This window comes from Aquarana catesbeiana, linkage group LG01 (assembly GCF_042186555.1).
Source record: "Aquarana catesbeiana isolate 2022-GZ linkage group LG01, ASM4218655v1, whole genome shotgun sequence".
Classification (NCBI taxonomy): domain Eukaryota; kingdom Metazoa; phylum Chordata; class Amphibia; order Anura; family Ranidae; genus Aquarana; species Aquarana catesbeiana.
Window position 1 is genome coordinate 111,693,904 of NC_133324.1, and position 72,089 is coordinate 111,765,992.

Genomic DNA, 72,089 nt, shown 5'->3' on the forward strand with positions numbered 1-72,089 from the left:
CATACGACAGCACTATAAAAAGGAAGTTCAATACTAAGTGCGACACCCTTTGGGCTCCTTCTGCTAATCTCGTGTTTATCTCGTGTTAGTAGAAGTTTGGTGAGAGACGATTCGCGCTTTTCAGCCTCAGGCCCTTCTGATTTTCAGTGTGTTCTGTTAGTTCGTTCTGACCAGCCGACTGTTTTGAAGCCATGTTGCGGGTACTTACTCTCCTCCAGTCCATGAACAGGGTGAGGAGAAGTTCATGGACGAAGAATTTGTTGCTCCAGCATGACCAATTCTCTCACATGCCTATGTTGTGGAAGATCCAGGAGAATAATCCTGATGATTTCAGGAATTATCTCAGGATGACGGACCCCGTTTTTCACCGTCTGTTGGCTTTGCTGTCCCCTTATATTAGGAAGCAGGACACCTGCATGCGGCAAGCCATCACTCCCGAGCAGAGGCTCGTCCCCACGTCGCAGTACTTGGCGACGGGAAGAAGTCTGCAGGACATCAAGTTATCGACAGGCATCTACCCCCAGGCTCTGGGGATCATTATTCCAGGGACCTGTTCTGCCATAATTCAGGTCCTGCAGAAGGACTATATTAACGTAAGTTTTCTCCTTTAACATCACATTCTATGTATTTTATGTTTGCTAATGTATTGTATTTATTTAATCATTCCCTAATTACCATGATTGTAATATGCTGAAAATGTCCTCTTTGTCCTCATGCATGCTGGAAGTTTTTAAAGTTCAATTTTTGTCCTTCATGCATATTTGCCTTCACTAACCTCCCCAGCATGCTATCCTGGGTCCATATACACCTAGCCTAGTCACTTAATGTAATTTGTCAGCTCCATTGTAGTGCTTACCCTAAACACCCCCTAAAATGTGTTTAAATGTTATTTTTGTCCTTAAATTCAGGCAGAGTGCAAGAGGCTTTTATTTTTTGGGGCCCACACTCAGTTGGAACCCTCCCTCCCCACCAACCTCTAAGTCAACCGATGCCAAACCTCTATCTGCCGACTTTGCCAAACCCATACACACTACGTATACTTTTTTGTGGTCATATTTATGGATGAATTCAACAAAGCATGTAGTGCAAGGGCATGCCTGAATACTTTCAAATGGTATTGTTTAAAGTTTTGTTCTCCTATTATCTTGATAGGTAATTGCAGAATGTAAAAATGTGCTTCAATTAGGACAGTGTGTATTCATATTTTTGTATTATGACACTTCTTACCTGTCCAGTGGTCTGTCAATAGTGTAAGTAAGGAGGGGCTGGCCAAAGTAACACACATTATGTATGCATTCAGCTCTCAATGAAGTGGAGAGGATTACCTGTCCAAAACATACCCTCCCCCCTAAAATTTTTACAATGGACCATCAGAGGGTGTGAGGAATCTGATAAGTAGACCTTATACTTTTGTCTTTAAATACTCTTTAAAATAAATGTTATACTGATGTTGGCCAAGAATGTTTCTGTCTAATCTGCTTGCAATGTTTATGTGCAAAAGTACAAATTTTTTTTTTTTGCTTGTTTGACTCCACAGTTTCCTTCAAACCCACAGGAATGGCAGACTGTGGCATCCAGTTTGCCCAGCGGTGGGACTTTCCTAACTGACAAGGGGCAATAGATGGGAAACATGTCCACATTGTCCCAACCCCCAACTCGGGGTCATACTATTATAACTATAAGGGGTTTAATAGTATTGTGTTGTTGGCGGTGGTGTCGGCGTCATACGAGTTTTTGTATGTGGACAGGGGGAAGAATAGCCGGATGTTGGATGGTGGAATCATCGCCCAGACGGAGTTTTACAGAAGGCTCCAGAATGGTGACTTGGGCTTGCCACCTGCGGAAGACAACGTGGCTGGTCTTCCTTTTGTGTTCCCCGCTGATAAAGCGTTTGGGCTAGGTGAACATTTGATAAGGCCATTTCCCAATGGCCAGCCGGTTCCGCCTATTTCTGACACCAATCCACATGGCGGAATATAAACTGAACCATATTGTGCTTGCCTGCTGCATTATGCACAATTATCTATGAAAAAATGCAACTAACTATGTGGCCTCAGTTGGGCCTGAAGCCGGATTTCCTGATCCTTCAACCCTGACGGCACTTGAAGCTGGCCGTCCTGGCTTGCCCCCCCAAAGCGCCCGCGAAGTGAGACAAAAATATCTGGAGTACTTTGCGGGTAGGGGGGCCATTGATATGCCAAATAAATTTTAATTGTAAACTGAACTAATATTTCATTTGATTTACTGCTTGTGTTTCTTTTAGCTGTCTCCTAGGTTCTCCAATGGGCTTTTCTTTTTGGCCATTTTCTTCAATAGTGCAAACGTAATTTATTTGATACCTGAGGTGACAATCTCTTCTTCAGCTAACTATTATGTTGTTGGTCTGCTACACACACACATTGTTTTTGTTGTTAATGTATTTAATGCATTAAAGTGGTTGTAAACCCTTACAGACCACTTTGACCTACAGGTAAGCCTAGATTAAGGCTTACCTGTAGGTCCAAGAAATATCTCTTAAACCTAAACGGTTTAGGAGTGACTCGGTTAAATTGATGATAGGCAACTCCTATCCTCATATTGATTAGTGGTTCCAAATTAATAATAACTACTGCAGTAGGGAACAGACACAAAAGATACGCTCAGCATCTTTCCAAATTACTGTTCTGCTTTATTATGACGCAATTGAAGGTTTTTATGCACATGATTACGTAGGTATCACATTAATATTACAATTGTAGGTTTATAGTAACAAGGGGCGTTACATAGGCAGGCTTATTCTAATCAGGACTCAAAAGAATGTAAACATGTACTGAAAACATTATTAGTGCCGTGTGCACAGTGAGGGCAGTGTGCGATACATACAAAATACAATACAATTATATACAGAACTTACAAATTTCCATTACAGTCTCCCCTCTTTTGATCAATATTTTGATCACTAACCATACCTGCTATCACCTTTAACCTGGAACCTCCACACGCTTAGGTGGAGGTAGTCCTGGCCAAAGAGGCAAAAACTCCATTGTGGAGAAAATAATAGCTGAGCAACTTTTTCATTACCAAATGACTTTTCATTGTGAAAAACAAATGATTGATAAGATATATTTACAGAGTACTGGCTGTACACTCCTGTGGCCAGAATGGCCTTCTAGCTGAATTGTTGGCATGCTGACTTATCAGCATATGTAAACACAGACAATTCTACATAAAATGGAAGACGTACAAAAGACAAAATATGACTTCAACATGGCTAAACTACTTTTCAAATATATATATATATATCCCGTACAATTAAAGTAATTGAATCAAAAAAATACCCTAGACTGTGATCACAAGAGGGAAACAAATCAAACTCAGAGATTTCTTTAATTTAGTCATTTTTGCAGTGTCTGGTGTGGATCCAGGCGACTTTTTCTTCATGTTTTGCAAAAACTGTACATGAAATAGATGCTGTATTGAGTCTCCAAACTTTTCCTTATATATAAATGTCTCTTAACAATCCACAAGTCACCTGGTTTTAGTTTTAGATCCTTCCAAACTTTTAGGATCTGGAATTGGGGAGAAAACACATAAATGAGTTTGTCAAAAAACCTTAAAAGATCAGCAACATTCTCTGTGAGATCCGAATGGAGGACTTCAGCTGCTGAGACAAAATATAAGCAAGTGAGTAACACACTCCCAACGCAAATCCCATAGGGAGAGAGTCCAACATCCCCCTTAGGGGCTTCATAAAATATAAGAAAACATTCAGGCAAAAGTTTTCTAGTTTCTTACTCTACTTTGTCCGCTACATTGTAGACAGTAAGGGGTGTAAAAATAAAACCTCAAAACTTCTAGTAAGGACTCTCCTATAAAAAATGATTTCCTCTGTTACTCTCTGTACTTTCTGGCACTCTGTACTTACAAACTACTTCTGATAACACTTTTTACTGTGGCCTTTGCAGTAGCATTTGCCACTGGACATCCAAAAAACATGTCCATACAGACAAAATGCATACTCGTAAGATCCTAACTTGGGCATCTGGATATATCTTTTTTGTAATCTCTGGGAGGGATGTTCAGCTTTTGGTAACACCTTTGGTAACAGGTAAAACAAGAAGTGGTATGTTATAAAAACAACTGTGGAGAACCCTGGCTCTATCCCACGCTCATTTACTAAGGCAGCCATAACTTCTTGTGACTGATGACACGGTCCATGTGTCAAGCTGGAGGGAAAAGAGTGGCTGGCAGACATAAATTATCACCTTTTCCAAAGTCCTGTTTCATAAGAAGTTGCCCCCTGTGGACCATTTGTTCTTCTCGATCTGGGGTCCTTAAAGTTGAATTATTAATCCCAGCTATACTGGGCCAGAATTAGGGTGGAATCTGTGAGTTGCACAGACCCATCAAGTATCCGGGGCCGTAAATGCAGCATCCTTAGTCACCTGGTCTGCTTCCATGTGTGAAAGTTAATATGGCTACCTCAGCAAGAACCTGGAAGGCTGAAAACAGCCAATCAAATTAACTTGGCATGCTTGGTTGGTTTACCTGCCGAAGTAAAAACAAACTTCTGGCCCTTTAAATGGAACCAAAAGCTCTCTATATCTCGACTATCTATATAAATATACACTCTTTTTATAGCTCACAGGCTTTGCTAAACATGGAGCTCTGCTTCTTGAGCTGGGGAAAAAGGATCCAATGACTTTGAATACAGAGTATCCTTCTGGGTGATAAACTGCATACTCAAATCTACAAAAAATGTAATATCTGGGTCTTCAGGGAGTGTGTCCCGCACGGGGCTCACAGCAGCTGATTCCTACACCATCAATTTAACACATGTGTCTTCCTTTGTCTCCAGCCTCCTCCAATAGAGGCAATAAGGTGGCTGGATTCAAATGTACGCATTTTTCATTGTTAGATTTGTACATAAACAAACTCATATTTTAAACCTTTCAGTAGACAAACATTTAGTTAGCTGTATATTTGCTGCACAGAATGTCGGACCATTAAAAATTAAATGTTTGACCAAAACAATATCTAACTTTGTCTAATAGCACCTTTGCATAAAAGCTACAGCTCTGATATATCAGGATGAACCCTTAATTACTGGGCCCAGCTTGCATAAATATATTACAATGGCTTGTGTTCTATCACACTGTTTGTGTAAGAACTCCAGTTTCATGTTTCAAAAGACAACTTCTTCCTGGCAATATTATAATAAATGATGACAATACCCTGCGGTCATGCAGAGATGCCCATAAATCCAAAATATTCTTCTGCTTATACCACTGTACTTACAAGAAAAAGGGGCACATCATTTCACAATCCACACATTCTGCTTTGGATTTCAAAAATAAAAATGAATAAAACAAAAGGATCAACAATCTGTATGATGGACCAGAAAGCATCAAAAACTATAAAACAACTGGCTGCAGGTGGCATCTATCCTAACAGGGTGTGTGGATTTGATGTGATGGGTCTGTTATATTTAAATTTTATTTAATATTACTCTCACATCATGGACTGCACATCAAGTTATCATCAAAAACCTTAAAATTTCATTTTTGTAGAAGAACTTCTTATGTATTCCATCCATCTTGGCTTTGTTAAATATTATGGCAGCTTTATTCAAAATAACAACCTCATCTTAATCTTTTTTTTCTCTCAATAAGGGCTTATTGTATAAATGTAAAATTACGAAATTGTTATCTTAATCTAAACTAAACTCATTCATTACAAATTTCCCCATTAACCTGAATTTCATTTCCAACCAAAGGTTGTCTAAACCAGTTTCAATATATCTATATTATTAATAAAATTGTTAAACTCATATTAGAAATTAATACTCATTATTACTTAATTTTACTTTTTTAAATGCACTGTTTCCACTATCAAAGGATATTCAATTTGTGTAATACACGGTTAAATGTAACCTTCATTTTACCATGTTTGGAAAACAGATTCAAAATAATTGTGATCACATTGTTTACCATTAGATTCGTTAACCCGGCACATGTTTTGTCTAAAAAACTGGAATTGGCATGGTGTCCTTCCAGCTTATCACTAACCTCTCAGGGACATTCTTTCAGGAGAGCACAAAGGAGGGGGTCACATCTGTATACATGACACACACAAGGGATAGAACTAAAGGTCCCAGCAATCGCACACACATACACCAATATCTCTCTAAAATCGCTTACATTTTTCCCATTTGTGCACAACACATGCATATCATTCTCTCACTTTCTTTTAACTCTCATTAATATTTTCCTGTCTAAATTCTACTTTCCTTATTTTGTTCAGATATCTTTTATATCTAGCTTCTATGATCAGACGGGCAGCCAGAGTGCTTATCCCATCTTCCCTCTCTGACAACATATAAAGTATTCTGTTTAAACTCTAATTTCTCTGTTTTGACTTTACTAGTAGTGCCTGACCCCAAATTCATCCCACAACTTAACATGAAAATGTCCCTTTCTGTCTAGTGTTATTGTCACCCTTGATCCATCCTGCTCACATAGATAGCTGTTTCTCTAGCTGTTTACTCTGCATGATTCTTGGTCCCTGTGGACTTTGGTAACCCAGTTACCCAATGTGGATCCCTGTCCACTCTAACCATTAATCTAGGGGCTCAGTACAGGCGGAACCGCACCTTTGGTTCATATGTAGCGCTCCTCTTGCGCTGGGCATTTTTGAGGGTCTCTTACCCTTCATTCCCTTATTTAATTCAATGCCCATAATGACTGGCCAGTCTTCTCTCTTCTCTACTTGTGCCTATATCCTCTTGCCTCTAAACTACTTTATCTAGCAGATGTACTACATATACCTGTGAACGGTACCATTCTTCCCTTTCTTATTTATAACACTCTGATGGACAATAGACAGGGACAACATAACATATAACCACCAATCAATACAGTTCGATTAAGGGGAGTAAAATAGGTACCCTTTGTCCCGAAAATGCCTTACCGATCAAGGAAGTCTGATAACTCAAATGTAAGCAAAAGGCTTACCTCAGCCGGCTGATTATCAGAAATTCCCGGATCGTCTCAAGCTCCTCGTTTCGGATACTCAGGGTCACCTGGAATCCCCTCCTAAGGCAAAGCTCGCCATGCTAACTCGGTTAAATTGATGATAGGCAACTCCTATCCTCATATTGATTAGTGGTTCCAAATTAATAATAACTACTGCAGTAGGGAACAGACACAAAAGATACGCTCAGCATCTTTCCAAATTACTGTTCTGCTTTATTATGACGCAATTGAAGGTTTTTATGCACATGATTATGTAGGTATCACATTAATATTACAATTGTAGGTTTATCGTAACAAGGGGCGTTACATAGGCAGGCTTATTCTAATCAGGACTCAAAAGAATGTAAACATGTACTGAAAACATTATTAGTGCCGTGTGCACAGTGAGGGCAGTGTGCGATACATACAAAATACAATACAATTATATACAGAACTTACAAATTTCCATTACAAGGAGATATTTGCAAAAAGACAGGCACCACTGTCTACGGAGCATGTGCTGTAGACAGCGGCGTGCAGGCGCCCTGAGCATGCTGCTGCTAACGGCGATATGCCGTTAGTGGCGGCTCCCGTTCGCATGGTAACATGACTGTTGGTAACATGACTGTTGGATAACAGATGTGCTTACCATATCATTACCTAACCAAACCTTATACTACTACTCCTAATAATTAAGAACACACCCAAATTGGAGTAACAAAAGGCCGTAGCAGCCTACTTTATTTAAAAAAAAATATATATTTTCAAATTAACATAAAACATATCAGCAAAAACAAGAAAAAACATCTGTTATACAACCCCATAAATCTATCGAGCGTTGGTCTGAGCAATAACTTAGTAATCATCTCTGGCCATAACAATATTACACTGCAGTCCCTTATCAAATGTATTAAATAGGCCTCAAGCCGACAGGCTGGCTCAGAGACTACCAATGACCGCAGTGCCCCCATTATCACTTCCTGGCTAACCTCCGTTAACCGGGAACCACCATTAGGACCCATACGAACGATAGATCCCACATCTTCCTTCCCTTGCACAGACCAACGCCCGCCACAGCACCCCAAGAGTAATCCCTTACTCCTGGGTGCCCCTCCACACCCAAAGTGCTCGCTGAATTCCATCTTGTAGGCCTAAAGCCCACAAATCTATGCCCACTTCATTCAAATGCACCCCATCAGTCCTTAAATACCTCCAGGTCTCAAACTCCATTTCCAGGTGCATGATCGCCAACCCCCCATTACGCACCACAAACTTGCTCACCTCCCTATTTATTTTCTTCCTGGCCCTGTTAACACCCTCCACCGACCTGGCCATTCTCCATGACGTCCGAGCCACGATGTCTGACCAGACAATGACCATCTTGGGGAATACCTGCATTAAATGCCACACATCAAACTTGATGTCTCTCGTGATGTCCACCATAGATCTGATTCCCAAATCATTGCCACCTGTGTGCAGGACTAGGACGTGAGGCGGCCTGTCTCGTTGCGCAAAACGTTCACTTCCGAAACCCACAACATACCTGGTATCCCCAACCACTTGATACATGCCTCCCGCCTATCAAAACCCAACTGCCTGCCCTCATATCGAACGTCCCCCCTCCGTGCCCCCCAACACACGTAGGAATGGCCCATTATCCAGACCAGTCCCATCCCTTCTACCTGAAATTAGAAGAAAACAAAAAAAAAAAACACCATACTATAACCACTGTTATTTAAAACCGCAACAACAACCTCACTTCTCCACTACAACCCTACCACTAGATGGGGCCAAACATACGATTGGAGCCTGCTAGATTCCCACCGCCCAATCCGTTTCACTGCCTCCACATCCATCCCTCTGTAGCGGCCCCTATCCTAAACGAATGGGACGAAAATTCCTTATCCTCCAACCCCCATAGGCATTTCTTAAAAACTGCCACAAACTGAAATCTAGATAAAAGGTTTCCATCTAAATGCACCAAAAAGGTGCCCTGAACCACTGGACTAACCATCAAAAATTCCCTAACTGCCCTTATCGGGCACAGAGGCGATCCCGTAACTGGATACACCTGTACCAGCCTACCTTTACCCACTTGCTCCGTCTTAGACCTCCGTAAGAACAATGTTAACCCCTCATCTCCACACGTCACCTCTTGACACCCCAGACCCCCTTGCACTTTCTTTGAAGGACTAACCAATTCTCCTATCCTAAACGCCCCAAAAAACGCTAACAAAAAAGCTTTGAGCAAAATAACTTTATATGCCGATGAGGACACATCCCCCAACTGTGCTACAATACCCAGCATTATCTCAAAGGTTACTGGTCTCCTGGAGTCCTGCCTGACCACCGACCTCCGATAACCCTTTAACGCCTGCCGAACCCAGAAATCTTTTGTGAAATCGGGTTGCCCTTGTAACTTGAATAGGAAAGCCATCCCTGCTAACTTTGTATTTACAACTTACGCGGACACACCCTCTTCCATTTTTCTGGCAATATAGTACAGCAAAATTAGCCGCACTTCCTGTCCAGTCGGCTCCTCACACACCCCATGTACAAACTCCATCCACTCCCGCCATACATTCGTGTATGCCGACCATGTAGCCCCACTTACCGACTTCTTTATCCATCCAGCGACAAGACCAATGCTATCCCCCACAACCACTCGGGACAAGGTACCCCCTGTTGCTCCGCATCCGGCGCCAACTCTCGGAACCTGTCCCACTGGAAGCGAGATAACGCATCAGCTATAACATTTTCCACGCCTGGTGAGTGGACAGCATGAATGAAAACATTCAGTTGCAAACATTGCAAAACTAAATGCTGCAGCAACCTAATAACCGGCGGAGATGACGGCGTAATTCTATTTATCACCTGTACCACACCTATATTGTCCCCATGGAAATGCACCTTCAGATCCCTGAACGACGCTCCCCACAGTTCCACCGCTAGGACCACAGGAAACAATTCCAGCAGCACTAGATTCTTTGTGAATCCTGCCTCTACCCATGATTGTGGCCAAGGACCTGTGCTCCACTGTCCTTGAAAAAATGCCCCAAAACCTATGGACCCTGCTGCATCAGTGAATAGTTCCAAGTCAAAATTGCTGACTGGTCCTGACATCCAAATTGCTCTTCCGTTAAATGATTCCAAAAAGGTATGCCATACCCTCAAATCCTCCCTGTGTGTTTTGACTAATCGCACGAAATGTCTTGGTGACTTGATTCCACTCGTGCTGGCCGCCAGCCTACGACTGAACACCCTCCCCATCGGTAAGATGCGGCACACAAAATTCAGCTTGCCCAACACCGATTGCAACACTCGCAGCAGCACCTTGCGCAATCCAATCAACCCTGCAATTCCTTTTTTAAATCCTCTAACTTATCTTCCGGCAACCTGCATTCCATTGCATCCGAATCCAGGACAATGCCTAAGAACGTAATGACCGTGCAAGGTCCCTCTGTCTTGTCAGCAGCCAACGGAATGCCGAATCTGTCCGCAATGTGCTCCAATGTAGCCAGAAGCACAGCACAGATTCTGGAAGAAGCCAGGCCTATGCACAGGAAATTGTCCAGGTAATGAATTATGGAATTCACACCCGACACATCCCGTACCATCCATTCCACAAAAGAGCTGAATTGCTCAAATATCGCACAAGATATTGAGCAACCCATTGGTAGGCATTGGTCAACATAAAATTCATTGTTCCAATGACACCCCAGCAACCGGAAACTGTCCGTGTGAACTGGCAGTAGCCGAAAAGCGGATTCCACATCTGCCTTTGCAAGCAAGGCACCTTTCCCGTAACAATGCACCCACCCCACTGTGCATCGAATGATGTATAAGTCACTGAGCATGCCTCCTGATCTATGGCATCATTCACTGACTCCCCTTTCGGGAAGGACAAGTGGTAAATGAGCCTAAATTTGTTGGGCTCCTTCTTTGGCACCACCCCCAGCGGTGATACAACCAAATCGGCAAATGGCGCCGCTGGAAAAGGACCACCCATTCTCCCCAATGCAACCTCCTTTTTTAGTTTCTCTGAAACCACCTCCGGACCGGATGTTGCAGTGCGGACCGTAAATTGGGAGACACTGGGGGAATAACCGTTAATGCACATGGGATCCTAAAACCTGCCGAGAAACCTTCCTCTAATAAGTGTGCTGCATTTTTGTCCGGATACCTACCGAGAAACGGCCGCATCCTTTCCACCATCACTGGGGTCCTCCCTTTTGTTTCCAGCCTCCACAGGACAGCCCTTTCCTTGTTTAAAATATCTGGACGCTGGATGAGATCCACCGCACCCTGAACACTCGTGCTTGTACTTACATGTAGCGCCATACTTGCAGGTCCCTGTGTTGTATTGCCAACAAATCCCTTTTTTGTTTCCAGCTGGATGTCCCTGGACCGAAGGTCCACCGCCCCCCCCCTGAAAAATCTGGTTAGGTGCCCTCGCAGTCGTCATCAAACGCATCAACAAGCTGATGTCCTTGTGGTCCCAACGCAGCGCCGGACGTACAGCTCTCCATTGACGGAACTGTTCATCGTACCTCAGCCACGCCGTACCACCATACACTCTATATGCCTCCCCGATCACATCCTCATAGCAAAAAAGCGCTGAACAGTGTTCGGGGTGCTTCTCCCCAATTACACTCGCCATAATTGCAAACGCCTGCAACCAGTTAGCAAGTGTCCGCGGGATTAACCGGTACCTCCTCTTCTCCTCATCTTCCTTCTTCGAATCGTCTGGTTTTACCCTATCAAGATTGAACTTTTCCAATGGCAGTAGCGAAAAAAATTTCCACGTAATCACCCTTCCACAGTTTTTCACGAACCTCCTGCTTCAGGTGAGCTCCTAACGGCCCTTCATAGCAAACATAAAGCTCACATTTTGCTGCATCATCCAGCCTGGTTATGTCCTGCCTTCCAGCGGCCTCCCCTGACACTGCTGCCTTATCCATGCCCTGTGTAAGACCACTTACTGTCACCTCCGAAGTGGGCAAAGTGACGGCGGCCGTAACTGCTGGCACCGCTGCACCTCCCCATGCCATACCGACTTCCCCGGTACCTCCTGCTGGTGGTACCCAAGCAGACGCCGGGCCCGCAGCAGACCTTCCAGTAGTTTCAAACTTCTGCACAAGCTCCTTTATGCCCGCCAAAAAACCCAACAAACCCGAAGCCCCCTCGGCTGCATCAGCTACACCTGCACTGGTGACCGTAACCACTGACGCACCCCCTGACCCCACACCACTATTCAGACCCAAATTAGTTAAAAGTAAAGGAGACTTATCGGGCTGCACAGGCGTTGTCCCATCAGCTGACCTTCTGTTCTCCCCTGCAGCTGTTCTCCTGGAAAGGGCGGCCACCTCCTCTTCCGACCCGGACAATTCTGCAGGCAAACTCTGACCAGCTTCCTCTTCCGATGAAGGCCCGCCAGGCCTGGGCACCATGGCTGCCACTGAAGCTGTAGACATCCGTCCCCACCTTCGCGCAGCGAACCCGCTTGCTGACTTTTGGACTGCCTTCCCAGGACCGGTGTGGGATATCTCAGTCCTGCAGGCTTCCGCTCTCCCTGATGCCAACATAGGCCGTCCACGATCGCTCCTCCTCCTATCCCCTGCCGAAGCATTAGAAGGCCCGGGGACCCCTCCATGATCTCTCCTTGTACAAGATGCCGGTGTCCCCTGACGTGATCCTGGGGGCGGGGCTCGCGCTCTCCACATCTCCTCTTCTAGTAGGCGCCGCGGCTCTCGCTCCTTCCTGCCGCCTGCTCTGTCTAGTGGGGGTCCTCACCGGGCTCCTACTGTCTCCTCCCATCGCTCGTTTGGCTGGTGGGCCCGCTGGGGGTCCCGTCATGTGACTACGCGACTGCCTCTGTGCTGCTGTCTGATGGTCCGGGGAGAATGTCTCAGGCGGCCGTGACCGGCGCGTATGTGTGCCACTCCTGCTGCCCCCACTTGCCTCAGTCTCCGTGCTCTGTAAAGCCGACCCGATAGTTTCCTGGAGCCATGCTGCACCCCGCAACTCTGCTTCTTCCCGTAGCTGGGCCATCAAGCGTTCCACGTCCGACATGCTGCTGACCTGGGAACTTTCCTTCACGCTCTGCTGATCCCTCCCAAGGCGGGATCTCCCTTTAAACCCCCCATCTAATCCCTCCCCCCCCCATAGTACCACCCATCTCTTCTATTCGCTTCACTGCTACCACTGTCATGTACGCCCTGCACATATGCATTCCATGCTGCTGCTCCGGGCTTTTCTTTCAATTTGCAACAGTCATGAGCTCTAAATTGTGTGTGATTGATGACCAAAAAACTAAAACTATATCCCATTTTCATACACAGGAAAGTCTCAGCCAGGAGAAGAACCCCTAATAAATGTCTATTTTTTTTTTTACAAATACTTGGCTATGTGTTTTACTTCAAAAAGGACAGTTTGTTTGTGAGTAGGCAGGTACATTTCTAAAATAAAATGTTGTTGTTAAACACACAAAACAACAACAAATATTATGGAGATCACTAGAAAAAAAAAACAAAGAAAAAAAAAAAAACAAGAGATCTTGATAAAAAAAGTAAATCACTATAAAAAAAAAATAAAGATTATTCAGGAGATCAGGAGAAATAATAAAGAAATCAGTTTGTCAGAACTCTGTGTGAATATCAGCAGCAAAACAACTTCATTATTCTAGCATTATAAAGAAGAAGAGAATGCGCTGCATTAAAAGATTACAAAATTTGCAGAGTGACGAATGTGCTATCTCCATTACGAACGCTAGTTTTACCAGACCGAGCGCTTCCGTCTTGTACTTGATTCAGAGCATGCGTGGAATTTTGTGCGTTGGAATTGTCTACACATGCTCAGAATTTCCGACAACAAATTTTGTTGTCGGAAAATTTGACAACCAGCTCTCAAACATTTGTTGTCGGAAATTCTAACAGCAAATGTCCAATGGAGCATACACACGGTCGGAATTTCTGACAACAAGCTCCAATCAAACATTTGTTGTCCTAAATTCCGATCGTGTGTACGTGGCAGTAGAGTGATCTTACTGAGAAGAGGTGTGTCTATCAAATGAATGGCTGGCCAAAATTACTAAATGTTTTGGCAGGTAACAGTACACGTATTTGTATTTCAACCATGTACTATGCTGTTTACCTGGAGTTCTGCTCTGCCTGTCACTATACAATGTTGTAGTACAAAATAAACAATCCAAACCAATATTTCAGTTAATAGCAACTTGGATGTGGGACTTTGCAGTGTGAGTGGGAGGAAACTGTAAGTGCAGATGTACTTAAAAAAAAGTGCTGTGGCACATACATTTTAATAGTAGGCCATAAATCCCTTGCTCCAGGTGTGGGGGATTGGTAATCCAGCACTGCAAATATGTCCGCAGTGGTTGCATTTTGCAGACATTACCACTGGGATTTTTTTTTGGATGCTGATAGGATCCCACTGTTTGACAGCCATTAGGAATTTTCTATGTTACACAGGCTGTAAAGAACCAAGAATGAACCCCGCCTCCTGTAGAAGAAGAGAGACAACTCAGCAAAGGAACATTTCAAGGCTATGGCAATAGGGCAATTAGGTAGGTTTTTTGAATAGCAGTGATTCATTTAGGGTGGGGGTGGGGGGATAAATGGGGCAGGCTACAGGCTGAAATGGGGCTTTTATCGAATAGTTTTTCGGTAATCTGTTGCAAAGTTTCTTCCTACCTGGGGATCATTGTGAGGCAGTGGCATAGCTTTGTCAGCCTGCAACAGGAAGTGCAGATGAAAAAAAAATGATTTTCTAAAGAAAATTATATAAAATGAAACATGTTGCAAGCATACTGAAAAAAATAAATTTTGGCTTTATACAATTTAACTGTTCTATGTTGGAAAACCTTAACATAATTGGATCTAAATGGAACACTAGGGTTTCCACCTGGCCAGTACAAGTAGGACTTATGCCTATGTAGCTAATAAAAAAAGACCATAATGCAGGAAAGGTCACAACCTAGCTGAGCATAACCCCAGTTTATTTTCAGAAAAGAGACCCTTTCTGTGGAATTTTTGATCTAAACGTCATCTTCAAAGTGAAAAGCTCATACGGTTCCAAAGGGCAAAGTAAAGGTCTCTTAACGCAGTGGTTCTCAACCTCAGTCCTCAAGTACCCCAACGGGCAATGTTTTGGGAACTTCCCTTCGATAAAATAGCTCTTATCAATACCATGTCACTGATATTGATTTAAAGCAGCTGTGAAAAGTAAAAAAAAAACTGAAAACATGGCCCGTTAGGGGTATTTGAGGCCTGAGGTTGAGAACCACTGCCTTAAAGCCTCGTACACACGGTACGATTGTTGGCAGGGGATTGTCTGTTGACAGACTGTTGTCCTAAAATCTTACCGTTAGTACGCTCCTTTTGACAACTGTTGTCCAATTTTCGGCCAACAAATGTTGGATGACAGGCTAGTAAATTTTTGGCGGACAGCGGCTTGACGTCAGATTTTCGTGTGGTCAGTACACAAATTCGTCACACAAAAGTCGAAAGTACAAACACGCATGCTCGGAATCAATGCTCACCAAACACATGTTTGTGGCACGACAATTGTGTACCATTAGTATGCAAGACAAGATCCTGGCACACGCCCTTTTGTCAAAAATCAGACGCTCACTTGGCCAACAATTGTACCGTCTGTATGAGGCTTTAGAGAGAATAGTGACCTCAGCATCAGATATTCCCAGAAAGACACATTTAAGATGAATCTAGATATGACTTCCTTCTGCCCTTTCTCCTGTAGCTGATATTATTGCATTTTTTACCCTCCAAAAATTCCAATTAAGTAATTGTTTGATGAAATCCAAATCATATAACATTTATTTAGATAATCATTCATTATTAATCACTTTTTAAAGTTCTACGGGACTGTACAACAAACACAAATTATTCACACACAGCGTAGGGTGGAAAAAAATGAGAATGTTTTTCGATTGATAATGGAAACTGGAGCACCTACAGAATATCCTTACAAATACAGATAGAACATGTAAAATCAATGTAGTTAGCCTGGTGGGATCTAATCTCAGGACCATGTTGTTGCAAAGCAAAGACCACAATCACTTAGTGTGTGGGTCCTCAAACTTTCGAAGCAAAGAGTCAGTTTATTCAGTTTATTGTCCTTTCAGCTGGCCTTAGATGGTCTTTTTTTTTCCCCTAAAAATGAACAGATTCCTCGACACAGTCAAGATGGATAGAGGACTCCTCCCCGCTGAGACATTGGGGTTGATTTACTAAAACTGGAAAGTGCAAAATCTGGTGCAGCTCTGCATAAAAAACAATCAGCTTCCAGGTTTTTTTGTCAAAGCTTAAAGTAGAACTATAGGCAAAACTTTTTTTTTTTGGAGAGTTTTATAACCCCTGTCAGATATTTTTTCGCCATCTGTGTCCCATTGCATAGATTTCCCCTCACTGTCCCATAGCCAAACAGGATCTTGAGGAAATCCCTGCAAATTAAGGAAATTCCTTGGGGACCCCCAGGTCACCAGAACCAGGGTCCCCATTGGAAGATTTCCCCTCTATTACTTTTCTGGGGACAACCCAAATTTGGGGATTTTCTTTTACTTTTACTTTCAATAATAGCGGTTGACAGGACAAATAGAGAGGATGAATCTCTTTAGCAGGAGCACAGACAGTAATAATAACTGACAGGTTAATTCCTCACCACTCTATCCAAAACTAACAAAAAAAAGTTTTGCCTTTAATTATACTTTAAATGAACAAGCTGAAGTTAGAAACTGATTGGCTACCATGCAGAGCTGCACAAGATTATGCACTCTACAGTTTTAGTAAATCAACCCCATTGCATTCTGACAGCAGGATTCTCCGCTGTCAGGATATAATGATCATCAGCTGCAGCCCACTGGCTGTAATCTCGACTGAGAAAAAAAATTTCAACAAGCCCATTCGATCATTAAATCGACTTCTGTTGAGCAAGGGCAGCCATACATGGATCAAAATTTGTGTGGTCCCTGCAAAACCGGCCAAATTGTGATCCATCTATGGACAGCTTTAATCTTTATGGGGTCAGGCTGTGGACAGTGGGAGTAAACAATCTCCCTGGCTCAGTGGTGAGTAGGTGCAGGGTTGAAGGTCTGTAGAAGTAAAAAAATGACCATATATTTTTGGCAAGTACAGAATCACAGTATATATAAAATAATATGCAAAGTGGTCGGAGTGAAGTTTCACAATGGCAAAGATGTTTTTATTACAAATTATGTGAGCAGACTGCAGTTCCTCTTTAACAATCAGGAAAAATATATTGGGAACCTCCATGATTGCTTCATATACATTCAACTTTATCATGCTCATGCAGATTCTGCCCAGTGAGTAAATCTTTTCTTTCATGCTTGTACTCCCATAAACTTGTGTCATTCTGTCCGGTCAATTTTCTTTCAGTTAAATTATTATAAATCAAGTTGTAGAGGGGATAGCAGAGATCACACGATGCTTTGTATGGTGCTAATTGCTACATGTAACAGAATGCACACTAATTACAGCAGGATTGCCTTGTAAAACAGACGTTTGGCAAGACCAATTCATCTCTCCCTCCCACGAGTGATAGGTGGGGTGGTTTCCTTGTGATTATGAAGTTTCTCCTTTTCGGTTACTTGGCTCTAACCACCACCAGGCTCTCTCCACTCCTTGAGAACTAGAATATTTTTACATGGATGCTACAGCAACTCAGAGATTATAACTTGGCTGACATTTCAGTCTGTGTTGGGATGTCGGTGACAGATGGAGCCTGAGCATACATAATAAAATAACATAATGGCTCCCTGCTGAGGCATCTCCACGGCCATGTGACTCTTAATTAGTCTTTCATACTTTTCATCTGAAAGCTGACACAGGGAACAAAATGGCTCTCAGCAAGAAGACCACAAAATTTACTGTACATTGTTCTAATTGAAAGTACTGAGAATTTTTGGATGAATTTTGAAAATCTATTAGTGTATGGCAAGCTTTAAGCACTCTAATGTCCCGTACACACGGTCGGACTTTGTTCGGACATTCCGACAACAAAATCCATGGATTTTTTCCGACGGATGTTGGCTCAAACTTGTCTTGCATACACACGGTCACACAAAGTTGTCGGAAAATCCGATCGTTTTAAACGCGGTGACGTAAAACATGTACGTCGGGACTATAAACGGGGCACGTGGCCAATAGCTTTCATCTCTTTATTTATTCTGAGCATGCGTGGCACTTTGTCCGTCGGATTTGTGTACACACGATCGGAATTTTCGACAACGGATTTTGTTGTCGGAAAATTTTATCTCCTGCTCTCCAACTTTGTGTGTCGGAAAATCCGATGGAAAATATCCGATGGAGCCCACACACGGTCGGAATTTCCGACAACACGCTCCGATCGGACATTTTCCATCGGAAAATCCGACCGTGTGTACGGGGCATTACACTTAAAGAGAAAAAAAGAGAAAAAGTCTTTCACTCTCAGGCAGCACTCAATTAGTTGACGGAAAAAATAAAGCCTCATACACACGATCGGATTGTTGGCCAACAAAACCGTGGACTTTTGTCCAAAGGGCATTGGCCCAAACTTGTCTTGCATGCAAACGGCAAGGAATTGTTCGCCAATAAATATGAACGTAGTGACGTAGTGAGTTTTTCAGCTCTTTAGCGCCACCCTTTGGGCTCCTTCTGCTAATTTTTTTGTTAGTAGAAGTTTGGTGAGTGTTGATACGCGCTTTTCATTTTGCACTTTTCATTTTGCACTTTTCTTTTTGCGCTTTTCTTTTTGCACTTTTTATTTCGCACTTTTAATTTTGCGCTTTTCAGTTCGTTTCTGGACGGCCGTTCGTCAACAAGCCATGTTGTGGAATCGGAGGAGATAACGTTTTATTTATTATTGGCCTTGAAATTATTGCTTTGACATTATTTTTTTGGTTGAATAATGATTTGATTTGGTATATTTTATATACTTTTGGATGCATAGAATGCACTTTTTGGTTAAGTTTTATTGGCAGATAGCATGTCTAATTTTATTTGTTTTCTTTTTTTAATGCACAATAAAAAAATTGTACAGAATAATACTTGGCTATGTGTTTTACTTCAAATGACAGTTTGGGAGTAGGCAGTTACATTTTAAAAAATACAATGTAAAATCGACAAGGGACACTAACATAGTTGTATCTTTGATCTTAAAAACTACGGGATAATGGTGTTGTGGTAACTTGATCAAATAAAAAAAAAAAAATCATAATAATATTATTGTTGATATCACTAGAAAAAAAAAGCCTCTAAAAATTTGTTTGCAATAATACCATCAGTATCACCAGCAAAGCAGCTTCATTATTATCCCATTAAAGAAGAAGAGAATGTGCACTGCATCTCGAGATTTCATAATTTGCCACGTCACGAATGTTAATTAAGACCAACCGCTTCCGGCTTGTCCTTGCTTCCGAGCATGAGTGTTTGTACTTTGTACTTTTGTCTGATGGACTTGTGTACACACGCTTGGAAAATCCGACAACAGATATTTGTCCGTAGAAAATCTTAAAACCTGCCATCCAACATTTGTCCGCAGAAAATCCGACAACAATTGTCCGATATAGAGAAGCAGGACAAGACGGGTCTATAAGGACAGTTGCTGTGGCTGACCATGGCTGATTCCCTCCCCCCCATCTGCCCCCACTTCCCCCACGCTATCCCAGGCCTCCAACTCAGTCCCTTTACAAGCACGTCCAGCTAAACCCTTCTGAGTACGTTCCCAGACCTCATGACCTGCCCAGCCATATGGGCCTTTTTTTCAGGCCACCATTAGAGATCTCAAACAACAACACTGGCAGGATAGTCCATCAAATCTAAATAATGGCCAAGTCAGAGCACCTAAATCCTTACAAAAATGCTCGGATATCATTATTAAACAATCAGATAAAGGCGGAAATATTGTTTTGATGACTTCTTAATAACCGTATAACTTCTTAATAACCGTATAACTGGGGTTGCGTACCTGCGCAGTACGGGGAAACTGGCCCAGTGACGTCAGACACTGCTGGGTGTGCGGTACGGTCCTGATCCAGGGGTGGTTTGCTGGTCGGTGTGGAGTCCCAGGTAAGATCCAGCCTCCTCTATGTACAGCCTTTTATTGTCCTCAATTGCACTGTCTACCTGACAGTCTGGTTACTTTCCTCACAGGTTCCATTACTTTACAGTGCCTCCTGGCTGGATAGCCATCGGCATTGCCTGTTATAGGAATTACATCTTCCTTGCTACTTTTTGTCTGTGCCCCTTCCTGAGTGCCTCCTCCGTTCAGCCTTGTTCACTACCACCCCTGGCAATGTGTTACCCTTGTAATATTTGCTGGTGAGTTTTATGCCCATTCAATCCTTCTGTACAATCTGGTGGACATTAGTTTCCTTCTCCCCCCCAACCCTCCCCCACTCCCCCAATCCCTACCCCCCTTCTCTCCCTTCCCCTCCTTCCTTCCCCCCCACCCAACCTCCGTCCCCCCTCTCCCTCCCATTCAATCTCTCCCCTTCCCTAACCCTTCCTACCCTCACGTGGTTCTATCCCAATTGTATCACCATACTGTGCATCACTTGGTGTTCCCTAATCCCCTACAGGCCCTATAAATCAATTGTATTTGGTTGTCTTATTTACTACCATTATATCTATCTTTGATTAGAAGTGGCCTTGTACAATCCTCCTTGTCCGCCGCGGGGGGAATTCTCTTAGCAGCCTGGTTACCAGTGGCATAACTAGAAGCCTCAGGGCCCCCGGTGCAAGAAATCATGAAGGCCCCCCCCCGAAAAGCATGATTTTGATACTATACTGGAGGGGGGTGGTGGTGGTACTGGAGAGGGGTGGTACTGGTACTGGAGGGGGGTGGTATTGGAGGGGGGTGGTACTGGAGGGGGATGGTACTGGTACTGGAGGGGGGGTGGTACTGGAGGCGGGGTGGTGGTGGTATTGGTGGGGGTGGTGCTACTGGAGGGGGGGTGGTACTGGGGGGGGGTGGTTGTACTGGAGGGGGGGTGGTACTGGAGGGGGGGTGGTGGTGGTACTGGAGGGGGACCTCTTACTGATCCCATCCCCCCACCACCACTGATCTCATCCCTATCCCCCCACCCCCATCACCTCTGTTGTAGAGGTGATGGGGGGTGGGGGGATAGGGATGAGATCAGTGGTGGTGGGGGGATGGGATCAGTAAGAGGCAGAGCCGCAGAGGTGGTGGAGGTTGGGATCGATCGATTGCAGTGCAAAATGGTGACTTACCGCCAATCAATCGATCGATTCCCCCTCCTCAGAGATTATCCTTCACGTCATGGCGTGCCTCCTCCATGAATCCCTTGCTTGCCTCAGGTCCTCAAGTAGGTACTCCACACACTGCACAGTCGCAGAGGGGAGAGCTCCTCCCCCGCCTTCACTGGATTGGTCTGCTGAGTTTTTTCAGTGTACGCCCCGCCTCCCTTACAGTCTCTCTGTTTCTGGATAGGCGGGGCGGAGCCCACAAACTCAGCGCTTCTCTCTCACTGTCTCTCCCCTCGGCGTAGCGGGTGAAAACCCTCCTCCCCACGACATGAACCCGACAGTGAGACTGACACACACCCCGGACAGTCAGGTGGGCCCCTGAAGTGGTGGGCAGGCGGCCGGTGGGCCCCCTGAAGTGGCGGAGAACTACAGGGCCCAGTTGCACCTGCGACTGTTGCGACCCTTATAATCCCGCCACTGCTGGTTACGTATCGGTGTGTGATCTTCCGGGTGAGCAGATCTCTTGACTAAAATGTTTGCTGTATAATTATGTCCAATGTTGTAATTACTGTATATTTTATTGTATTTTCTGTTTTATAGACAGTTCCTCCTGAAGAAGCTTCAATCCGCGAAACTAGTAGAGGATCAATTTGTCTATATCCCACATCAACAGTCATCTTTCGGGTGAACACGTTAGTCGTTATCTGTGGTTGAATTTGATTTCTCGTTTCTTGTATATTTTTATATGTATTAAAATTATATTTTTATATTAAGAACTTGTGTATCAGTACCGAGATAGTCCAGTACAACCTACTTGATGGGTATATATTCATGGTCAGCCACAGCAACTGCCTTATAGACCTTTCTTGTCCTGTTTCTCTATATTAATTTGGATGATGGTACTTTATTAATTATTGCTAGTTAGTTGTTATGTGAGGCAATACTCAAAAATTTCATAAACAATTATCCGATGGAGCATACATGCGGTCGGATTTTCCGCCAACAGCCTGACATCACAGATTTCCCATTGGAAAATCCGATTGTGTGTGATTGGCTTAAGAGAGAGTAGCAGTGTCAGCTGGTAGTATATAGAGTGTCCTTTCCTCTGACACCCTCAGAGGAAGTCGTAACGATGAAATGCATCAGGGCATGGCTATATGTGAACTGGAAGTGATGTCAGTTCTCTGGCCCGGCTCCGAGTTCTCTGGACTGGAAGATATACATAGAGAGGAAAAGCCTATGCAGTTTATGCAAGCTATGCCGATCAGTAAAATGAGAGGCAACGATGTCTGGTGAGTGTGGTGTCTTGTGGGGAGCAGTGGATACCATTTACACTGAGGTGAAGAGAGTGAATATGTAGAAGTGGATGCTGTCATTACTTTTTGGAGGCACTTTTTCTTTGTATAAAGGCCACTCTATTATCTACCAACTGACACTGAGTCGAACTGCTATTCTCTTGTTTTTTTCCATCAACTAACTGAGTGCTGCCAGAGAGTGAAGGACTTTTTTGCTTTATTGTTTTTATGCGATTATATGTTTTATGGTAGCAGCTTATTATTATCCCTTCCCGCCGAGCGTATGCAGATATGCGGCCTTGGCTTTCGGGGGTTATACCGAGAAGATGCCCGCAGCTGCAGGCATCATCCTGGTACCGTTTTTTAGAGTGGGCAATCGGCTATCCAGGGATAACAACCGATGCTGCTAAAAGCCGCTCGATTGTTATCCTGGAGGAGCGGGAGGGGACATCCCCCCCCTCCGCTCTGACCGAGCCTCCCGTCCCACCGGGAGACCCCATCCTTGATCCGCCACTTCCGGTGGCTAGAAAGAGACTGGCATGAACCCGGAAATGGCTTGGTTCCAGTCTCCTGAATGTAAACACGGAAGTGACGTCCTGTTTACTCGGGTGCCAATGGCGCCGGATTAAAAAAAATATACAGTATTCAGAATCGCCGTTTTCGGTGATCTGAATACTTTGAAGTGCAAAGGAGGGATTGGAGGTCTTTTAGACCCCTGATCCCTCCATAAAGAGTACCTGTCATTACCTATTACTGTCACAAGGGATATTTACATTCCTTGTAACAGCAATAAAAGTGATCAAATTATTATTTTTTAAAAAACACAATTTAATGATATAAAAATAAATAAAATAAATAAGAATTTTTTTTTTTTTTAAAAGCACCCCCGTCCCCACGGGCTGGCGCAGGAAAGAAAACACATACGGAAGTCGCGCCCGCATATGTAAACGGTGTTCAAATCACACATGTAGGTATCGCCGCGATCATCAGAGCGAGAGCAATAATTCTAGCACTAGCTCTCCTCTGTAACTCTAACCTGGAAAAAAAAATTAAAAGCTTCGCCTATGGAGATTTTTAGGTACCGTAGTTTGTTGCCATTCCACGAGTGCGTGCAATTATAAAGCGTGACATGTTTGGTATCTATTTACTCGGTGTAACATCATCTTTCACATTATACAAAAAAATTGGGCTAACTTTACTGTTTAGTTTTTTTTTAATTCATGAAAGTGTTCCTTTTCCCAAAAAGTTGAGTTTAAAACACCGCTGCACAAATACCGTTGACATAAAATATTGCATCAATCGCCATTTTATTCTCTAGCGTCTCTGCTAAAAAAAAATATATATATATATATATATATATATATATATATATATATATATAATGTTTGGGGGGTTCTAAGTAATTTTCTAGCAAAAAATATGGATTTTAACTTGTAAACACCAAATCTCAGAAATAGGCTTAGGCGTGAAAGGGTTATTTTTTGGAGGGAATTTCATGATAGTGTATTGTCATCTAAACACAGAAGTTTTATTGTAATTGTTATTTGGTTTAACCACTTCAGTCACGGAAGGATTTGCCCTCTTAATGACCAGGCCATTTTTTGCGATACGGCAATGCGTCACTTTTACTGACAATTGCGCAGTCGTGCGATGTTGTACCCAAACAAAATTGATGTCCTTTTTTTCCCACAAATAGAGCTTTTATTTGGTGGTATTTGATCTCCTCTGCAGTTTTTATTTTTTGCGCTATAAACCAAAAAAGAGCGACAATTTTGAAAAAAAATGTTTTTGTACTTTCTGCTATAATACATATCCAAAAAAAATATATATTTAAAAAAAAAAATGTTTTTATCAGTTTAGGCCAATATATATTCTTCTACATATTTTTGGTAAAATGAAAATCTCAAGAGGCATATATTAATTGGTTTGCAAAAAACGTATCACGTCTACAAACTATGGGATAGATTTAGGGAGTTTTTTTTTTATTGTTCTTACTAGTAATGGCAGCAATCTGCGACATTGCGGCGGACAAATCTGACCCCAAATGACACTTTTTGGAGACCAGTGACATTATTACATTGATCAGTGCTATAATAATGCACTGCTCAATGTAAAAATGACACTGGCAGGGAAGGGGTTGACACTAGGGGGCGATCAAGGGGTTAAATGTGTTCCCTAGGTGTGTTCTAACTGTAGGGGGATGGGCTGGCAGGGACATGGCAGAGATCACTGTTCTGTCATGTCTCCTGTCAGAATGGGGATCCGCCTTTGTATACAAAGGCAGATCCCCATTCTGCCTCTGTACTAGGCGATGGCGGGCTGCCGGCGACATCGAGTTCGCCCGACCTGCAGCCTGCGCGAGCCACCATACAGCTACAGTGATTTGCGCACGAGAGCCGACCTGCTACCGTATAACGGCGGCTAGTCGGCATTCGGTTACAGGAAACACTTAAAGAGTTACTAAACCCACAACAGTAAAGTCAGTCTGTATATGCAGTAAAACATGCTTGTTATACTCACTGTGGAACCTAAGGGGTTAATCCTCTGCATTGTGTAAAAAGGCTGTTCAATCCTGTCTCCTCTGATCGTCTCCTTCTTCCACTGACTCCAATATATCTCCTGATATTTACAGAGCGAGGGGACAGGCTGCACATGCTCAGTTTGGTGTGTATTCCTAGAGAGTTTCTCTTTTCTTGGAAGGGTGCATGACTGGGATTAGCACAGGACCAATCAGCACTGTCCAGACAGAGGGTCAGGGGTCCTGCATTTTCATAGCACAATCGTGGGAGAATGAAAACTCCTACAAGCTTTAACCAGACACCCATAGAAGTCACAAGATTGCTCTAACTGCTGATGAGAAAAGGTATTTAGCAGTTTATATTTACTAAAATAATTGCAGTTCCATGTTCTGTGAACTGCGGGAGACCAGATATAGTGAATGCAGGGTCCTTGGTTTAGTAACACTTTGAAGATGTCTCACTGTGCATAACCTTTCTTAATCTTCATCCTTTGGAGGAGCTCCAATTGCAGAGGAGAAAAATGATTTACAGTTCTCCCAGGATTAGTAAGTCCTCATTTGGGACCCAGAATTTGAAGGCTCAGAGAGAGACTTTGGGTGGAATAGAAACTCCTAAACCTGATTACAGAGACTTTTGTCCTAATAACGGTTAACCCATCTGCAGGGGGGTCCAGAAGAGGAAAGAAAACGGCCAGAATGTGTCTGTGAGGTGGGGTAGAGCAGCACACAGTTGAGTGAGTAGTGTGGACTGGCCGGACACCTAGAAATAGTTTACTCTTTGGAACCCCTGAGGCAGGGAAGAACTTTCAAAAACCCTGTTAAGGAACAAGTTTATGGGCGGTAAGCCGAGTTTTTATTTGTATTTACCAGAAACTGATGGACTATTTTTATTTGTTTTTCCATGCAAAAGACAAGCTGTTTTCGCTTTGCCTGTTTTTTGATAATAACCATGAAAGCTTTTACCAAGTCAGCTGGTTGGGAATCTCAGGTTCCATAATATACAATGATACTCTTCAAAAGAAAACTGCATAAATATACAAGTTTAAAGGAGAAGTCCAGCCTGAGCTTGTTTGGCTGGACTTCTCCTAAGGGTCGAAGGAATGCAATTCGCTTTGCACTCCTGTGACCCGTTTTCAGCAGAGGGCGGTCTGAAGTCCTCTCTCTGCTGATGTCACCGATTTCAGTCCAGGCATCGCGTCATCCTGACTCTGGGAGTCTGGATCCGTCAGGTGCCTGGACTGATAGCGAGCAGCTGAGACGGCCCTCCACAGCTCAACGCTCCAGTGATATACCGCAGCTTACCAATCCTTAAATGTGGTTTTCTTTTTTAGGCTTTTTTCCATTTTTTTTACTTGGTGATCTGGCCAGTAACACACCTTCTGTGTTAGAATGCCTCCACTCTGGAAGAAGGGGCACAGGGGGCACTTTTTGGACAGCAGCATTATTAATCTGGGGGTAGCGGAGTGAAAGATGGACTAGAAGATTTAGATATTAGATACACAGAAAAATTGAAGCTGAACTCCAGCTTAGAAACTGGTGTACACAGTGTGAACCAGACATATTTCACTGTGTGTCATGCACAGTCTGTTCAACAGAAGCTGGTCTAACAACACCATTCTGGAATAGCATCCTTCGATCAGCACTTGCTGCCAATGGCTGCAGCGCTGATCTGTGTATTCTGGGGGGAGTGGCAGCCTCCGCTGTCAGAATACAATAACACTACGGGAGAGATTCCTGCCTCCACATTGTATACAGGGATCTGTGAGGTTTTATCATTCAACCAGTGGGTTGAATCCCCGTGTATACCCTGCATAACACTTTATAAAAAGTTAAGGCAACTTTTTTTTTTCTTTTGGGTAAAGATTTTATATAAATAAAAGTTGATGATTGTAAGCACCCCTTGTCAGTGGTAAATGGTTCGCCTCAACCCACTAATTGCTACTTTGTCTGGGCAGCTTAATCTGTTAAAGGAAGTTGTAAAACAAAAGACTTATTGGCCTTAATATCAGGTGAAAATAAAGGAAAGAAAGCCTTAAAAAGAAAACAAATGTAGCCATCACATCTAAGTATTGTTAAGCTCATATATAACAAGGGCTGGTTCACACCAGATGCAGCCCAATATTTATTCTGTATCAAAAAACACATGCACAATGTTTTCCATGTATTCCAATTGCCCTAGTTCATACCAGAGCAGTGTGTTCCAGTGCAGTCAACAAAGGTAGAACATGCTGCATGGAACGCATCTGGGACAAACGCAAAACACATAAAAAATGCATCGGAATGTCCTGAATTGAGATGCAGAAAAAAGAGGGGAAAATGCACAAGAATGCATTAAAAATGCACTGAAATGCAGAAAAAAATGTGTCAAATACATGCATGCAGAAGGCATTCAGAATGTAGAAATTGTAGTGTGAACCAGCCCTTAATTTGTTTCGCTTCTGGCTTTAATACTGCTTTAAAGCGACAATAAAGTCTGTTTTTTTTGTTAAATAACAAACATGTTATACTTACCTGTTCTGTGCAATGATTTCCTCCTTTTTTCGGGTCCCAAGCCAGGGACTGCTGACTCCTCCTTCCTGCCAGGTGCCCCTACAGAAATCAGCTTCCTGTGGGGGCACCCAAGCAGGCACGCTCCTGACCCGTGGCTCTGTGTGTCCATTCACACACGGAGCCGTGGGTTGGCTCCACCCTCTCCATCTCCTGATTGGCTCAATTGACAGATTGACAGAATTGTGATTGACAGAAGTGGGAGCCAATGTCTCCCAATGCTGCCAAAAGCCAATCAGGATTGCGAGTTCCTGGAGAATGCATGGAGGTAAAAAACCTTGCACCTTTACAACCACTTTGTCTTTAAAGCCCTGTACACACTATTGGATTTTCCCATGGGAAATGTGTGATGACAGGCTGTTGGCAGAAGATCCGACTGTTTGTACGCTCCATTGGACAATTGTTGTCGGATTTTTCGCGGACAAATGTTGGATGGCAGGCTTTAAAATTTTCCGCGGACAAATGTCTGTTGTCGGATTTTCTGAGTGTGTGCACACAAGTCCGTCGGACAAAAGTACAAACACACATGCTCAGAAGCAAGGACGAGCTGGAAGTGGTCGGTCTTGTAAACTAGCGCTCGTAATGGAGAATTAACATTCGTGACGTGGCAAATTATGAAATCTCGAAATGCAGCGCACAATTCTCTTCTTCTTTTTTTAATGGGATAATAATGAAGCTGCTGGTGATACTAATGGAGTTATGGCAAACGTATTTTAAAAGGCTTTCATTCTCTAGTGATATCAAAAATAATATTATAATGCTTTTTTTTTTGGGGGGGGGGGGGGGGGCAAGTTACCACAACACCATTATCCTGTAGTTTTTAAGATCAAAGATACAACTATGTTGGTGTCCCTTGTCAGTTTTACATTGTATTTTTTTTAAATGTAACTGCCTACTCCAAAACTGTCATTTGAAGTAAAAAACATAGCCAAGTATTATTCTAAACAATTTTTTTTTATTGTGCATTAAAAAATAAAATAAAATTAGACATGCTATCTGCCAATAGAACTTAACCAAAAAGTGCTTTCCATGCATCCAAAAATATAGAAAGTATACCAAATCAAATCATTATTCAACCAAAAAATAAAATAAAAGCCTCATGCATGTGTCCTGCTTCTTAATATAGGGGGTCACCAATGCCAAGAGTTGGTGAAAGCAGGGGTCCGTCATCCGGAGATAATTCCGAAAATCATCTGGATTATTCTCCTGGAGCTCCCACAGCAAAGGCATATGATATAATTGGTCACGATTAATAAAGCAACCAAATTTTGGTCCAAGAAATCCTCCTCCTCCTGTTCCTGGACTGGACTTGGGTCAAAGCAATAACTCCAAGGCCAATAATAAATAACACGTTATCTCCTCTGATTCCGCAACATGTCTGGTTGACGAATGGCCATTCAGAAAGGAACTGAAAAGCACGAAATGAAAAGCACAAACTGAAAAGCGCGAAATGAAAAGCGTGAAATGAAAAGCTCAAATCAACACTCACCAAACTTCTACTAACACAAAATTAGCAAAAGAAGCCCAAAGGGAGGCGCTAAAGAACTGAAAAACCACATATTACGTCACTACTTTTGTGTTTGTTGGCCAACAATTCCCTGCCGTTTGTATGCAAGACAAGTTCCTGGCACACGCCTTTGGACAAAAGTCTGAGGTTTTGTCTGTGGAAAATCCGATCGTGTGTATGAGGCTTAAGTGGCTGTGGATGTAAAGTTGAATAGCTACAACAACACTCCAGTGTTTCTGAGGGGAAACAGAAAATGCTCTTCTCTTTTGTAATATATAGATTTTCACAGATAAAGTGTATAATTATTTTGTTATACAACAGTAGTTTCACTGCACTGTGTAAGGCTATGCATTGAGACAGTGGGTGGACATATCACCCAAATTGTTGGCAGGAATCTTGTGCTGCAGCACTTTGTGTTCTCACTAGTAGAGCATGGTATAAAAATTTAACTGCTTAACATGCGGAAATGCCAAAATGATGAACTGTAAAATTCAATTAAACCCATTAATTGAAGCAAAGCTGCTGTGCGGAGGGAAGAGCTTACATGTTGTATCCCTCTGCAAAACAGCAGCAGATCATTATTCCAAAATGAGCTTGCAAATAAGTATATTGCACTCAGACTGTACAGAATAAGCTATATAAAAGTGAATTGTTTTTTCATAGCTTGTGGGTTATTTTTGGGGACATTTCATCATGTATGACTTTCGGTCACTAAGACAAACTGTATATTAATGATAAACTTCAGGCAGACAAAAATACATCATCTAATGCAGTAATATATTAATGAGAAATAGGTTAATTGATTTTTACATAAAACTATCATACAGACCTGAATTTGAGTTGATATCAGCCTTCTGTAATGCTCTGCACAGCTGAGATAGGGGTGGCCATTACTCTGAGCCAAGTAAAACTCTATTGCTTTGCCCAGCGCTGTCAGTCAACAGTTTGAACATGCTGACAGGAGGACAGCAGAATGTGGCATCAGAGTTCTGTCTCTCCTTAATTACCCAGTCTGATGGTGGCCAAGCCGAATTGCTTAGGTAAATTTAGCTCATTGACTTAACTAAGCTGTTTGGTGCGTGAATCACAGAAGACTATTACATGTTCTTTGGCAGGAAAAACAGGTCAAGCACATATATTTGAACTGAATGTGTAGTTATTTGCACAAAATTCATCTCTAATGTGTACCTTTATTTTAAAAATAAGATATCTCCAATCACTGCAACAATAATGGACTCTCTTTATTCTAAACACATTTAGATTATGTGCCCCTACAGCATATAAAACAGGTTTTTTTTTTGTTTTTTTGCGAGAACACGGGGGAATGCAGTTCCGGCACTTCTAACACTGAATGTATGTACAGTAAAACCTTGGTTTGAGAGTAACTTGGTTCGAGAGTTTTAATAAATTTTGCCTTGATATACAAGCGATGTCTTGATATAAGAGTAGTGTCATGTCACAACTGGAGTAAAAAAAAGAAGAGAGGAGCCTCTAAGTGTAGCAATATGGTTACATTTAATGAAGGTACAACATTTAGCAACTCATTGCTACACTTAGAGGTGCCTCTCTTCTCTTTAATACCCTGTAAAAAAATGCTTTGATATACAAGTGCTTTGTATTACAAGCATGTTTCTGGAACAAATTATGCTCGTAAATCAAGGTTTTACTGTACTGGCAAGGGGTGCTGAGGTGTGCTGGAGGGTCTATTGATGATGGCCTCTGGGGGATCTATTGTCATTGAGGGGGGTCACTTGTTGCTGGGAGGGATCTACTGTTGTTGGCTGCTGGAAGGTCTATTGATGCTGGCTGCTGGGAGATCTATTGTTGCTGGTGGTGGTTTATTGTTACTGGTAAGGGTCTATTATTACTGGTGGGGGTCAATTGTTTCTGGGGTGGATCTACTTTGACTGGGGGAGGGTCTATTGTTGCTGGGGTGACCTATTGCTTTTGGAGGGGTCTATAGTTTCTGGCTGCAGGGGATCTATTTTACTGCTTTTCTTAATAACATTAACAAATTCCATACAAATTACTTATCACCACAACTACTTGGTTCTGTATTCTCTCAAAGAGGGAGAAACTAGGATAGGGGGAGTATCTGCACCTATTCTCTGAGAAAAAAAGCCCTGTATAAAAATAAAGTAATACATATAGTTTACATTTATGGGTTTTTGGAAGCATTGGAAGCCAACATATAAAAAACAACTAGTATGTTTTTTCTTTTTTAAATTTTGCCCTACAGTAGATAAATGGGAACATGGGTGGATGGATGAATGGAAGCTTAGGAGGAGCAATGGTTGGAAGTCTAGGAGGAGCAATGGATGGGTGAAAAAATGGACGGGTAAATGAATAGATAGGGTTAGGGTCTGTAGCCTACTTTACTTATCAGTGTACAATAATGTCAATTAAAGTCTTGCGTTACTTCCCCTAAACTCAGTATAGTCCAGCCAGTGGCCCCTTTAAAGAAGAAGTCCAGCTTGAGCTTTTTAGGCTGAGCTTCTCCTTTGGGTCACAGGAGTGCAATTTGCTTTCCACTCCTGTGACCCGTTTTCAGCGGAGAGCGGTCTGAAGTCCGCTCTCAGCTGATGTCACTGCCATCAGTCGAGGCAGCGCGTCATCCACTTCCATGTCTGGATCCGCCAGCTGCCTTGATTGATGGCAGGCTCAGCTCCCTGCCCCTCCATAGCTCAGCGCTCCAGTGATCGTGGAGAAGCAGAGAGGAGAGGCGCTGACAGACTGTCAGCAGCTCTCCTCTCGGGGATCTGTAAAACCGAGCCATCGGCGATGTTCAGAGGCTGCATTCACTTAGGTAAGTATGAATCTTTAATAAAAAAAAAGCCATACTTCCCTTTTAACTCAGAGCCGCACAGCCAGGTGTCAGACTGTTTCTCCTTCCCTGGCCTAGATGGACAGCTTGCAGGGAAGAGGAAGAAGGCACCTGATTGACTGCAGTAACCTTGAACTTTAGACATGCTCAATGATGCAAGGCGAGGAGGCCTGGGTTTAGCTGTCTTCTTGAGGCAAGATTATAATTATTCTCTAACAGCACCCAAACACTAGCAGACTGTGCTTAGACCCCATTGCCCTATGCCATGGTTGGGACATTAAAATTCCAGATAGGCCATATAGCTGTTAATGTGTCTATTTCTTGAGCCTGTTACTAAGTAAACCTGTATTGGCAACGCACTATTTCACTATAAAGTAAGGTCAGCTTTGTAAAAATCACCTATGCCATTATGGTGCAAGTGTATGCAATAGATTTTTTCAGAGCCAAGCCTCATGTACTGTACAAGTAGCAATATTAGAACAGGTCAGAACTTTTTCTTTATAAAATGTTAAGGGGAATCTATGGTCAGAGAGTACACTTTCATTTTCACTTCAGCTTTGTAATAGCAAAACAAATAATTCAATATAAGCTTACATGAAAATTCTCCTTTCCTTTCCCTTTCATGTTGTGAGTTCTGCCTGTCTGCTGGCCAAGTTGCCCTTCTTTGTACTTCAAGTACAAAGAAGGGCAACTAAGTGTACACAGTGTATTTCCAGTACATCCTTCCTGAGGACTGGTGCCCAGAACTGGTGCAGCTGGACCAGAGTCTTGTAGAGCGGGAGAATTATCGTTTTATCTCTGGAATTAATCCCCTTTTTAATGCATGCCAATATTCTGTTTGCTTTGTTAGCAGCAGCTTGGCATTGCATGCCATTGCTGAGCCTATCATCTACTAGGACCCCAGGTCCTTTTCCATTCTAGATTCCCCCAGAGGTTCTCCCCCCCCAGTGTATAGATTGCATTCATATTTCTGCCACCCAAATGCATTATTTTACATTTTTCTACATTGAACCTCATTTGCCATGTAGTTGCCCACCCCATTAATTTGTTCAGATCTTTTTGCAAAGTTTCCACATCCTGCAGAGAAGGTATTGCCCTGCTTAGCTTAGTATCGTCCGCAAATGCAGAGATTGAACTGTTTATCCCATCCTCCAGGTTGTTTATGAACAAATTAAACAAGATTGGTCCCAGCACAGAACCCTGGGGGATCAATCTATTATTCTGAAGATCATTGAGAATAATAGGAGTAGGTTGGAAATAATTGAAATACAATGTGGAAGTGACACATGATCACATGTCCAAAATGACCATATACTAGGGTTGCCACCTGTCCAGGATTCACCCGGACAGTTCAGGTTTTGAATCATTACACATTAGGGACACATTATTCAGACCAGGCTGTGGCTCCCCAAGTAACCAAGACAGTCATACACAAATCTGTTGCCGCTGCGGGCAGCTATTTGGGGGTAGGTTTGGCATCAATGAAGGGTGGGGTGATAATGTCAGCAAGAGCAATTTGGCCACATCCACTGGCACGCTCTGTGCGCTACATTACTACTTCCCTTGGGGCACCCAAATGTGTCCCAGGTCTTTTATAATCCTATAGTGTTTACTGCAAAAAAAATTGCCCTGTGCCGTAAAAGTGTTCGGGTTTGGCTTTAAGAAAAGGTGGCAGCCCTACCATATAACCCCTTTAAAGTAACTGAAAGCTTTGTACAGCAGGAAATTGCTTAATTACTACTGGAGTTATGAATAATCAAATGATTTGCAATAACTTCTAACAGTTTGAGCCAATGAAAGGCATTTACCATAGGAAAGGCAAAACTGTCACTATGCAAGACAGTGGCAGCTTTCCAAGCCCATGATACAACGCAAGGTTGTGTATTCCAGCAGCTTTAGTTAGGATCAACATGCTATAATTACAGATAAATAATTTACCTTAGTAAAAAGGAAACGTATCACAAGAAACACATACATTACATACTTGCCAACTCCTTCAACTGGTTCCAGTATAGCAGCTTGAGGTAAGATCAACATCTAAACTTCAAAAAGTATATTATAACTAGGGATGGGCGTCCGGCCCGAGCATAAGTTCGCCCATATCCCAGGGGACATATTTCAATCCTTAAAGTGAAACAATAAAAATGAAATATTCCTTTAAATATCGTGCTTGGGGGTGTCTATAGTATGTTTAGAACAATACCACAGTAAAATGACATTTCTAAAGGAAAATTTAAAACTGATCACGGCTGTAATGAATTGTCGGGTCTCAGCAATATAGATACAGATAATTGAAAAAAAAGAGCATGGGATCCCCCTCCCCCATTACCAGGCCCTTTGGGTCTGGTATGAATATTAAGGGGAACCCCAAATCAAAATTTAAAAAAAAAATTGCGTGGGGGTCCCCCTAAGATCCATACCAGGCCCTTCAGGTCTGATATGGAAATTAAGGGGAACACTGCACCAAATTAAAAAAAAAAATGGCGTAGGGGTCCCCCCAAAATCCATACCAGACCCTTCAGGTCTCATCCCCGTGCTGCCGACATGAGAAGTCTGTTCTTCTTCCCTCCCCATTGGCCAAGGTGGAGGGCCAATCAAAAGCAACTAGAGGGGCATCATGGGAAATATAGTCCCAGAGATAGGTGGCCCAATTGTTCTCAGCAGGGAGCAGACTACAGTCCCCAGCATGCACTCTGCTGGGGTGAAAGAGAAAACCTGGAAACAAGCTGAGGAGTGCTTGTAGCAGCTACTACAGGAGACATGGAAAACGAAAGAGAGGACTGTACTGGGGGAACTAATAGCCCCAGCACCACCAGAGAGAGTCACGTTGTACCGCACCACCAGAGAGAGAGCCACGCTGTACCCGCACCAACAGATAGAGCCAAGCTGTACCGTACCGCACCACACCAGCAGAGAGAGAGCCACGCTGTACCGCACCACCAGATAGAGAGCCACGCTGTACCGCACCACCAGAGAGAGAGCCACGCTGTACTGCACCACCAGAGAGAGAGCCATGCTGTACCGCACCACCAGAGAGAGAGCCATGCTATACCGCACCACCAGAGAGAGAGCCATGCTGTACCGCACCACCAGAGAGAGAGCCATGCTGTACTGCACCACCAGAGAGAGACACACTGTACCCACACCACCAGAGAGAGAGCCACGCTGTACCACACCACCAGAGAGAGAGCCACACTGTACCGCACCACCAGAGAGAGAGCCATGCTGTACCGCACCACCAAAGAGAGAGCCACATTATACCACACCACCAGAGAGAGCCACGCTGTACCCACACCACCAGAGAGAGAGCCACGCTGTACCTGCACCACCAGAGAGAGAGCCACGCTGTACCACACCACCAGAGGGACAGCCACGCTATACCGCACCACCAGAGAGAGAGCCACGCTGTACCCGCACCACCTGAGAGAGAGCCACGCTCTACTGCACCACCAGAGAGAGAGCCATGCTGTACCACACCACCAGAGAGAGAGCCACGCTGTACCCGCACCACCAGAGAGAGAGCCACGCTGTACCCGCACCACCAGAGAGAGAGCCAAGCTGTGACACACCACCAGAGAGAGAGCCATGCTCTACTACACCACCAGAGAGAGCCACACTGTACCGCACCACCAGAAAAAGAGCAGGTCAGTGTCACTGGGCAGTGTGGGCACAATAGGAGACAGACAGTACTAGCATTGTATGGTCACAATAGGACTGGGACACTGTAATATAAAGGGGACTGCACTGTAAAGGGGCACTGTAATCATTGCAGTGCCCCTTTACAGTGGAGTTCCCTTTATATCACAGTGTCCCTGCACATTACAGTGTGGAGGACCGACACCAGCCACCCCCACGAATATCTACCGACCCCCCCCTAAAATGCCCGGGCCTATTTTTTGTCCCAGTCTGGAGCTGCTGACAAGGGTGGGTTAATAGTGGTCATGGACACCATAGACTACAGGAATGAAGCCATCCATCAGCTTTCTGATTCCAGCACCTATGTTCATCTTAGAGGTGATCTTATAAAAAAGATTTCACATCATTATTGGAAAGGGGAGTCGCGATAGGCATCTTCATACAAAAAGAAATGAACATGTTTTTGCCAGAATATCTTATTATGCAATCATACTTCATTTTTGCCTAAAGTCCACAAAGGGTGTAATCCCTTAACAGGCAGACCCATAGTGGCAGGTATAGGTTCTTTGAACGAACGATTAGGTCAATGGATTGACCATCAATTAATTACAGCCACTTGTCATGAGTCTTCCTGGTTATTTAAGGGATACTAAGCAACTGCTAATCCAAATAAATACGTTCAAACGGAGACATGGGTATAGCTGGGTAACATGTGATGTCACCAGTCTATACTCATGTATTCCTCACTCACTAGGACTACAGGCAGTCTCTTTTTTTCTGTCCAAATTCAGTGGATACTCCCTGGCACATCAGGAATTTATTCTTCTCAGCCTGGAACATCTTCTCACACAATTTTTTCATGTTCGATGGGGACTACTACCTGCAGAGATGTGGGGCCTCTATGGGAGCCCGTTTTACCCCGTCCCTGGTCAATCTATACATGGGATGGTGGGAGAGGTCCCACATCTTTGCATGTGGTAGTCCCCTTCGAGCAAATACACTATTTTATGGTCGCTACATAGATGACCTGATACTTATAGTTTCAGAAGAAGCTGATAGTTTGGAAGAGTTGTTGGCTTATCTAAATGACAATGACCTTAATTTGAAGTTTACAGGACACAAGAGTCCAATTTCAATTGATTATTTGGATGTCACTCTGAAGGGGTTGGGAGATAAAATTATCACTAGCCTTTTCAGAAAATCTACAGCAGCAAATGCACTTTTACGAGCAGACTCCAACCATCCAAAACATACCCTGCGAGGGATACCAGTGGGCCAATTTTTGCGTCTGAAACGAATTTGCAGTAATGATGAAGAATAGACACAGGAATCAAAAATCATGTTTTCTCATTTTAAGGAAAGGGGCTATTCTGACTCCATACTAAATAGAGCGATTAATTTCGCTAACAAAACTCCAAGAAAATTTTTTTTTCAAGAAAATCCTGATAGGAAGAAGATCAATAGGGGAAACAGGGGACCCAAAAGTAATTTATCTGCCTTTTCTTCCACAACGATTTTTTCTACTCCGTTTAGCACAGAATTTTATAAAATCAGGAACATTGTCTCTAAACACTTACCGGTGTTATTTAATGATCCGATTTATGCAAAGATTCTCACTGATGGGGTTAAGACTGTGTCTCGCAGAGCTCCTACATTAGGAGGCACTCTATCACCAAGTCTGTATACCAGTAAGTGCCCTAGTAGACATTGGTTGCAGTTTAAAGGCACATTTGGATGTGGACACAATGGTTGTTCTTGTTGCCCCCACATTCTCAGAAGTGACACGGTTCAAACGACCGCTATTAACAAACAGTCTAACATCACCACATTTGTTAATTGTAACATGAGGTATCTGGTCTACATTGTAACATGCCAATCATGTCATATACAATACGTTAGGCGGACTAAACGCAGATTTTGTGATCGCTTGTACGATCATTTGTATGACATTCAGAAAGGCCATATACCAATACCAATGTAGCCAATCATTGGAATTTGGTACACCAGAAAAACACTTCGGGTTTAGTGATCCAGGTTGTTGAGAAGATATCTTTGCCAGTCAGAGGAGGGGACAAATTCAGAATATTATGTAAAAGAGAGGTATACTGGATCTTTTTTTTTTAACACCAGAAAATCAGTTTTAATGAATCATGAATGCGGCATTTCCCATTTTTATGAGTAATAATGGGTATACTTCCTAGACTTTAATGTCATTGTACTCAAATGTGAATATGGAGGCTTTTAATTATTTATAATAGCTGTATGTGGGAGAGTAGCATGCTGTCAGCCAATGACATCTGACTGAAAGACATCTAAACAGTCGGCATAGGGTTATATAGAATGTCTATTAAGCAACCCGGTCACATTAATTTTGGATGGGACAGACAGATAAAAGGTTTCCAAAAGATCTGATAGAATGTTTCTATATACCGTATTTATCGGCGTATAACACGCACTTTTTTCCCCTTAAAATCAGGGGAAAATCGTGGGTGTGTGTTATACGCCGATCTCCGCTGATTGTGAGCGGAGCGAGCGCCAGCGATATACACATAGCCGAGTGTACTCGGCTATTCTCGGCTCTACTCACAGTCAGGGGCGGGACTGCGAGAGGAGCCGAATCTAGCCGAGTACACTCGGCTATGTGTTTGTCGGCGCCGCTCGTTCCTCTCGCAATCAGTGGAGATGGGCGGGACTGTGAGAGGAGCCGAGTCTAGCCGAGTAAACTCGGCTTTGTGTATCTCGCTTTCCGCTCACAGTCAGCGGAGATCGGCACCAATTTTAAATAATCAGCGGCTGAGCAATGCTGCAAAGAGACTGGCAAGCCTGCAAAGGCACTGGGCAATGCTGCAAAGGCACTGGTCAAGGCTGCAGAGGCACTGGACAAGGCTGCAAAGGCACTGGGCAAGACTGCAGATGGACACTGGGCAAGGCTGCAATGATGGACAAGGCTGCAGATGGACACTGAAAAGGCTGCATTAAAGGGCATTTAAATGTAAGTTTTTTTCCTTAAACTTCTCTCCTAAAAGTTTTTTTCCTTAAAATTCCCTCCTAAACTTGGGGTGCGTGTTATACGTAGATAAATACGGTATATGTCTTTGACAGTTTCTTTATGACATGATTACATCAATCTGTTTCCTTGCATTTATTTATTCTTTTAGAGTTCATGTTGCAATATGTGTGTTTGATAGGTGATCTTAATATCTGCAGGAGGTATATTGCATATATGTACCTAATTGATTGAATCATAACCATGAACATGTTGTATGCGGCTGAAAGTTTGCTCTGCATGCAATTATCTGGTCTTTTTGTCATGGGGTTAATAGCAGTGTTTTCATGCTGTGCTGTGTGATGGGAATCCTGACTGTCTGCGAGGTTTTTTGACAGAATTTGGGTTTACCTACTTGTGCATGCGCAAGAGCAATATTTATATATTCTTCTTCTTATATATTTATATGTTTACATGAGAATGTAAAAAGGAGGGTACATCATCTGAGCCCACCTTCTTGGGACGGCGGCCACCCGGCCCTGTTTGGTTGCAATATGCATATTAGCCATTAAGTTACATAAGGTATAGGATGGTGGGTACTGTCATTTTAAATATTTAAATGAAGCATGCAAGGCGGTCCAATGGGAATTCCGGGAAGGTTCTGGATGTTCCTGGGATGTGATAAAAGGGCCGCAGAGGTTCTCTCCTTCCTCTTGCAGAGCCGGGACTACAGGAGAAAAAGCTCCAGGAATCCAGCAGAGCTACCCTCCCTCCCTCCCTTTCAAGGTACTGCGCTGTGTGTCAATGGAGGACTTGGTCAGGGAGTTTATGCAGAGAGCGGAGTGTAGTGGGGGAGAAGAGTGACTGAGACGCTGCTTGGAGATGGCTGACACTGAAGAGAGCCTGAGGGGTGGTGTTGGAACGGAGGAGGTTCAACCACAGCCAGTGCAGCCCTCCCCTCAGAGGAGAACGCGGCGAGGCTTGCCCCCTGAGCCGGTTGTGGATGTGAGCAACGAAGAGGAGGATACCAGGCTGGCGAGAGGAGCTGCTCAGGACGGAATGGAGAGGTTACACAGGAGATGGATGGGACAGAAGAGGCGGACTTGCTCTACGTCACCAGCCGGGAGCAGCGGCAGAGGGCGTCCTGAACCACGAGGGGGGTGGCAAGAGAGAACGGCGCCGCCCGCTCCAACAGATGGTCTTCAAGCGACAGCTGTACCTCAGTTGTCGGCTTCACAGAATATCCTGGTTCCAGGTACACTGTTCCAGGATATGAGCGTAGCGCTCCAGTGTGAATTAAAGCAGCGGCACTTTCGGTTCGGTTTGCAGGCGCTATTATTAGCGCAATAGCGCCTGCAAACTGCCCCAGTGTGAAAGGGCTCTATGAGATTTCTCCTTTGGGGTACCATCTAACTATATCAGTTAAGGAGAAAATATGCAGGGGGGAATTTGTGGATGTGTTATCCCTTCTTCCTGCCACAAAGGATTTTATTTTGAAATCGGATAAGAAAGGGGAAGATAGGCAGGAGGAAGATAAGCGTAGACCTGTACCCCGCTCTTTTAATAATTGGCTACAGGCATTTTTTTGTTTTTGCCAGGGTGTTAGTAGAAAAGCACCCTGATTTGAGCGGAGGCCTTTTTCAGCATTTAGATCATGTGTTAGAGGCCTATAAAAATTTTGGCAGTTTGGGCTGGTATGCCTACGATGAGTCTTTCGCCAAAAGCTGGCGGTCCACCCATCCTTAAGATGGGGGATGAAGGACTTGGGCCTATGGCTTAATTTGATCCTGCCCCAAAGAGGGCCCGCTATTCGGCAGAACCCGGTTAATCCTGTTAGCTTCGTTTATCGCAGGGGTTGCTGTTTTATTTTTAATGAAAACCAATGTCGCTTTAATGCCTCATGTAAATATAGGCATGAGTGTTCATTTTGTGCAGGGCCACATCCAGTGGTGCGATGCTTTAAGAAAACGGCTGGATCTGGGTCCCCGTTTCAGCGGGATTTTTTTCCCAGAAGCCTGCACGCCAGTGAGGCTGGAAAACATGCGCCCATGGCTGGAGTTATACCCAAACAAGGAGGAGGCGCGTTTGCTAATTGAGGGTTTTTCTGTATGTTTTCTGCTTTCTTCTTTTTCAAGCACCAGGTGCACTATTGTAAAGTCAGTTGATCGCTTTCCAGAGGTTGTGTGGGAGAAAGTTTTTAAAGAGATAGGGGAGGGGCGCATGGCGGGCCCTTTTCAGTCTCCACCTTTCAAGGATTTCCGCATCTGGGGGTGGTCCCCAAGAGGGAACCAAATATGTTCCGTCTGATACAACATCTCTCTTTTCCTAAAGGGGGGTCGTTGAATGACGAACTTGATGAGTCGCTTTGTTCAGTTGATTATGCGACTTTTGAGGAAGTGATTGTGAAGGTTAAGGCCTGTGGTTTAGGGGCTTTGTTGGCTACAGCTGACGTGAAGTAGGCTTTCAGGCTTTTGCCCATCTCCCCATTAGCTTTCAATAAATGTCTCCCTATGGGATGTTTGTTGTCCTGCACACATTTTGAATTTTTTTCCACTTTTCTTCATTGGGTTATGTGTTTTGAGTCTGGGCATGATTCTGTAGTGCATTACTTGGACAATTTTTTATTTATTGGTCCGGCGGGATCTGACTTTTGTTCTTGGCTGTTGCAGTTGTTTGGCGAGATTACAGAACATTTTGGTGTTCCATTGGCTACGAAGAAGATTTGTTTCCCTGCGACTTCAATGGAGTTTTTAGGTATTTTGATTGCTACCAAGGCAAGGGGGTTTAGACTGCCACAGGCTAAGATTGACAAAATGAGCAACCTTATTGCCTTTTTCTTAAGAAGGTGTCAGGTGTTGTTGAAGGAGATGCAGTCGTTATTGGGCCTCCTGGCTTTTGCTTGTAAAATCATGCTGGTAGGGAGGTATTCAACAACATGGGTAGTATTAGTAGCTGGAGGCACTATGGGAACATCATTACGGAAAACTGAGGTGGCGGTAACTGCGGCAGCACAGCAGTGAACAGAAAACAACATCAACACCAACATCCCTTTGGTAATGGCTTTCATATCTTCCCCAAATATTTATTGTGTGTGCTGATACACTTTATTTACAATTTTTCCACAGAAGCCCTATAGGCCCCTATTCAGCACTTATTACAACCACAGTTACTTATTGGGGACGACATCTCTATTGATGCCCACTTCTTGTTTTCTGTTCACCACTGTGCTGCCGCAGTTACCGCCACCTCAGTTTCCGGGGATGATGTTCCCACAGTGCCTCCAGCTACTCATACTACTCATGTTGTTGAATACTGTAGCTCACTTATAGGTAAGAGTGTTGGGATTTAGTTGTGGTTCCCCCTCTTCCTGTTATTTTAGTTACTATATTATTTGGTATTTACGGTATACAGTCAGGTCCATAAATATTGGGACATCGACACAATTCTAAGCTTTTTGGCTCTGTACACTTGGAATGCAAGCCTGGGCGCCATTTTGGAGGAACCAGGAAGTAATCTCCATAATTTGCACTTTCAATCAGATGGAGCTGCCACTTGTTATGGGGGTAACCAGTATCTATAAATACTCAGCCAGTACAGTGGTCCAGCACCCCGGATGATGACTTCTAAGTCGAAACGCGTTGGAAGCATATGCTGAGACCACTGTCTTCTTTTATACAAGTGCTTGATTTTACTGCTAAACACGTGAGTGTATTTCCTTTGCTTTTCATGTATTAAAATTTCCATACAGAGTTTCGCTATATGCCTTCCTCTTTCTTTTAATGGTGGGGCTGACTGCCTATATCTACTGAGTCCATCCATACCTTACACCTGTTCGGAGGTCCATCTGGAGGTCATATCTGGATAGAGCTTCTGATCCCCTTGGTATATTATACCACAAAGCTTGATTGACTCACTAGGTGTACACCAATTTGAGTTCAAGCCCTCTGGTAAGCAGCTTCTGGTGTCTTTGGTGGTGGATCTACTATCAACTGTTATTACATCATACATATTTGAAGTATAAGACTGTCACTATATTATATCCACATGTGGTTGAGGATTATCATCACACATGATTGAAGCTTATCACTGACTTTTTTCTTTTTTGGACATCACAAGTCCAAGTTCCTCTGTTTATAGACATCACATGTCATAATAGAGGACTGCTTGGAGTATTTTTGAGCACATCATTTATTATTCACGTTTTTTGTACTCATATTATTTGTTATGGTTTATATGATCACATAAGCGCTGCACACCCAATTTGTCATTTTTGCAACTTTATCCACTGCTGTGCTGGCTGCTTTAGATTGATGGCTCCTGCAGCTATCAATCTATCCAATAAGGACAGAGACAGCGACTGGAGCCGTTGGGGTTATGCTCGTCGCTGTAATGGATGGGTTCAGGTAAGAAAAAGGGGGGGGCGGGCTCTGGGGGCTGCTGCAGCACAGAATGTTTCTCACCTTAATGCATAGAATGCATTAAGGTGAAAAACCTGGAGGCTTTACAAATCCCTTTAACTGCTCCTTTGCTGTTTACTTTCAATTTCTAAGGACTACATATCCCATGGTACCTTGCTGCCTACAAGCAGTGATTCTTGTACTAACTCTGCCTTCTGAAACTCCTCCTCTCAGCACCTGTGTAGTTCATAAGGCAGTTTTTGCGAAATGTGTGACACAGCAGTGCCTATCATAGAGCATAGTGAATACATGTCACAGAATTCAAGGAAGTAAATGTGTCTGGATCTTCACAAAGTAAGTTTGAAAACGACAAGATCATTCAGAATAATAGGAGTAGGTTGGAAATAATTGAAATACAATGTGAAAGTGACACATGATCACATATCCAAAATGACCATATACCCCTTTTAAAGTAACTGAAAGCTATTTATAGCAGGAAATTGCTTAATCACTGCTGGAGTTATGAATAATCAAATGATTTGGAATAACTTCTAACAGTTTGAGCCATTGAAAGGCATTTACCATAGGAAAGGCAAAACTGTCACTATGCAAGACAGTGGCAGCTTGCCAAGCCCATGATACAACGCAAGGTTGTGTATTCCAGCTGGTTTAGTTAGGATCAACATGATATAATTACAGATAAATAATTTACCTTAATAAAAAGGAAACGTATCACAAGAAACACATACATTACATACTTGCCAACTCCATTCAACAGGTTCCAATATAGCAGCTTGAGGTAAGATCAACATCTAAACTTCAAAAAGTATATTATAACACTATAGGCTATTGACAGCCATTAGGCACAAATGTAGGGATTGGAGGAAAGTGAAACATGCTGAAAACCGTAATCTCTCTGATTTCTACTTTTGTGTGCTTAGTTAATAGAATCAAAGACATACAACATTGAAAAAAGAACAGATAATAGAAAAATTACATACCTAGTCACTAGTTAGTGTCACTAATGCCACGTACACACAAGCGGAATGTCTGACAGAAAAAGTCAGATGGAAGACTTTCATCGTCTATTCCGATCGTGTGTAGGCCTCATCAGACTTTTTTTTTGAAAATTCTGACGGACCTAGAAATGGAACATGTTCTAAATATTTCCGAAGGAACCAATTTCTATCGGGAAAAAACGCTCGTCTGTATGCTGTTCCGACGGACCAAAAACAACGCATGTTCTGAAGCAAGTAAGAGATGGAAGCTATTGGCCACTGGCTATTGAACTTCCTTTTTCTAGTCCCGTCGTACGTGTTGTACGTCATCGCGTTTTGGACGGTCGGACTTTGGTATGACCGTGTGTATGCAAGACAGCTCGAGCGGAATTCCGTCGAAGTTACCATTAGAGAGCTCTGACAGCAGATAAGGGACTACCTTTACTATTCTTAAGATGGTAAAATAACCACATCGGCCTGCACCATAAGTTTAAGCCTGATGTAATAAAGTTCATGGTATTGAAGGTCGTTGTCAGGGCTGGACTCAGCCCTTCCCTTCCTCTGTGCTCAGCTGTCGATTAATTGCCAAAGACTCTTCCTTCCACAGTGACTCACCTGGTTCTCATTTCCTGCTCATCAGCTAGAGCTACTGGTTATATAAACTCCTTGGATCAGATCTTCTGTGCCTTTGCCTTGGTCAACATATCTGGACTCTCTCTGCTGTGTTTTCCTGTGAAAGACTTTTGCTTGGCTGACTTCCCTTCTGGTTCCTGATCCTGTTTGCTGCACCCAACTTCGCTGATCTCTGGACTCCTGTTTCTCTGGCTTGTTCTGACTACCCCTCCTGGTTACCAAACGCTGGCTTTGTTTTGACTATGTTTGCTCTGTTTATACCATTTTACCATTTTATTAAATAGTGTTATTTTTACTGCACTTCTGTCACAGTCTGGTTAATGGTTCCTGACAGTAGGCAAAGGCCATGAATTCAGAAGTTGCAGGAAATCTTCTAGTTGGTAATATTTTTTCCAGTTTGGATGAGCAGGATCACCGCATGGATGAGTTTGCCATAGTGTTCATTAAATACAATTGTTGGGACTTCATAGGAGACAAACGGCTGCTACAGAGTTCGTATGTCTCCATCCCTAAATCATGGAGAAAAGAGAGTGTGATGGGGGATAATGGTGGGACTTTATATGAAGCACAACACCAGAACCACATGGATGCATGTGGGACAGTTAATAACATATAATAAGTAACATAGTAAATACACATAAATGTATACACACACATAGGTGTTCCTACATAGTACATAATATATATATTAAAAATGTATTAAATGTAGCCCAAGCTTGCATATAGACATTGATTGCACACATGATAATGTAAAATTGATTCAAATTTCTTCAAGGTAGTCTCATAGTAGAAGCATGGTAGCTGTGACAATACATCGATAAAAAGCTCTACGCACGTAGGCTGTCTTCGCTGCTGCTCCTGTGTTGGTACATCCTGATCCTACGGTACCTTTCATCCTTGAGGTTGAATCTCAAGGCTGTCTTTGCTTCTGCTCCTATGTTGGTACATCCTGATCCTACGGTACCTTTCATCCTTGAGGTTGATGCATTTGAGACCGGCGTTGGTGCCCTACTGTCTCAACGCCCTACCTCTGAGAGTGCTATGCATCCTCATGGCTACTTTTCCAAGAAATGATCTCCTGTGGAGTGCAATTATGAGATTGGGAACAGAGAGTTGTTATCGATAATTTTAGCCCTTAAAGAACGGAGGCATCTCCTTGAAGGAACGACTGTGACGGTTCCTTTTCTGACTGACCATGTGAATCTCACATTCTTGTCTGAGGCTAAAACCTCTCTCCCAGAAGGGAGCGATGGGCTCTTTTATTGTCAAGTTTCAATTACATACCCGGTACTAAGAATGTAAGGGCTGATGCTTAGTCATGACAGTTTTCCTCCACTTCTAAGATGGAGTCGGTTCCTGTTCCTGTGATTCCTCCCGATCGTATTATGGCTACGGTTTGCACCAGTCACTTCTCCTTTGGGTGACAAAATTCTTGCTGCTCAGATTCTTTCTCCTCCTGAGAAACCTTATGACCGCTGCTTTGTCCCTGAAAGTCTCCATACTGCCGTGCTCCAGACTTACCATTCTCCCAAGGCTGCTGGCCACCCGGGGAAGAATCAATTCTTTTGGGCCATTTCTCAACAATTCTGGTGGCCTAGTCTAGGTGCTGATGTAGCCGCCTTTGTAGCTGCTTGTTCCACATGTGCCCAGAGTAAGACACCACGACACCTTCCAGTGGGCCTCCTACAACCCATACCCAATGGAGAGAGGCCTTGGACCTACCTGTTAATGGATTTCATTGTGGAGTCACCCAACTCTCAGGGCAACACAGTTATCCTTATGTTGGTTGACCGGTTCTCGGAGATGTCTCATTGTATTCCAGTAAAGAAGTTGCCCACATCTAAAGAATGGATATACATCCTTATCTATGTTGATGACATTATAATCTGTTTTCAACAAGAAGGGGATTACAATCAGGTAGTTCACAAGCTGAATGAAAATTTTGAAATCAAAGAGCTAGGGAACATTAGCTACTATCTGGGAATCCAAATAGAGTGAGAGAAGAGGATGGAAGTTATCTTCTCATACAATTTGCGATTTCTTGGAACAATTCCATATGGGAAATCCAAAAAACTCTTATGGAACAAGGCTATCAAAAGAGCAATGAAGCAGAAAATGTACTACCCAACAATGACATGTATTGAAAAACAATCGGTAAGCTGCTATATGTTGCCACTGTGACAAGACCAGACATAGCTGCAGCAGTGGGCATACTTTACAGGAAAGTTTAAGCTCCCTGACTGGAACGCAGTAAAAAGGGTGATGCAATACCATAAAGGAACAATTCAGATGAAGTTACGGTTACCAGCATCATCAAATTCAACACTGGTCGGATATGTGAATGCTTACTGGGCCAGGGACCACACAGATCTTTCGGGGAAGGAACCATAAGTTGGTCTAGCTGAAAGCAAGTAACTGTCACTCTGTGCTCAACTGAAGCAGAGTATATTGCATGTCAAGAAGCGATATGGATTTGTCACCTTTTTGAGGACATTGGGATAGACACGTTGGAACCAATTTCCACTCTTGAAGACAACCAGGGCTGTATAAAGCTTACGCAATCAGAAAGGGTCTATCCTAGGGCCAAACACATCGATGTCAAGTATAACCTACTGAGGGACAATCAAGAGAAAGGTGTTTTTGACATTCAGTACTGCCCGTCAGAGGAGATGACTGCCGATGCACTCACCAAGCCTTTATTGAAGGAATGTCATAATTATATCCAGAAGAAGCTGAATATAATTTGACAAGGCACATGCTGTTGAGAAGGGGTGTTGGAAGAACAACAGCATGTAATGTACTGTGAACTATATACTGTATGCATTATACTTATTTATGCAGCAGGTGGCGCTGTAGTGTTATAGTATGTATTCTCTGATATGATGTAATCACAGGATGTACATTCTATCTGATTACATTGTGCTTGTTTGTCCTTCTACTTCCTGTTCCTGTCTCCATGCTGTAAGACATGTTCTGATATTCCTCCATGAAAGTAAAGCGTATTGCTGAATACAAGAAGCTTCCATTTTTATTTTGAGGGGATCAGCCTTTCAGAAAAATAGAAAAAACGTTTTTTATATAACAATGCTTTAGGGCGGACCTAATTTTTGTGCTCAATGTTTGAAAAATGAATACGCTTACCTCAAACAAAGGTTCTGTGCTTTCAAGTTCTGGAGGACAACTCTGTATTGCATCACACTGGATGACTGTTGTCTTAGGATGGCTTAAGGAATGGGACAATGTTACTGGAGAACATCACTGTGTTACAGCTTGCTTGGTCCCCTTTGACTTGGAGATGCCATTAGGAATGGAGGAATGAGGCTGGAGGGTGTTCCATCTTGCTTGGTGCCTGTTGACTTGGGGTAAGACTCAGGAATGAATTAGTTGCAAACTCCAATTGAAGTTTTAGACATGCCAAGTTTTATGTTGTTATACACTGTATTGTCAAAAGTATTGGGACACCTCCCTTTACATGCACATGAACTTTAGTGGCATCCTAGTCTTCGTCCATAGGGTTCAATATTGAGTTGTCCCACCCTTTGCAGCTATAACAGCATCAACTCTTCTAGGAATGCTGTCCACATGGTTTAGGAGTTTGTCTATGGGAAAGTTTGACCATTCTTCCAGAAGTGCATTTGTGAGGTCAGGCCTGGCTCGCAGTCTCCACTCTAATTCATTCCAAACGTGTTCTATCAGGTTGAGGTCAGGACTCTGTGCAGGCCAGTCAAGTTCCTCCACCCCAAACTCATGCATCCAAGTCTTTATGGACCTTGCTTTTTTGCTTTCCAACTACAGACACTGGGTATCCACCATACTGAAGTTGCGATTTGATGGGCTTATATTTCTTCTCTTGTTTGTGAGTATGTTTTTGGATGTTTATTAGATTGAATATAGTGTTGAAGGTAATGCACTAAGCATTTGCGCCCTCCTTTCTATTCATTGTAGAATTCCAAGAAGACAGCCTGCCCTCGCCCTTGCGCTTCACTCTGACCTGTCTCTTGTTGGCATATTGATGCACACATAAATTCACAGTATAAATTATATGAATAATTATTTTAATACTCATGCTTTGTCTGAGCATTTAGTACAATAACTTGGAACTTGCTGGATTTTTAGATCTGAATGTATTCTTGTTACAGGATATATACAGTGGGGAGAACAAGTATTTGATGCACTGCCGATTTTGCAGGTTTTCCAACTTATAAAGCATATAGAGGTCTGTAATTTTTATCATAGGTACTCTTCAACTGTGAGAGACTGAATCTAAAACAAAAATCCAGAAAATCACATTGTATGATTTTAAAGTAATTAATTTGCATTTTATTGCATGACATAAGTAATTGATGCATCAGAAAAGCAGAACTTAATATTTGGTATAGAAACCTTTGTTTGCAATTACAGAGATCATACATTTCCTGTAGTTTTTGACCAGGTTTGCACACACTGCAGCAGGGATTTTGGCCCACTCCTCCATACAGACCTTCTCCAGATCCTTCAGGTTTCAGGGCTGTTGCTGGACAATACGGATTTTCAGCTCCCGCCAAAGATTTTCTATTGGGTTCAGGTCTGGAGACTGGCTAGGCCACTCCAGGACCTTGAGATGCTTCTTACGGAGCCACTCCTTAGTTGTCCTGGTTGTGTGTTTCGGGTCGTTGTCATGCTGGAAGACCCAAGACCCAAGCCATCTTCAATGCTCTTACTGAGGGAAGGAGGTTGTTAGCCAAGATCTCGCGATACATGGCCCCATCCATCCTCCCCTCAATACGGTGCAGTTGTCCTGTCCCCTTTGCAGAAAATCAGCCCCAAAGAATGATGTTTCTACCTCCATGCTTCATGGTTGGGATGGTGCTCTTGGTGTTGTACTCATCCTTCTTCTTCCTCCAAACACGGCAAGTGGAGTTTAGACCAAAAACTCTATTTTTGTCTCATCAGACCACATGATCTTCTCCCAATCCTTCTCTGGATCATCCAGATGGTCATTAAAAAAATTCAGACGGGCTGGACATGCTCTGGTTTGAGCAGGGGGACCTTGTGTGTGCTGCAGGATTTTAATTCATGTTTGTTACTAATGGTTTTCTTTGAGACTGTGGTCCCAGCTCACTTCAGGTCATTCACTAGATTCTGCCGTGTAGTTCTGGGCTGATCCCTCACCTTCCTCATGATCATTGATGCCCTACGAGGTGAGATCTTGCATGGAGCCCCAGACCGAGGAAGATTGACTGTCATCTTTGAACTTCTTCCATTTTCTAAAAATTGCACCAACAGTTGTTGCTTTCTCACCAAGCTGCTTGCCTATTGTCCTGTAGCCCATCCCGGCCATGTGCAGGTCTACAATTTTATCAATGATGTCCTTACCCAGTTCTCTGGTCTTGGCCATTGTGGAGAGGTTGGAGTCTGTTTGAGTGTGTGGACAGGTGTCTTATATACAGGCAATGAGTTCAAACATGTGCAGTTAATACAGGTAATGAGTGGAGAACAGGAGGGGTTCTTAAAGAAAAAATAAGAGGTCTGTGAGAGCCGGAATTCTTACTGGTTGGTAGGTGATCAAATACTTGCAATAAATATTTATTGCATGTCATGCAAAAAAATGCAAATTAATTTTTTAAAAATCATACAATGTTATTTTCTGGATTTTTGTTTTAGATTCCGTCTCTCACAGTTAAAGAGTACCTATGATAAAAATTACAGACCTCTACATGCTTTGTAAGTAGGAAAACCTGCAAAATCGTCTGTGTATCAAATACTTGTTCTCCCCACTGTATGTCCCTTTTAATAGATGAGTAATGTAGTTTATGCTATGGTTACTATAGAAACACATTCATATTCAGACACCTGACGCTGTTAGAACACGCCTCAAGGCAGTTTTTACTGGAATGTGCTGATTTAATATATTTCATTGTGCTGGAGAAGTTCTCCTTGTACCTTATGCTGACTTGGTCAGGAAGGCAACATTCCATTTTCAGCAATATAATCCTTCAATGGAAGTTCTGGAATGGTTCAAGGGATAATTAAATGCTGAATAGCAGGTGTCAGAAAAAAGTACTTTTTTAAAAGAAAATACATAGTCTGCTACATGATTCTGTACATAAAAGTGTAAAGAGATCCTTTTAATGTAAATATTTCTTTTAAAGTGGAATTAGATTAATTTTTTAACAAAACGCTGATAGGTAGGGTTTAATGACAGATGAGACCCTGTTGGTCTCTTCTATCATAAATGCTTCTCCCAGCCTATCAGCAGTAATGTGCACACATGCAGCCCAGAGTACATTTACGCCACTGCTGTGTGTCATAATGATGTGACTCCTGTGTGCATGCGGAGGAGAGATGTAATCCTGGCCCAGCCATTCAAGTGCCTGAACAAAGTGAACACTAAGGAAGACCGGGAGATAATGGAAGCACCCGAGCGCTGATGCTGCTGTCATCTTAATGGCTTCCCTGGAGCGCGTAGGTCCCTTGGTGCCGTTGCTATGGGTACCCTGGAGCATTTCTTCTGGGCGCCACAAGCTGCTCTTTGCATGGATTTTCCTTTCACTGGCCTGCACATGCGCAGCCTGGTTTTCTTCCACCCAACCACAATCCCCTGAAGAAGGAATTTATTATATTCCAAAACATGTTGGGACCTTCCAAGTAATTGTCTGTGGTTTGGCCTCTCATCACGAGACCAACCGTATTTTTAAGACACCAGCTCTGTACTGTATGATGTATGGCCACACATTTTGGTTTTAATGCTGTTTTTGTGATGTTTATATTACTATTTTATATATCATAATAAAACTTTTGTACTTTTTATTATACTTTTTTAATTTTTTGTCTGGTTTGACCACTGCTTTCAAAGTTCTGGGGGCACCCCTTCCCTTTCTTCCTTAGACAGGTAAGTCTGTTTATAATGTGCTAATATGTGGTGCTTACTAGCACATTATGGCATAAACCTCCTGAGGGGCCCATTAACAAAAAAAACTAGCGGAGTTCAATTCTGCTTTAACACGTGTTAATGCGGAGCTCCACCCAAAAGGGGAACAACATGTTGGTACTGCCACATTTGGCATCTTTTGGGGGGGAGCGGGTACCTGTCAAAACCAAGTAAGCCGGAAGTTCTGCGCCGGCCCATTCACAAAGCACAGCACGATTTGCACATGCACAGTAGTAAACCAATTGTGAAGCTGAAAGGCATCATTGTTAGCCAGGATGGCGGGGTGCCAGCAATTTAACAATTGGCTCACAATTTGATCACCTCTGTGGTTTTTATTTTTTGTGCTATAAACAAAAAAGAGCGACAATTTTGAAAAAGAAAACGCAATATTTTTTACTTTTTGCTATAATAAATATCCCCCAAAAATATATATTTAAAAAACAATTTTTTCCTCAGCCTAGGCCAATATGTATTCTGTATATGTATTATGTATACATATTTTTGGTAAAAAAAAATTGCAATAAGTGTATATTGATTGGTTTGCGGAAAATTTATAGCGTTTACAAAATAGGGGATAGTTTTATGGCATTTTAAATTTTTTTTATTAGTAATGGCGGCGATCTGTGATTTTTATCGGGACTCCAACATTATGGCAGACACATCGGACATTTTTTACGCTATTTTGGGACCATTGTCATTTATACAGCGATCGATGCTATAAAAATGCATTGATTACTGTGTAAATGACACTGGCAGTGAAGGGGTTAATCACTAGGGGTCAGTGAAGGGGTTAAGTGTGTCCTAGGGAGTGATTCTAACTGTTAGGGGGCTGGGCTTTAACACACAGGACAGTGGTCACTCCTTCTTAAAGGGGACGTGCCTATATGCCCTTTTGCCTATCAGCGCCATTCTGCCGACGTACGCTTGTCGGCAAGCAGTTAATTAAAAAAAAAACCATACTTCTCTTTTAATATAATAACAAAAATATGGGAGAGCAACCATGTTATATAAACATTTACCTTAAAGCCCAACTCTGTTTAAATAGAGAAAAAAATGTAATGGCCCTTGGAGGTGTTTAACTGCTTGTCGCCCGCCCCGCTGTCAAATGACGGCGGGGCGGTGCGGCTCTTGTTCTGGAATGACGTTATATGATGGCGTCCCAGAATAGGCGCTCTTGCGCACCCGCGGGGGAGCGCGGTGACCGCGGTCAAATGACGGCGGGGCGGTGCGGCTCTTGTTCTGGGATGACGTTATATGACAGCGTCCCAGAACAGGCGCTCTTGCGCGCCCGCGGGGGAACGCGGTGACCACGGCTGCACCGTGTTGCTAGGACATGGTGCGACCCCGATCTGTGTAAAGAGCCACGTCCGCGGCTCTTTAACCATGTGATCGGCTGTGTCCAATCACAGCCGGTCACATGTAAACGTAGAGATGCCAGTAATCGGCTCTCCTCGCCTCACACTGACAGAGTGTGAGAAGAGGAGAGCCGATCAGCGGCATCTCCTTACAGAGGGACAGGGCCGGCCCTACCATTGGACCTGATGGAGTGATGGCTCCAGGCGGCACTTTCAGGGGGGCAGCAAATTGCCGCCAGCCAGCCCATTCCGCCCGCTCCGCTGCGGATCCCACTGTGAGGAGCCCGGTTCTGCCGAGAAAGGTCCCCCATCAGATAGTGTCTCTCCTGTACTACACAGGCGCAGCAGTACAGGGCAGACACGATAGTCGGCTTCTGAGCGGGCTTGCTGGCCAATCAGCGGGCCGGCAGGCGGGGGAGCAGAGAGATGACATCATCTTTCTGCTGCCTGCCTTTACTCTGGGACACAGCAAGTGGCAATCCGCTACGTGTGGCAGGTGACGTCATGGCAAGTGACAATCTGCAATGTGTGGCCGTGGCGTGGCAAGTGACTATCCGCTACGTGTGGCAGGTGGCGTTGTGGCAAGTGACAATCCGCAATGTGTGACATCGTAACAAGTGACAATCCGCAATGTGTGGCAGGTGACGTTGTGGCAAGTGACAATCCGCAATGTGTGACAACGTGGCAAGTGACAATCCGCAACATGTGGCGTCATGGCAAGTGACAATCCGCAATGTGTGGCAGGTGGCATTGTGGCAAGTGACAATCTGCAACGTGTGACGTTGTGGCAGGTGACAATCCGCAATGTGTGGCAGGTGACGTCGTGACAATCCGCAATGTGTGGCAGGTGATGTTGTGGCAAGTGACAATCTGCAACGTGTGGCAGGTGGCGTCATGGCAAGTGACAATCCGCAATGTGTGGCAGGTGGTGTTGTGGCAAGTGACAATCCGCAATATGTGACAACGTGGCAAGTGACAATCCGCAATGTGTGGCAGGTGACGTCGTGGCAAGCGACAATCCGCATCTGAAGGCAGGAGACGTTGGCAAATGACACGCTCAGGGCTCCCACTGATTCTGCATTATGGTGAGTTAAACCATTTTACTTTATATAACAATGTAATAATAGAAATATTGCACTTCAATCATTTTTTTTTGCGATATGGCACTGCGTCGATTTAACTGACAATTTTTTTTCCAACAAATAGAGCTTTCTTTTGGTGGTATTTGATCACCTCTACGGTTTTTATTTTTTGTGCTATAAACAAAAATAGCGAAAATTTCTTCTAAATATGTTTGGTATAAAAAGACGCAATAAGTGTATTAGTTTGTGCAAAAGTTATAGCGTCTACAAAATAGGGGATAGATTTAAGGCATTTTTATTATTATTTTTTTTTTTTTACTAGTAATGGCAGTGATCTGCGATTTTTAGTGAGACTGCGACATTGCGGTGGACACATCGGACACTTTTGACACATTTTTGAGACCAGTGACATTTATACAGTGATCTGTGCTATAAAAATACACTTATTACTGTGTAAATGTCACTGGTAGGAAAGGGGTTAAATATAAGTATATGCACATATGTTAGAGGGTTTAGCGCGGAGATTCCACCATATATAATGTATAGAGCCATGACAGGTCCTCTTTATACTCCTACATACATGTATAGTGCTGTGACAGGTCCTTTTTATACTCCTATGCATGTATAGAGCCTAGACAGGTTCTCTTTATACTCCTATGTATAGAACCTAGACAGGTTCTCTTTATACTCCTATGTATAGAGCCTAGACAGGTTCTCTTTATACTCCTATGCATGTATAGAGCCTAGACAGGTTCTCTTTATACTCCTATATACACGTATAGAGCCATGCCAGGTCCTCTTCAGTTATCATGATATAAAATAATGGATGTGGGGTCATTTTGGTGGACGTGATGATTTTTTTTTTTGGGGGGGGGGGGGGGCAGCATTTCATTCTTGGTACCAGACAGCAGAATGTCTAGGGCCGGCACAGCAGGGGGACATGTAGGAATGTAATCAGGGCACTGATCATCAGTGCCCTGATTACAATAAAGAAATATAGTGTCACAATACAGTGCCCACCAATGCCAGCATACAGTGCCCACCAGTGGCAGCAATCAGTGCCCAACACTGCCCACAAGTGCGACCAATCAGTGCCCATCAGCCATGCCAGTCAGTGCTGGCAATCAGTGCTGGCAATCAGTGCTGCCCATCAATGCCTATCACTGCTGTCCGTCAATGCCCGTCAGTGCCACCCATCAATGACCATCAGTGCCCATCTGTACTGCCTATCCATGCCAACCAGTGCCCTATTAGTGCCCATCAGGGCCGCCTATCAGTGCCACATATCAGTGCCACCTATCAGTGCCCATAAATGTGGCATATTAGTGCCTCCTCATCAGTGCCACCTCATCAGTGCCCATAAGTGCCGCCTCATCAATGCCCACCATTTTCAGCCTATCAGTGCCCATCAGTGCCGCCTCATCAGCGCACATCAGTGAAGGTGAAAAATTACTAAAATTTACTGACAGAAAAAAATAAAAAACATTTTATTTTTCAAAATTTTTGGTCTTTTTTTTTTTTGTAAAAAATAAAAAACCCAGCAGTGATTAAATACCACCAAAAGAAAGCTCTATTTGTGTGAAGAAAATGATAAAAAATTTGTTTGGGTACAGTGTAGCATGACCGCGCAATTGTCATTCAAATGCGACAGCGCTGAAAGCTGAAAAATGGCCTGGGCAGGGAGGGGGTGTTAGTGCCTGGTAGGCAAGTGGTTAAAAACAAAAAAGCAACTCTGTGGCAATACTTACCTCCTCTCCGGTTCTGTCCCTCTAACCATAGGTTTACACCTATGCGTATTGCAGTTTGCAGAAACGCACTACAGTCCATTTAACATGGTTTCCTATGGTACACATTCACATCTATGCGTTTTTGGAAAGGGTCGGGGACTTTTTTTCTGTGTTTTGCATGTAATAGACTTCAATGGAATCACACCAGAATGCAAGTGTTTGATGCAATTTTTGATGTGTTTTGCGTTTTTGATTTTTCTGTTTAAACATTGTATGTAGCTGGTTGCTAAGGAGGGGGCCAGGAAGCCGTCCGCCGTGTCCCTAACAACCGATGAGTCATCAGCTGTCAGTGGGATTCCTCGCTGACAGCTGAATGTAAAAGAAAAAAAATGCCAGCAACAAAAAAATCGTGAAAAAAACGGCATGGGGTCCATACCAGGCCCTTCGGGTCTAGTATGGATTCAGGGGGTACCCCCCACGCCAAAATATTTTTTTAAATGGCACGGCCCCCCCCCCCCCCAAATCCATACCAGACCCTTATCTGAGCATGCAGCCTGGCAGGCCAGGAAAGGGAGGGGACGAGTGAGCGCCCCCCCCTCCTGAACCATACCAGGCCACATGCCCTCAACATGGGGGGATGGGCGCTCCAAAGCACCTTGCCCCCATATTGATAGGGACAAGGGCTTCTTCCCAACAACCCTGGGCTGTGGTTGTCGTGTCTGTGGGCGGGGGGCTTATCGTAATCTGGAAGCAGATCTCAGATCCTGCCCCCCCCATGTGAATGGGTATCGCATACATTGTACCCCTACCCATTCACCCGAAAAAGCATTGAAATGTTAAAAAAAACAAGAGACAGTTTTTGACATGTCCTTTATTAAAAAAGAAGCCCCGAGCTTTCTTCTCCCCGCGCTGTCTTCTACTTGTGCTGTTTAAAAGCAAAAACCATTTTTACGATGTAACATGGTTGAAGTCTGCAAAGTCTGCAACCCCCCACCCTGAAAAAAGCAACTATGCAGAAAAGTGGGCTGGGTGAGGCCTCTGGTGTAAAACGGGAATACAGCGAGATCTGTGGCAGGGTGGAACGAGTGAAATATAGGCAGGGCTGTCTATAATATTGATTGGACCCTGGGCAAAAAATTTTTTGGCCCCCCCCCCTCCATGCAGTTTCGCTCTCCACCTGCTTTGAGACATACAATAAAAAGCAGCTAGACTTAAAATCAGTTTACTGAATCAGATCAGACAGCGATTGGGATTGGTTGCCAGAGGTTACAGTGTATCATTACCACTCACTGACTGGTTGCTAGAGGTTACAGCACATAATTTCTGCTTGTTGATTGGTTGCTAGAGATTACTGTACATCAATACTGCTCACTGATTTTGGAAAAGGATTTGGGAGTTTCTTCCGCATTTGTAGCGCATAGAGCAGCCCGTTGAAACGAGTGGGCTGCCCTACACATGACCTACATCTTTATCCACCCTGTCAGTACACCTTTGCATCCTTAAACCCATGCTAACCTCTGCACCCCAAACCTTCACCATCCTCTCCACTCCCCCTCCCCTTTAACTCTACCTGCCTCCTCTGCTCATCTTTGCACCCACCTTACTTACCTCTATACATCCCCTCCTTGTTCACCCCAAACTGTAATTCCTTTACTGCCTACCTCTGCACACCCCACACTACCCTCCCCCCAGTAATTTGCTTACCTTTGCTGAACAGGCTGATGTTAGGCTTAATGACCACAGTTGTAGGCAGGACTTTCAAGCATGACCCTTTACCTCCACGGTGGGCAGCATTCAGTATAGGTGATGGTGGATATAACCTCCAGGGGGGCATGATATACATATGAATACTACGTCTATTTACATATGAATCCTGCTGGTCTGCCGCTATTTACATACGAATGCCGTCGCTATTTACATATCAGTGTCGGTATTTACATGTAAACACAGGTGAGTCATCTGCACACAACAATAGGGCAGAGCTGGGCAGCATTAGTAACAGAACTTCACACCGAGATATCAGGACACAGCACGGGACTAAAACCTCAAGGGACAAGGGAATTTATACTGGGATAGTTGCCAAGTATGAGGCAGCTGCTTTGGGCCCCACAACAATGACAGGGCCCAGGGCAGCTTCCCCCTTTTGCCCTGCCTTAAAAACGGCCCTGAATATAGGGTGACTAAGGTAATAATACTGCTGAAGTGCAGCCACTTGTGGGATCTGCAAATAGCTGTGTTTGTTTACTTGCTGATTTTGAAGTGTGTAAACGTACTTTGTGAAGATCCCCACACATTTACTTCCTTGAATTCTGTGACATGTATTCACAATGCCCTGCTAGTAGGCACTGCTGTGCCACACATTTCACAGAGCCTGCCTTCTTAACTACAGAGGTGCTGAGAGGAGAAGTCTCAGGAGGCAGAATCAGAACAGGAATCCCTGCTTGCAGGTGGAAAGGTACCATGGGATATGTAGTCCGACTCCTTAGAAATTTTAAGTAAACAGCAGGGAGTCCAGGAGGTTGCCTAAATGGATGGGCACGAGATAGGCAGCCATCACAATATGAAAGGAGATTTTTCAAGCTTATATTGGATTCTCAAAAATAACTATGTTGTAATGATTTTGCTGATGTTATAAAATGAAAGTGCATGCTGTCACCAGATCCTTGTGAATCACTTTAGGTTCCTTCCAGTCTTTTAACTTTCTAAACACTGTCCAGCCAAAATGTTTTTAAATCAAATAAAAATGGGCAGTTTTATTAGGTGCCTTACTGTTCTGTGAATATAACATTTGTGTTCCTGAGGCCCTGCATATGTGTGTAGGAAGAGCGGCTGTGACTCAGTGTAAATCCTGCACGAGTATCATTCCTGTAATACACCAGACTAGGTGTAGAAGGTTTATGTGGGCTGGGAGTTTATCTGTGCATTCATCATACATCTAGTCCTAAGTCAGCTGTCCGTAGTCTCATACACCACATCAAGTTAGCTGAATGTTATGCAATCTAAGTGAAAAGTATATTTTTAACTAATAAATCACATGCTTGCTTGAAAGTTTACAAATGTGAACAAAGTGTATGTAAATCCAACTACACAAACCAACATGTTGCTGTCTGTAATCCTATGATGTCAAAAAGCTTAAAGTGGTTCTAAAGCATAAAGTCTTTTTACTTTATTGCAATGCTACGCATTAACCACTTGACCTCCGGAAGATTTACCCCCCTTCCTGACCAGGCCATTTTTTGCAATATGGCACTGCGTTACTTTAACTGACAATTGCGTGGTGATGCGACACTGTACTCAAATAAAATGTATGTTCTTTTTTTTTCACACAAATACAGCTTTCTTCTGGTGGTATTTGATCACCTCTGTGGTTTTTATTTTTTGCGCTATAAACAAAGAACGACCAACAATTTGGAAAAAAATATTTTTTTACTTTTCTGCCCTAAAACATATCCAATAAAAAAATGTAAAAAAGCCAAGTTCTTCATCAATTTAGGCAGATATGTATTCTGCTACATATTTTTGGTAAAAAAAAAATCCCAATAAGCGTATATTGATTGGTTTGCGCAAAAGTTATAGCGTCTACAAACTATGGGATCTATTTATTTATTTATTTTTATCTACTAGTAATGGTGGCGATTTATAGCGGGACTGTGATATTGCGGCGATTTTTTTGGGGGGGGGAACCAGTGACATTATTACAGTGATCAGTGCTAAAAATATGCACTGTCACTGTACTAATGACACTGGCTGGGAAGGGGTTAACATCAGGAGCGATCAAACTGTTGACTGTGTGCCTAGCTAATGTTACAGCGTAGTGGGGGAGGTGCTTTTACTAGTGGAAGACATGGATAGATGTTTCTACTTCACAGAAACACAGGATCCATGTCTTCTGTACTGACAGAATGGCAATGTGCCTTGTTTACAAAGAGAGATTGCCATTCTGATAGTGTACAGAACGATCAGTGTGTGCTGGCAGACATCGGGTAAAATCACAGCGGGAGCGACCCGCCAGAGGCGCACACTTGCGCCAGATACCCGGACGTGCAGAATCACATATATATACGTGATTCTGCACAGCATGGCCGCCCTGTGGCAGTAAATCTGCTATGTGGCGGTTGGCAAGTGGTTAAGGTAAAAAACCTTCTGTGTCACAGAATCCCACCCAGCCCCCCTTTTACTTACCTGAGCCTATTCCAGATCCAGTGCTCTCTCTCCTCACTGGGCAGATTTAGAGCAACAGGATCCATTGGCTCCCGCTGCTGTCAATCAAATCCTGTGACGAGGGCTGAACCGCCCTGTCTGTGTCAATAAATGCAGACAGGGGGGCTCGAGAATGGGTTCGCACCAGTGCCCCCATAAAAAGCCGCTTTCTATGGGGGCATTCGCTGAACAGACCCAAGAAGAACCAAATATCACTGCACAGAGCAGGTAAGTGTAAAGAAGAAATGAAGTTTTAATATCACTTTAATCATTTCTTTTATTCTGTCCTGTTTCAGTTAAATTATGTCAGCAAACTGTATCTACAGACACTTCGTGCCCTAGGGTGACAACGCTTATTTAGTACAGTTGCAACGTTACCACCCTTTCCTGTGCAGTCCTGTGTTGAACTACAAGCAGCTGTGGCGATGCATGCTGTGCTGGCTCATTGTGCCATAATCACCGCAATAAAACTGTGATGTTTAGCTGGCGCTGGAGCGTGCACACATCTGAAGGAAGTTCCTACAAAAAGTCTACAGCCCTGGTGCTCAACCAGTGGTCAGGGAATCAAACGTGGTCCTTTGGCATCTATTCTGTGGCCTCTACAGATATCCTGTGTTTTTCCTTAAAGCAGAGCTCCACCCAAAAGGGGAAGTTCCACTTTAAGGACTTGTCCACCGCTCCTCTCGAAGACTTGGCACTTTTGAGGAGCGGGAGAGCGGGTACCTGATTTTGACAGGTACCAGGTACCCACTCCCACTTTTGCTGCGACTGCATACCAAAGGGGACTGGAGCTCCTCTAACTAGGTGCTCACTCAAGCCCATGAAAAAATGTTCATTGGAATGTCTTCTGGTAACTACTAAAGTGGAGGTTCACACAAAAATTGAGCCTCCACTTTTCTGAACCCCCCCCCCCCCCTCCGGTGTCACATTTGGCACCTTTCAGGGGGGAGGGGGGTGCAGATGCCTGTCTAAGGCCCCTTTCACACTGGGGCGGTGGGGGCGTCGGCGGTAAAACAGCGCTGTTTTACCATCGTTTTTGCGGCTGTATTCGTCCGCTAGCGGTGCGTTTTTAACCCCCGCTGGCGGCCGAAAAAGGGTTAAAACCGCTCGAATAGCGCGGCTGTAGCCGCGGTATTGCCACGGTATAGCCGCGTTGCCCCATTGATTTCAATGGGCAGGAGCGGTGAAAGATGCGGCTAGCAGGATTTTTTTCTTCTCCTGCCAGCGCACCGCTTCAGTGTGAAAGCCCTCGGGCTTTCACACTGAACAAACAGCAGCGGCTGTTTTGGGTCGGTTTGCAGGCGGTATTTTTAGCGCAATAACGCCTGCAAACCGCCCCAGTGTGAAAGGGGTCTAAGACAGGTCTTTGCACCCACTTCCGGCATAGACTCCCACGGGAGTCTATACCTCTTCCCGTCCCCACCGTGCTGTCTGCTGGGACACACACGGGTCCCAGAAACAGCGGGGACCAGTTAGGAAGCGCAGCGCAACTCGCACATGCGCAGTAGGGAACCGGGAAGTGAAGCCGCAGTGCTTCACTTCCTGATTCCCTTACAGAGAATGGCAGCGGCAGCACCCGAGGACCGAGGGACAATTCGGTCTCGGGTGCCGACATCGCTGGACCCCGGGACAGGGGAGTATCCTTATTTTAAAAGTCAGCAGCTGCAGTATTTGTAGCTGCTGACTTTTAATGATTTTTTTTTTTTCGCGGGACTCCCTCTTAAATGGATTGGTTTGAGGTGGAAGCATTGATTTGTAGAGGGCTGTAATAGCAGTGATCTTGATCAGTCTCATATATAGTGTCAGTGGTCTATGACTTTTTCATGAAGCACATCCACATTCTTCACCAACTCCTATAGCATGCTCCAAGTTCCCTGATCATCTTTTGTTGCATGTCTGGTAGCTTTACATAGAGTTATTTTCGCTGAATAATATGTCTGGCCTTATGGTGACATCAGGGCCCACATTTAGAGTGGAACTTTAGTCAGAAAATGGTCCTGCTAGATCACTTCAGGCTGGCCCCTTTTGCAGGTATAGATCTGTAAAACATTAAAAATAAGTGTCTATACTGTTTAAAATCCAGTAATACACTGTTTCACCCTGCCTGCACAAGCTCAGTTGCTCTCTATTTTTAGGCACTGCCAAATTTGTAGAGGCTGATCTGCTGACAAGCCTTAAACCCTCCTATCCTTTACAGCCAAGGCAGCTGCTTCTGTTTGATCTGCAACTGCCATGATGCTGGACATGTGATCACTTATGACACCAGCCATTTGATGGTTTGACAGATTGGTTAAGGACAATGTGTAAATGTGACAGTTAGCAATCCCGGCATTCCAGGAATGTAACTGTTTTTTGAAACCGTTACATCGATGGGTTTAGTCCCGCTTTATGATTTACTGCTGTTCAGGGGCTCTAGGATTCTGTTCGGCGGCTGGTCGGCAAGCGGTTAAGGTTGCCAAAATCATGAAATTTGCCCACTTGTGGTCTATATGATGTGCACAGTGGAAATTTTGTGAACAAAGCCAAGAAGTGCACAGTCAGTAGGCTTTACATGACCTTGTGTTCTCTGAGCCAGACTCTCAGTCCAAGAAATAGATGCTGAGCTGAACCAAGATGGCGCCATCCTTCTGGGGAAAAAGATGAAGGAATTGTCCGGGGGGTACTGTGACCTCTGTGTTATTCTTACACATTACTTATTTAACATAAAGATATTAACCTGATGCTAGGTCCACTTTAACGTCCTGTATATTAATTATTAATATTAATAAATATTATTTTTATTATTACAATAACTTGTCTCTTTCCATTCACTTCACTATTTGTTTCCTTTCCCTGAGTTCTTACCTTTCAGTGTTTTTCTTCTTGTTATTGTATTGTTTCGCTTTCCTGGTTATGTTGCCCACATGTGGTTAAGTCTGATTGCTTCAATGTTCAAATGAAAACTATTTTCGAGTTGAAATTGAAAAGTAAGGGTCAGATAGATCATGTCAGGCTAGCGGCTTACTAGGTGGTGGAACTGGGATCAGAACAACAGACCAAAGCTGACAAATGTAATAGGAGAACAAAAACTTTTCTGCAAATGACTAAAGGGTCCAAACAAAAGATTATCGTAAAACGTTAGAATTATATTAAAGTGTTTGTAACCCCCAAAAAAACATGTTATCCAGGACAGTGCTTGTGCTGTGTAATTTGGCCCTCTCTATCACCTGAAATACCTGGCTGATCCTGCCAGGAGCTGCCCTCTCCCCTGTAAACTGACCACGGTATATCATGGCTGCTGAGCCCTGACACCGTGGTCAATTTATGTGCTCCGTCATCCGTAGCTCACCTCTGTCCTCCTCTGTCCTCTCCCCCCACCCCTCCCTGCCTGTCAGCTCTGCCCGCTCCCCAATCCTCCCCTCCTGCTGCTTTTATAACAGTTTAATGTTAATACAATCCGCTTTGTTAGGTAGCAATATGTGCCCCATAGCATATCCTTTATTTAAAAAAAAGGCCAATATCTACCTTATTTAAGAGCACCCCCCGGCGCTCACGTGACTGGCCGCCTATCTCCTCCTGGCTGACATCAGCGGGAGTTCTCGGCACCTCCCGCTGAAGCTGTTGGACGGGGAGAGGAGAGAGGCGGCCGGTCACGTGAGCGCCGAGAGGCGCTCTGAAATAAGGTAGATATTGGCTTTTTTTTTTAATAAAGGACATACAGCGGGGCACATATTGTTACCTAACAGAGAAGATTGTAGTAACATTACAAGTGACTTTACAACCACTTTAAACCCCCCAAAAATGTATTATATTACAACTTACCAACCATTAAATTTGGTGGATGCATTTGTTTTCTTTTTTTGGCCTTTTTTTCATTATTTCACTGAGTGATCCAGCCAGTAACACACTTCCCCAATCAGGGTGTATTGTGTCTATGGAGGAGCAACAAAGACACCTTTGGACAGCAGCATTTTCAACCTGGGGGGGGGGGGGGGTAGACTAGCAGATTTAGATGGACTTGTCTAACAAATTGAAGCTGACCCAGCTGTCTCAATCATCTAACTTCTACTTTGTCTGGACAGCCTAGTCTGTTAAAGTAAGTTGAATAAAATCACACTTATTGGTTGCATCACCAGGTGAAAATAAAGGAAAAAGCCTAAAAAAAATAAATAAAAGAAAACACATTCAGCCACCACATATAAGAATTGGTAAACTGCATTTTTATATATTTTTTGCTTTGGGGTTTAATACTGCTTTAAGTGCCAAATGAGACCCATGAGAAGTATGTAACACAAAGGAGAATGAACCACATACAAGGAAGTGTCTAAAAAAAAAGGCTTTCAATACAAACTAATCATTTTCTCCCTTTCATAATTCTATACGGCACTGGAAATTTAAAATACAGAAACAGATTTTCATGTGAAAGTCACTAAATACTGTATGTGAAATTACAGCACAAGTATGTTACATTTTATAAAACATTTCTGGGTCAAAAAACAACTTTGTTTTACTAAATTTATGTTTAATTTGTGTACAGGGCTATTCTACATTCTCTAGCTCAGGAGGTCAGCTTCTTTGATGTAACAAGAACATCTTCTGCACCTTTATAAACATTACTGTAAATTGGCATGTCGCAGTGCCTATAGACGCCTATAGAGTTTTGAAGGGTATTAGAACACTGGCATATTTAAAGCCACAGTGCAGACTCTGTACCAGTCCTGCTTTATTCTCTACTTGTTACCCCTTCATCACTTAGTAACATGGTACAGCAAAGCATTCTGGCAATAAGATCTGATGTGTGTCTTTTCATTCAGCACATTTGTTGGTGTGAATGGGCCCTCAGTGTTGCTGATCTCACACATCCTCTTTATAGCCACTTCCTAACTACATGTGCTCATAGCGAAGGCGGCATGGCACTTCTCAAGAGGGGTTTCCTCATGGTGACAAGAGTAAAACATATTTGTGCAATGAGCATTGGCCCAGATGCTTGTAGTTCTCATTGGGACATATGAAGCGTTAACAATGCAGAAGAACAATTGAAGAACAGGAATGGAGCATTGTCACCTTATAAATCAAGGGTGTCAAGCTCAATTTCATTGCGGGCCACATCAGCATTTGCCCTCAAATGGTCGGTTGTATCTGTAAGACTATATAAATGTATATACTCTTTATAATATTAAATGATTGCCTCTGCACTCGATTGTTACTGGTTTTAGTAATAACTTAGGACTTAACCACTTTAAGACCAGGCCTATTTTTCAAACTTGTTGATTATAAGTTAAAATCACTTTTTTTTGCTAGAAAATTACCCCCAAACATTATATACAGGGCTTTTTTTCTCAGAGAATAGGTGCAGGAACTCCTCTCTTCTAAGTCAGCCCTTGACTCCACCCCCTACCCACCTCCGAGCACCGTCCCTTGGTTCCACCCCTTACCCACCTCCCAGTACCACCTCTTTTAGAGAATACAGAGCCAAGTATCATTTTGTGGTTCTAAGTATTTTGTATGGAATTTGTTAACGATAACAAGAAAGGCAGTAAAATAGATACACCCCAGCAACAGTGGACCTCCAACAGCCAGCATCAGTAGACCAACAATTGACTCCCTGCAACATAGGACCCACCCCCAGGAAAAATAGATTCCCCACCAGCAACAATAGACCTCCCCAGCAACAATAGCCCCCCCCTGCAAAAATAGATCCTCTCCAGCAACAATAGATTCTCCAGCAGCCAGCATCAATACTGATAGACCAACAATAGACCTCCCCAGCAACAATAGACCCCCCCTGCAAAAATAGATTCCCTCCAGCAACAATAGATTCTCCAGCAGCCAGCATCAATAGACCCTCCAGCAGCCAGCAACAAAGACCCCTCCCGTCCAGAAACGATTGACCCCCCAGCAACATAAGACCGACCCCCAGCAACAATAGATTCCCAATGAGCAACAGAAGATCTCCCCAGCAATAATAGACCCCCTTCCTCCGCAAAAATAGATCCCAGCCTCAATAGACCCTCCAGAACACCTTGCCAATCAGTTCTGGAGGTGCTGGAACTGCGTTCCCCCACGTTCCTGCTGAAAAAAAGCCCTAATTATATATATGTTTTTTTCTAACACCCTAGAGAATAAAATGGTGGTTGTTACAATACTTTCTGTCACACCGTATTTGCGCAGCGGTCTTACAAGTGCACTTTTTTAAATTAAAAAATACACTTTTTTGAATGAAAAAATAAGACAACAGTAAAGTTAGCCCATTTTTTTTTATATTGTGAAAGATGATGTTACACCGAGTAAATTGATACCCAACATGTCACGCTTCAAAATAGTGCCCACTCGTGGAATGACGACAAACTTTTATCCTTAAAAATCTCCATATGTGATGTTTAAAAAATTCTACATGTGTGGTTGAACACCGTTTTCTTATGCGGGCGCTACTCATGCATGCGTTCGCTTCTGCACGTGAGCTCGGCGGGACGGGGTGCATTTAAGAAAGAAATGTTTTTCTTATTTAATTTACTTTTTATTTTTATTTTTACACTGTTCTTTTAAACATTTATTCCTATTACAAGGAATTCAAACATCCCTTGTAATAGAAAAAAAGCATGACAGGACCTTCTAAATATGAGATCTGGAGTCAAAAGGACCTCAGATCTCATATTTACACTAAAATGCAATAAAAAAAAAATGTTGTTTGTAAAAAAAAAAAACTAATAAATTTCCCTTTAAGAGCTATGGGCAGAAGTGACGTATTGACGTCGCTTCCACCCTGCAATGGTATGGAGCCAGGTGGGAGCCATCTTCCCCTCACTCAGCTTTATACCCCAGAAAGGAAAAGGACCCAATCACCGGCAGCAGCGGAGGGCCCCGGAGCAAGGCAGGAGGGGCCCTCTTCCACCATAAAAGTGATCTCGTGGCGAATCTGCCGCTGAGACCACTTTTATCTAAAAGCAGACTGCACGCTGAAGAAGTGGATACTTGGATATGGCAGCTAGCTGCTGCTATAACAATGATATTCCACTTCAAAGTGCCGCCATATAATGACGGCGGGCGGTCCGTAAGTAGTTAAGCTGTAAAGGGTAGATGCAGACTGGCATGCAGCCCACTGACACTCCTATAGTGGATGATGCAAGTATGAAAAGGAGGATCCCCACCACTGGCATCATCCACAACATATTTTATTGGAGACTGCTTAGACCGAACAGGGTTCTACCATGGTTTTCTGTCTGTGCAGTCACCGATAACGTTTCTTGTCGATGATACCAGCAGTACAAGACCCTCCTTTTCAACTGGCATAGAATTGTATTATTCTCAGAATAATTATAAGCAGATGTTCAGAGCACCTTCTTTTACATCATATGTCAAGAGCTGTCCCCACCATCAGAAGTCAAGAGTCCCCAACCCTCCCATACATCACAGTACACCCCTCTTTACCTTGCTGCTGGGAAGAAGCTAGCGGTGGAGCTGGGAAGCAGAAAGTGCAGGGTCTGGAGGAGTACCAGAGGAAGGCTGGAGTCAGCTGCCTGAATGTGCTGAGACAGAGATGAGGGGGTGCTGCGGCTGCACAGAGAGGCACAGGTTCTTTTGGGTGGAGTTTTGTCGTCCTCTCTGCTGCCGACTGCTGAGACAAAGTGGGGGTGAAGACGCTGGGTCCTGCAGCTGCAGAAAGGGTGCGAGGGCCACATAAAATGGCCTGGCGAGCCAGATTCAGCCTCCGGGCCTTGTATTTGACACCTGCTATAAATAGAACAGCCTGCACCAGGATCTTCATGACAGGAACACAAGGGATAATATATATATAAAAATATTTAAAAATTCTGAAATTATTTTTGTAATTAAATTAACATGTTAAAGTTCATCTGCGATTTTAATAATTTTAATATAAACACTTCAGTGGTTGGTAGGTAGACATGTTGATTGAGGCAGATAAGATAAAGTGAGCTCTGGGTGGGTGTCACCTATATGGTGATGTTCAATTGTAGTCCAAAGAATAGACTGGGGGTGGGACAGTGACACCTAGTCTCTGGAAAGTGTTGTCACCAGTCACAATATCATCCAGCACTCAGGGCAAAGAAGCCAAACTCCTTCATTATGTGCAAACTTAGGGAATGTTTACCCCAGCAGTCATCCGCTTGTCAAAATGCCTTATATTAGAATGAGCTCACTGGCGCCCCCCATCCATACAGTAAACCGCTGTGCCCAGGGCATACATCCCTCCTGCCCACCCCTTGTCCCAGCCCTGTATAGTCTATAGCAGGAAGGTGCCAATCAGAATAATATGTGCATTACTGTACAGATTCCTTGGCAGGTGAAAAAGCTCCTATTATACATGTCTAAACTGTGTATTTGGACTGACGTCGCCCTGTAAAACAGCTTGGCTTCTTCAGTACATCGCTATTCAAGAGGTAGTCTGTGGTAGCCGACTATGTGGTGACTCCTAGACTAAGAACCCTCTGGCACAGACAGGAGGCTCAGGATCATCCTCTAATGTTCATTTACTAAGGAGAACACCCCGTACTGGAAGAAAACCTTCTCTTCATTACTTGTTCTCAAATAGATAGCTTGGGAGTGTCTGCAACCCAGCCAAAATCGCTGCTGGCCAAAACTGTACAAAGCATGAATAAAATGATTTTTATTATTAACATGTTTTTTTTACTCAGTAAAGCTGCTGTGTTGGCTATAGCAATGTGTTAAAGTGATCCTGTGCTTGGCCAATGCAAGGTGATGTACAAGTTCCCTTTAATGTAGCTTTCCCCAGCAGTATATATATATATATATATATATATATATATATATATATATATATCTTTCTTTACTCCACCACACTGTTCATCCACTGAGAATAAAAGTAATGGGAATTACTGTCTGAGCCCCTCTGCCCCTCCCCAAATAAGCTACTATGTAGGTGCCAGGGGAGGAATGAAGGGTAATACTATACAGTGTCCCTGCATTCACTTGTTTGAGGAATGGTTCTTTGTACTCAGCACTTTATCACATGTAAATTTTGTAATTTTCATGTATTCACTTATTGTGGCATATATATTTCGCATTTTTTGTTATTCATATACCGTTTTTTTTTTGTACTAGCTTTTTGCTTCTGGGTTACAAAAAGCACTGCGCCAATTATTTTTATTTAGTATTTTTGAGTTGGTGATTAAACAGGGGTGTTTAGCAGCTTTTTGTTGGTGTTGGAGGGTATTTTGAGGCAGCGTGGGAATATATAACATTGACATTTTCTAATGCCCGGTACACACTGTAAGGCCCCTTTCACACTGGGGCGGTGGGGGCGTCGGCGGTAAAACAGCGCTATTTTTAGTGCTGTTTTACCGTTGTTTTTGCGGCTGTATTCGGCCGATAGCGGTGCGGTTTTAACCCCCGCTGGCGGCCGAAAAAGGGTTAAACCCGCTCGTACAGCGCGGCTATAGCCGCGGTATTACCACAGTATAGACGCGCTGTCCCATTGATTTCAATGGGAAGGAGCGGTTTAGGAGCGGTGAACACACCGCTCCTTCACCGCTCCAAAGATGCGGCTCGCAGGACTTTTTTTACCGTCCTGCCAGCGCACCGCTTCAGTGTGAAAGCCCTCGGGCTTTCACACTGAACAAACAGCGGAGGCTGTTTAGGGGCGGTTTGCAGGCGGTATTTTTAGCGCAATAACGCCTGCAAACCGCCCCAGTGTGAAAGGGGCCTTAGTTTTTTTTCGGTCAACCCAGTGGGCTGAACAAAAATTAAGTGAGAAGCTCGATAGGAGCCACTGTACCAATATTAGTACAGCGATCTCCCTGCTGAGCTATTGTGATCTGACAGGGGAACGCCCCCCCAGCCAGAACACATCAGTCAGCGCTTGCAGGTAGTGGCTGAGAGCGCTGATCAGATGCCGATTGGATGCTGGTTTTCCAGCATGTGGTTTGAAAGAAGGCGGCCATTCAGCTAGCTTCTGTCAGACAGGCTGATGTACACATAGGTTTCTGTTGATATTCGGACCATGTCAGGGGCATACTGACAACTCATGGGGCCCCTGGGCAATAGAAGATCGTGGGGCCCCTTGTGTCCCCACCCACATGCAAGCCACACCTACACAAAGCCCCACCTACATAAATCATGGGGCACACAGTATGGGACACAGCAGGGCACGGGGCACATCACAGGGCATGGGGCACACACCAGGGCACATCATGCGGGACAGGGCATGGAGCACACAGTAGGGCACATCGCAGGGCACACAGGAGGGCACATCATGGGGAACACAGGAGGGCACTGAGCACATCACAGGGCACGGGGCACACAGTAGGGCACATCACAGGGCACACAGGAGGACACATAATGGGGCACACAGCAGGATACTGAGCACATCACAGGACATGGGACACATCAGGGGGCACACAGTAGGTCACATCACGGGGCACACAGCAGGATTTATTATGCTGTACACAGCAGGGCACATTATTGAGCACAGCATGGTGCATCACAGGGAGTACAAGGCACATCAGGGGGTACACAGCAGGGCACATCACAGGGCACATCAGGAGGTACACAGCAGGGCATGCCACACATCACAGGGCATGTGGCACATAGTAGTGCACACAGCAGAGCACAGGGTACACAGAAGGGCACATCCCAGGGCACATCATTGGGAACAGGGCACGTTAGGCAGTACACAGCAGGGCACATCACAGGGCATGAGGCACACTTCCCAGGGCACGGGGCACACAGTAGGGCACATCAGGGAGTACACAGCACATCACAGGACATGGGGCACACAGTAGAGCACATCACAGGGCACAGAGTAGAGCACAACAGGTCATACACAGCAGGGCATGGGGCACATGGCAGGGCACATCACAGGGCACAGGACAAATCACAGGGCAAGGGGCACACAGTAGGGCACATCAGGGTGTACACAACAGGGCACATCACAGGCCATGGGGCATGCAGTAGGGCAAAAAGCAGGCCTCGAACCAAAATACAGGACACACAGTAGAGCAATGGGACCCTTCAGACTCAGCACAGTGTCTCTCAGGGTAGCCATCAGGGGGGAGGCAGCACCATGGGGGGTGGAGGACACAGGGGGACACCGTGGGGGGGAAAAGGCACAGAGGGACACCGTGGGGGGGCACAGGGGGACACTGTTGGGGGAGAAGACACAGAGGGATACCGTGGGGGGGTTGGAGGGCACAGAAAGACACCGTAGGAGGGTTGGACGGCACAGGGAGACACCGTGGGGGGGGACACCATGGGGGGTGGATGGAGGGCACAAGGAGACACTGTGGGGGGTGGAGGGCACAGGGGGACACTGTGGGTGGGTGGCACAGGGGGACACAGTCGGTGGGTGGCACAGGGGGTCACTGTGGGGGGTGGAGGGCACAAAAGGACACTGTGGGGGGGTGGAGGGCACAGGGGGACACTGTGGGGGTGGAGTGCACTGGGGGACACTGTGGGTGGATGGAGGGCACAGGAAGAGACTATGCGGGGGGAGGACCGTGAGAGTTACATGGGGCCTCCTGTGGTCCTGTTGGGGCTTGGGCCCCCTACATCTGTACTGGCTGCCGCGCCGTCTGCTCCCGCCTCTGCGATGGCGACCATGGTACTCCAATAAAAAAAAAAACAGCGCCTCACCATATGCTTGTAATACTGCTCACAGCGCGCTGCTCCCTGCTGGTCCCTCCTCTTTTCTCGTCCATCCCAGGTGATATCATGTACAGTACAAGCACCTGGGGTGGACGGGAGGGAAGGAGGGGACAGTGGAGAGCAGCGCGCTGTGCGAATTATTATTACAGCCACTTCCTGAATCCCTGCTAGACATGTATTGCAGAGCCTCTCACAGGCCCCCAGCGGCCCGGGCCCTCGGGCAGTGCCCGAGTGCCCAATGGGTCAGTCCGCCCCTGGACCATGTGTACCAAGATTTAAGCCTCGTACACACAGTACGATTGTTGGCCAACTGAGCGTCTGATTTTTGTCAAAAGGGCAGGTGCCAGGATCTTGTCTTGCATACTAACGGTACACAATTGTCGTGCCACAAACACGAATGTAGTGACGTACTACGAGGAATTTCAGCTCTTGAGTGCCACCCTTTTGGCCCCTTCTGCTAATTTCGTGTTTGGTGAGCATGGATTTCGAGCATGCATGTTTGTACTTTCGACTTTTGTGTGACGGATTTGTGTACTGACCATACGAAAATCTGACGTCAAACCGCTGTCCGCCAAAAATTCACTAGCCTGTCATCCAACATTTGTTGGCGGAAAATTGGACAACAATTGTCAAAAGGA

General features: G+C 43.9%; 1 long non-coding RNA gene across 1 annotated transcript; it reads right to left on the minus strand.

Moving 5' to 3' along the window:
• Positions 1–2,647: 2,647 nt before the first annotated feature.
• LOC141107596 (uncharacterized) lies at positions 2,648–30,261 on the minus strand. The gene is made up of 2 exons (XR_012235972.1): positions 29,932–30,261; positions 2,648–3,548 (listed from the first exon to the last, which is right to left on the minus strand). It is a non-coding gene; the product is annotated as an uncharacterized lncRNA (long non-coding RNA).
• Positions 30,262–72,089: the final 41,828 nt, after the last annotated feature.